Here is a 72,089-nt window from a genome sequence, read left to right as displayed (position 1 = left end):
CATTAAGCAGGAATATTGCGGAGTGCGGCGTTGAAAAACAAACAAAAATGTTTTAATGGCTTTAACTATTGATGTCACTCTATGGAGAGTCCGAAGTAGGCGTTGCCTCAAGTAACCCGTGCTTGTCGTTAAAGGCGACTCACTTGGATTGGGTGGTCGGACTCAGTTGCTTGGTTGATTGCGCGTCACAGTACCCCGAGTGTGTTAATATTGGCTGGAACCGTGGCTACTTGAAGCAAATGTACCCCAAACGCCTTTTTATTACAATGGATATATTGCATGTGTTTATTATTCTGTTATCAAATAAATGTCTTTGTTATTATGTGTGCACTAAATGCATGGGTATGGTGTTATACGCTTCGCGGCGGAGGACTGTAGGAATGGGCTTCATACGAAACATTAGCCAGATGTAAGGAATCGAACTGACGTGCCAAAACTTGATTGATACACTGGGCTTCCTTACTGCTATTATGGACACATATAAGATATTACCGTGCACAGTGGAATCTGTCGAGACAGGACTTTGACTAATCAGCATTTGTAATACAAGGTGATATTAATTGTGCCGAATAAACTATGATTCATAATAATGCTTCTTTGAATCTTGTTTCTGTTTACATTTGTTATCCCCTGTTACAATATTCCTAATACAGGCCTCTGTAAAAATTAAACTCCCTTTCGGCCCCACAACAAGTAAAACCTTCATTTCGTCTGGATGTCAAAACAATGACGCAATGAAGTCGAAAGCAGATATTCCACTGTACTACACTGTAAGCATTGAATGTCAAAAGCCCCTTGCATGAATGCGTGATGCGGATGCGACGGGGCAATTCTCTCCAATGTTACTCATGGGTTGTGGTGTTCTCAGAATCCCAATATTGGTTCTGCGCGGGCCCTTACGCGAGACGAGCTAGCGACGACACCAACTACATGGCGGCAAATGATGATTAATGATCTATATTTGTTTGTTTGTTGTATAAAGCAGCTCACAGCAGTATTCTAGCTATATGAGACTTGCCGCCAGTCTATGTAACCCAACTGTCCCCTGGTTTCACGCTGACTGGCACATTCTTGTGGCTCCCGGCACACAGCACATATGAGCCTTCCCCTACCCCTCTCCAACAGCCCCTTTTAATTAGGATTTCTTGAGTGTACCAAGTTTTAGAGAATATCCCCATAAAATATAAAGGTTGCACAGAATGATAAGTCCATGGATGTATAACAATTCTATCCTTATTAGAGAGCAACTCATTATATGAAGTAGCTTGTCACAACTGGAGAGGAAACATTACAGACCCATATGAACCTGCGCGCCACAACCGGAGCTGAAACATTAGAGACCAACTCATTATATGAACTTGCACGTCTCATCTGGAGCTCAAACATAAGAGACCAATTCATTAAAAGAAGTAGCCCCTGACAACTGTAACTATAGTTAGAGACCTAGTCCTGCACCATGACCTTGGAATATATTTATTTTATGAAATATAAATAATCTAGAAATGCATACAAAGGCAAGTCTAGCCAGCTCAAGCTAGCTCTATTCCACACCTGAAATAGATGAAATTACTGAAATCAGCATAGGGAATTTTTTTTAATAGTTTTAGAGTGAAGAAGGATATTGTGTAATATAAGATTTCAGAGACTAAATGTTAGTCTATTAGAGACCAACTCATCATATGAAGTTGCGCACCACAACCGGAGCTGGAACATTAGAGTTCACCTCATTACATGAAGTCGCGCGACACAACTGGAGCTCAAACATTAGAGTTCACCTCATTATATGAAGTCGAATGACTCAACTGGAGCTCAAACATTAGAGACCAACTCATCATATGAAGTCGCGCGACACAACTGGGGCTCAACATTAGAGAACAACTCATTATATGAAGTCGCTCAACACAACTGGAGCGAAAACATTGAAAGTACAAAGTCACTGTGACTTTATCAAAACTATATGGAGTTAAAGTTGACCAAGGTTTAACCATAATAATGAAAATGATTCTGTCTGGATAAAGTGGCGTATCACAACTGGAGTTGAAACATTCGAGACTAATTCATGAAGTGGCGCATCACAATCGGAGCTGAAACACAAGCGACCAACCCATTATATGAAGTGGTGCGTCAAAACTGGAGCTGAACCATTGATAGACGAACTCGTAAAAATAGCATTTTGAACCTCTGCACTGGATCTGAATCATTAAAAGACTAAATCATCGCTACAGGAGCTGGTGCATCTCAAAATAGAGTCTTAATTTGTTTTCTCAATGATCCTTTGGTTGTGATACGGAGAATGGTATAAAACTCTACAAAAGTTTCTTGCTGGAACGGGTATGCACAACAGAGGTCCATAACACAAAATCTTTGCATTGACTATTGAGCTAAATAATGGCCAAACGGAGTCATTGTATCTGTTCATTTGAACCTGAAGCTGAGAGCTTTTTAATATCTATCAGTATATGTGCTATAGAGTTCAGACTTCCAGACGACCTCAGCTGACACGACAACTGCCTTTCTACGGTAACTGGGGTATCATTGGGTGTGGACAGCACCCGCAACTCATTCTTACACTTCACCATGAATGCGGAAGGTTATACTTTCCCTACTACTCGGAACATTCGGACCAGCAAAATACACCCCTATATCTACTGACCACATTCTTCACAGGGAAAGTCCAGCATAACATGGCTTTCTCAGAATGGAGCCCACGTGACCACGGACATTTGCAATGTGTAACTCATGTCCAGGCACCTTGGTCGTCTGGGTATAACCTTCAATTTGTAGAAGGCCATTTTTACATTCAGTAAAAGTCACTGTGACTATAGAAACTATTTGCCGAGTTTAAACCACATTATTGAAAAATGATCCTGTCTGAAAAAATAATCTGCTTCATCGATGTGGTGCGTCTCAACTGGATATGAATTATAAAAAATCAGCTCATAATAGTAGGAAATGGTGCGTCACAACTGGAGCTGAAAAGGTAGAGACCAACTCATAATATGAAGTCGTTCGTCACAACTGGAGCTAAATCACTTGTGACCAACTCATTTTGTCATATGAAAATGTGCGTCACAACTGTATTATGTGAAGTGGCGCTTCACAACTGCAGCTGAAACAAAAGAGACTAACTCATTATATGAAGTGGTGCATCGCAACTGCAGCTGAAACACAGACACCAACTCATTATATGAAGTGGTGTGTCACTACTGGAGCTCAACATTAGAGACCAACTCATTATATGAAGTTGTGCATCGCAACTGCCTCTGAAACAAAAGAGACCAACTCATTATATGAAGTGGTGCATCACAACTGCAACTGAAACAAAAAAGACCAACTCATTATAGGAAGTGGCAAGTCACAACTGGAGCTTAAACAAAGTAAACCAACTCATTATATGAAGTGGTGCGTCACAACTGCAGCTGAAAAAAAGAGACCAACACATTATATGAAGTGGTGCCTTACAACTGCAGCTGAAACAAAAGAGACCAACTTTATTATAGGAAGTGGTGCGTCACAACTAGTGCCCAACGTTAGAGACCAACTCATTATGTGAAGTGGTGCATCACAACTGGAGCTGAAACATTTGAAACCAACTGATATGAAGTGGTGCAACACAACTGGAGCTGAAAGATATGAGACCAACTCATTGTATGAAGTGGCATGTCACAACTGCAGCTGAAACTAAGGAGACCAACTCATTATAGGAAGTGGTGTGTCGCAACTGGATATGAAACATATGAGAACAACTCATCATATGAAGTGGCACGTTACAACTGGAGCTGAAACATAGAGATGAACCCTTTATATGAAGTGGAGTGTCACAACCAAAGCTGAAATATATGAGAACAACTCGTTACATGAAGTAGCGCGTCACCGTTGAAGCTACAACACAAGAGACCAACTAATTAAATGTGGCGCGTCACTACTGCAGCTGAAAAACTAGACACCAACTCATAATATGAAGTGGTGCATCACAACTGGAGCTGAAACATTAGAGACCAACTCATTATATGAAGGGGTTCTCACAACTGGAGTTGAAACACTGGGGACCAACTGATATGAAGTGGTGCAACACAGCTGGAGCTGAAAGATAAGAGACCCGCTCATTACATGAAGTAGCGCATCACAGTTGGAGCTACAACACAAGAGACCAACTAATCATATGGAGTGGCGCATCACAATCGGAGCTGAAACATAAGAGACCAAGTAATTAAATGAAGTGGTGCATCACTACTGCAGCTGAAACACTAGACACCAACTCAATACATGAAGAGGCGCATCACAACTAGAGCTACAACACTAAAGGCCAGCTCATTATACCAGGAAGTGGCGTTTCTCAAATGGTTCTGAAACATTGAAAGACCAACTCATTAAGATAGGAATTTGTACGTCTGACCTGGATCTAAAACAATAAAAGACTAAATCATCGTTACTGGAGGTAGTACATTTCAGTATGGTATATTGTCTTGATTTTGTCTTCGAAATGATCTTTTGGTAGTGATCCGCGAATCGTTATAAAACTCTACAAAAGTTTCTTGCTGGAACGGGTATGCACAAGAGGTTCATAACACAAAATCTTTGCATTGACTATTGTCCTAAATAATGGGCAAACGGAGTCATTGTATCTGTTCATTTTAACCTGAAGCTGAGAGCTTTTTAATATCGATCAGTATATGTGCTATAGAGAGCAAACTTCCAGACGACCTCAGCTGACACGACAACTGCCTTTCTACGGTAACTGGGGTATCATTGGGTGTGGACAGCACCCGCAACTCATTCTTACACTTCACCATGAATGCGGAAGGTTATACTTTCCCTACTACTCGGAACATTCGGACCAGCAAAATACACCCCTATATCTACTGACCACATTCTTCACAGGGAAAGTCCAGCATAACATGGCTTTCTCAGAATGGAGCCCACGTGACCACGGACAGTTGCAATGTGTAACCCATGTCCAGGCACCTTGGTCGTCTGGGTATATATAACCTTCAATTTGTAGGACATTCAGTAAAAGTCACTGTGACTATAGAAACTATTTGCCGAGTTTAAACCACATTATTGAAAAATAATTCTGTCTGAAAAAATAATCTGCTTCATCGATGTGGTGCGTCTCAACTGGATATGAATCATAAAAGCAGCTCATAATAGTAGGAAATGGTGCGTCACAACTGGAGCTGAAACAAAAGAGACCAACTCATTATGTGAAGTGGTTCGTCACAACTGGAGCTAAATCACTTGTGACCAACTCATTTTTTCACATGAAAATGTGCGTCGAAACTGGAGCTGAAACATTCGAGACCAACTCATTATATGAAGTGTTGCGTCGAAACTGGAGCTGAAACATTCAAAACAAACTCATTACAGTAAACTACGGTTATAACGAACACGCTTATAACGAACTGACGGATATAACGAACTTACTTTTTGGTCCCGACTACTTGCTGTAGTCATGCTGTATATGTACTTATAACGAACTACGGTTATAACGAACTAAAACTAGTAGTCCCTTTGAGTTCGTTATAACCGTACTTTACTGTATATGAAGTTGCGCATCACAACTGGGGTTGAAATACTAGAGACCAACTCATTATATGAAGTGATTGTTTGTTGTTTAACGCCCGCTCAGCATTATTACAGCCCTATGACGACGGTCTGTAAATAATGGAACCTGGACCAGACAATCCGGTGACTGACATCATCAGCATCGATCCACGCAATTGGGGTCGATGACATACATCAACTAAGTCAGCGATCCCTTTAGTCAGTTTTGGGTGAGAAAAAGAGTAATGCTTGAGCCAAGGTAAGATATTTCCGAACTTAATTGGAAATTCTGCTAGCGTTTTTACCTGGCGTTGCATTGTTTCCTCTGCTGCCGCTTACTTGGCTGTATGCTGACTGTCTTGGACTAAAGGAACTGCAGGTACGGGCACCATGTCCTGTACACACTGGAGAGAACACATGGATGTAACGCGTTTAGAACGCGTCCATGTTTTCTAAAAATAGTCTGAATGTTGATGATCTCGACTCAGAACCGGAGTGTTCTACAAACATATTTAGAAGGTTTCAAAGTGTTCTGACGATATAACACATTTAGAACGCATGTAAAGTGTTCTAGACCGAGATTCAGAACTCTACAGGTTCTCGGACACTGCTTCCACAGTACTGAAATGACAAATCATCGTGCGTGTGGAATACCTATGGGTTTCAAGGGGTAGAATTCAAACCACAGCCACACAACCATGCACATTCTATGGCATAAAATCACACGGACGAAACTCAGAACTGTAACCATGAATTCTTTATTATCTTTATTTGTTATGATCATGTGGATATTCAAGTCACATAAATATGATTGTGTGTCAGAGTTCTTCATGAAACATTACAAGCTGCCGTGTGGCATTGTGAAGCAGCCGATCCATACATAAGATAACTTAAGTTTCAAGTTTTCATAAAGCGCATATACTTCGCAGATGTTTCTGGTGTGTAAATCTCCCCAAGAACTATGTTCGTAACAGCGACATGACCACAGCATGCTTCAGGAAACTTCATGTCAAATATGACTCCGCAACATACATCCTACAACCCCAAACATGTATTTTGTCATATATTTATCAACCTCGTACATATTACATTAGACATTATTCTAACAAATGTTCGTAAGTAAACGCAAGATTACTGTGACAATCACATTTGTTTAATTATTTACAGGTTGCAAAATGTTTTGTCAAAAGTGTCATTTGACTGACAAAGTAACTTACTTTGATAAAGACTATCTATTATTCATCAAACTCAAAATATCACCTTTCTTATACACATTTTCTGTTTGACATACCAATCCATCATCCTCCCTTCTTCTCTAAAATAAATATTCCGAAAACACAAATATATGGTCGAATTTAAATTTATCTAACAATATTCAGCACATTGTCTCTGCTAATGTGCATGGACTTCTCCCAGAAGAGAAGACACGCATTCTACAACAGATCACAGGTGTACAGCAATATAACACGTGCTGTCGGAAAAAGAAAGTATGGACGTGTCCAGTGTTCAATTTTAGAACACATAGATTTAGAGTGTGGCATGGCACCTAGAACACTTGTGAGGGAATACACAAGCCGGCCGCATGCACCTAGACCGGTTGAAATCCCAACATATGAAGCTGTCCTGGTTGTTTGTCTTTGTAAGTTTTGTTGGGAAGGCCTGGCGTGATTTACCTGCTTACCTGGTACCATGAAACGCAGCCAGAGGTCCCCGTCGTAACTCCCCAAGACCGGATCGGGTCACGAGCCATATGTTTGCGAAAGTGGTATTCATACAACGCACAGGAGTCACCACCAACACCTGATCGCCGATCCCCGGATAGTTTCGACATAGGACAGTCGCTACTGTACCCGTTCCGGATACTGGTTTACGTATATTCCCATGAAGATGTGAAAATCCGTCGTCCACGCACTTACCCTGAGATATGTTGGTGCTTGTGATTGAAATGCTTTAAATATAACCTAGCCTGAACTGTCCGATACTAACCTCAACGGAATTTGATCATCAAGCGGTTGGTTATCTGACGGCAACAGTGAACGGAAATCGACACGCTCACCATCAATTAAGGGCGTCCTTACCCCCTCACTTTTCACACCATCATATATTGTCCCGTGAATATGTCCCTTTGCAACTGTAAATTAAGATGTCAAAGACTTAGTGCGCACAATCTAAATTATAACCATCATCACCCTTATCATCTCAGCTTTAACATCGTGTAACTCATATTTTATACAGTGCTACGGATTGCGAAATATTGCGAGATTGGTAAAGTGTATACCGCGCTTCTCGTCCTTTTTCTGCCATATTGAACTTTATGCGAATGACATGACGCATTTTATTTTATCATGCACCCATGTCACATACACGTAACTATTATTACATCAAACAGCCAATTTGAAAAAAGGAATATATCAAACTGGCCAGAAAGATTTACTGTTCCCCACTGTACAGTTATAGGCGTAAGACTACCAACGTTTAGTCAGCAACGGACGTTATCGACTCTGTGTCATGGCGATTTAGCACCGCGCTGGAGACGAAACGACAGTGCAGATTCCCTCTCTGTCTATGATGCTGATTTACAGGAAATAAGAAAATATTCAAACTTAAAATGTGGAAAGAGAGCTATGATCGTTAATATTACGGGCGTATAGTGTATATTTATGGGCAGCAAGTCCATGATCAAAACGTAAACATTGAATGGACAAGCCCGAAGTTTTGTTTGTTTGTTTGTTGAATGCCGCACTGAGCAATATGCCAGCTATATGACGGCGGTCTGTAAAATAATCAAGTCTGGACCAGACAATCGAATGATTGACATCATAAGCATCGATCCACGCATTTTGGGATACGATGACATGCATCAACCAATTCAGCGAGCCTGGCCACCCGATCCCGTTAGTCGCCTCTTTAACGTCAAGCATAGTCACCTTTTTGGGCTGCTGAAGACCTTTTCTAACCTGGATCTACACGAGTCGCAAGCCCGAAGTGACCGACAGTGCAGTTCGCATCATAGCAGTGACGCCTTTTCAGTTGACCTACATGCTCGCCCATTTCGACAAATAACTGCTGCTTTTTTAATATGAAATGACTAATAGTCATGTGTTATTGCTCTAACTACCTGACCGTGAGAATGAATTGCCCTGACCGTCTCACATTTTGTCGCAAAGGAGATTACAAAAGTGTGGCCACGACATCTAACGTTTGTCGACGCTATTGTAAACAAATTGTGTCGAGGTCGGTTCCACATGTGGTAGCTCGGCCCTCGTTTCTCTCGACGGTACACGCGACACAAACATAAAACAACTATTGAATACATCTACATAACTTCTAAAATGATCTTTGTGTGTTTGTATTTTGCTGTTTAACGCATCTTTTTATCAATTGTTGATATCTGTAATATCATTTAAGTAACATGAAGGAACGGCAAAAGAATTAATCCGATTCCCAAAAGTGCGGGCAATATCACGGCGGGGGACACCAGAAATGGGCTTCACACATTGTACCCATGTAGGGAATCGAACCCGGGTCTTCGGCGTGACGAGCGAACGCAAAGGCATTTTTCAAACCCAATAAACGTTATAATCAATAAGTGTAGTGTTACCACATTAAAGAATTGAAATAATGTGCAACAAAGATATTTCACTATTTTCCCTTCTAACGATTCTGTCGCGAGAGAGCAGAGCTTTTTGAAAACACATCGCGCGGACAAAGTCAAGGACGAAAGTAATGAAGGGACCTTATTCTAAATGACAATGACGAGACCTATGATCGAATAGTAGGCGTTCAGCATTTAAGATGCGTGTTCAGGTCTGGTGTTACTTGATGTGTGTTGAGTCAGTTTCACAATACTGCTCGTTTTTGTGTGTTTTTGTCACAATTCAAGTTTATAGAGAAATCACTAACATTATACCTGGAAACACTTAAAACAAAAATTGTTCAATAAGCAGCGCATCCACGAGCGAGTTACAATGACAATGTAAGTTTCTTTTGTTATTTACATATCCAATATCTTTCACGAATAAACAAAGGACTCAAATACAATATCAAGCTATTTTCATTTTATGTGACACTTTCGTTCACAAAGGGAGATAATTTAGGAATTGTCAAGTTATGTTGTCTTGTGGAGTGAGTATGGTTTTACTCCGCTTTTAGAAATAGTCCAGCAATATCACGGCGGGGGACTCCATAAATGGACTTCACACAATGTATCCTTGTCGGGAATCGAATCAGGGTCTTCGGCGTGGCGAGCGAAAGCTTTAACCACTAGGCTACCCGACCGCCCCTTGTCTCATTGAACACGCCACAAGTTCAAGTAAACATACATATAATGTAGTCCCTTTCTGTCCTTTTATATTAAGTAGAGCTAATAAATTGATTTCAAAATTGTCTGATTTGAATAAATTTCTGGCTGAGGAGAGAAATATCTACATTGTCAATGTGTAAAATATATTCCAGAACGTTGTTCGATGACGCTTGGCTTGTCTGAAAGCATTGCTGGGAGTCAATAAATAGTATTTGTCCGGTGGCCCTATCCTTCACAATGATATTATTGTTTGAATGGTCTCAAGTATCTATGTACACTTGCATTTTAAAAAGACCAACATCAATTATTATTATAAAATCGGGCCATTGAATGCAAAATTCAAAGATTATTGTGATGAAAATATCTATTTTATATTGATCAGTAAATTTCATTCATTAAACATTTTCTGCGAATATATATTGGAAAGTGAATTTTGGACAATGTTCAAAATATACATCTTCTTTACGACATTTGAAACCCAAATGATCATGGGAACCTATTTTTCACTTGACTTTTCAAATCGCCATTCTCGAAAATACGATACGAAAATATATCCTTGACTTTTGCTCTCAAAATATCAATAAATTGTTATATTTAATGGAATACATCTATGTAGTTAATCACCTGTTTTTAAAGAATGCAATTATTCAAAAGACAATATTTAATCACATCTCAAATATTTGTCTTTCAGTAATAGAGATATCCTAGATAACCAAATACAATTACTTTTGCCAGAAAAACATTAAGTATACTCTTTATCCAAATATACTAGTACTATACGCATATTTGATCACATGTATTTCCTATTAAATCAATAAGATTAGCTGCCCCTGAGTTATCAATAAGGTCACGGTCATTACTATAGAGCCTGCCGACACCTTCCGTTGTAACCTTCCCAAATTATCGAAAAGGTATGTTGTTTTACACTTCTTCATCATGGACTCGGATAGAAATATATTGTAAGCTATCGACTCCATAGTTATGTGGATCGCTGTCGCGATTAAGAACATGTCTAACGTGATTTATTCGATGCGTTCTTCGTGTTTATTTCGAAGTGTCAATTTGAATCACACAGTTTAACAAAATGGAATGTCAATCTTTGAACGTAAAGCAGATTATTTGTTTGAAAAATATCTATGGCAAAGCATGCCGCCATCTTGGATGCAGATAACATAAACTCACGACAGGTAATGGGCTATCTTAGATTTGTGACAATCTTACGATATCTTAGGGCTACGGTAGTTTCGAAAACAGGCTATGAGAGCCTACGATTTCCTTACGATAATTTTACGATAATTTGAGCGCTACGATCGTTTCGCAAAACATCTAACTCATTATTATAGAAGTAATGCGTCTTAGCTGGAGTAATAAAAGATACACTCATCTTAATTAATAATGGGGCGCCTCAACTGATACTTACACATTTAAAGACCAATTCATTTCAATAACCATAAAATTGAAAACGATAAAGTCTGTATCTGCATCGTCTAAGAGATCAAGATGGATCTCAACTTGAGCTAAAACACTTAAAGTAAAACTCATTATAATAGGAAGTGGCGCGTCTTAAATGGAACTAATACATTGAGAGACTAACTCGTTATTGTAGGAAGTGGGATGTCACAATTGAAGCTAAAACATACGATACGAACTGATCGTGACAGGGTTTCACGCATCTGAGCTGGAGCCAAAACATTAAAAGACGCACTCATTATGATTCATTCATTCACATTATTTCATGGTATAATCGGCCGTAGCAAGTACTATCAGCGACAGCGACAGCAACATCCCGGCATCAACATCAGCACAACGTCCGACTCGCCGACAGCTTTCAACCTCCACCACTTAAGTCTCCATTTAAAACCTCCGACCCTTCTACAATCCAACAAAGTCCTGTCCCCATTCTTCGTCAAATAAATAAAAGCGACAATACCCTTACCACATTCAATAGAAATCTCTGCTAAAAGCAGAGTCGATTGTGCGATTCCGACTATGTCATGAGCATGTGTTTATGAAACACTCGAGAATAGTGAGGATACCAGGTATTCGCTAAAAGGTGAGCGTATCCTGCACCACCGGTGGCACCCGTCACAAACACATGTAAAGGCAAGTTAATTGTTCACCTTAAACAACACGGGAACATACCCCATGCAGCCACCATACCCGCCGCCATTGCCGGAGCCAGTCGAGCCCCGACATTCATTCAGTTTGGACCACACTCTATGAAGGTTCATACTTCAATGAACTCACACAAATTGAAAGTCCATTCTTAAGTAATCCTTGAGGGTAAGAACTAGAACCTTCCCCAACAAATTACCTGACCTATTATCTATCCATTCATCTCTAAAACTTTTAAACTTATCAAGAGGATCAAAACATTAATATAATTTAGCATCTAATTTCAAAATTTCAAAATTCATATTCCAAATTGTAAATTTATGTAGACATAAATCCCTTCACACAAAAAGTATTACTAAATGGCACATTTTTTTCTAACTCGACCCATTTAGACAAAACTAGTTGAAGAAATCACAGAGCCATTGTAGATCTAAACTCTGCAACTAAACACAACAGTGATAAATGTACAAACTGCAAAACAACCGATGACATTGACAACTGATCTTTATATCACAATCAGTAACAAACTTATGTTCGAGCTCTATACATCAAAATATAAAAACAATCTAGCTTTACTCTTCAGGCCATTTAATGTATCGACAGTATTCTCGACAATTTCAAATTTCATTGCCATATATATTGAATCTAAATGTGTGTATTGTGTGCACGCGCGGGTTCGAATCCCGACATGAGTATCCCGCCGTGATATTGTTAGAAGATTGCTAAAAGCGGCGTAAAAACATACTCATTCGTTCATTCATTCATTCATTCATTCATTATCTGAAAAATACTGATAAATGATATACCACTTGTTCGTACGGGTGGCGTTTAGAAATGGTATATTAACACTGCATAATTGTGTTGAGCAAGCCGTTATGACAGCAACGAAACTGTTTTCTCCTGTTTACATCACTGGTGCTGTATAGAGAAACGATGTTAAAACGTTCGCTCCTGTGACAAAATCAGGGTCTTGTACCCAAATTGGGTAAAATGTATGAAACCCACCCTTGGTATTCGCGTCGTAATGCGGTTGAAATATAATAATAATTGTATAATTGGTTAAGTTGAAAACACCAACGACAAAGGTGTAAGAACATAAAGCGAATTAAGAATAAATATGTTTTATGTACAAGCTGTATTCTTACATTAAACAATATGCTTCATTCATTGACGACATGGGTCAATCTCACCCCCCCCCCAATCCACACACACGTAGGCACACACGGCGCTCTCTCTCCCTCTCTCTCTCTCTCACTCACTCACTCACTCTCTCTCTCACACACACACACACACACACACACACACACACACACACACACACACACACACACACACAAAGAGAAAACGCTCTTTCCGGCATGGTGCACTGGTGTTGTTTTGTATCGAATATAACATCACATCATCTGCGAATCGTTACAGCCACAGCGATTATTCGTTTACATAATTATATGTTCACCAACAGATTGTTTAATTACATATGGCTGCACTTACCATGTCGTTTTGTTCAACGTCCTCTCCAGAGTGAAAACATACGGCAGGGCAGGAAATCAAGCTGAAAAATGTTTCTTCGTGAAAAGTCCTCATAATGCACATAATATACCAAACTTTCAACGCAGGGTTCAAAGTAGCGCGTGAATAATATAAACATGAGAAATAGGGGTCTAGCCCATTGTAATCCCGATTTTAAATGAATTCTAAACAGCTTGTTGAAATTAATTTTACATGCACCGGTGCATTTGTTAAAGTAAGCGTCGTCTGCTTCCATCCATAGAATCTGGATTACGCGCAGGAAAAACTCGTGCACCGGAAGTACTTCCCGATTGGCTAAACTCGTAGCCATGACATCACGTGACTATTCTGGTGAACACCTGCATGAAATATACAACACTTCAACCTGATTTGACATTTGTTTATATAAATAATCTTAACCGACAAAGCCATTGGCGGTGGGGTTTTTCTAGCGTGGGCGTGAAGAAGGAGCCTTGTATTGGTAAAAGCGTTTGGTCGTCATGCCGAATGCCCGGGTTCGATTCCGTGAACTGTCTACAAACTAAAAAGTTGGAAGAGTGATGTCGGATGAAAAATAAAATCTCACCCTTGTGTCTTTTGATATCAAATATTTCAACTGTCGTTGTTTAGGTTGATAAAAACTTTAATCATCTTGTGTGTTAATATATTTGATATCAAAAGACACTCGTGTGACATTTTCTATATCATCCAACATCATTCTTCCAACTTTTCAGTTTGTAGACAGTAATAAGCAGTGTGGGGCCAGTTTTGGGTGATAAAATGTGTGATATTTCTGGAATATTGCTAAAGGCGGCGTAAAACCAAACTCACTCAGAAGATATGGCGAAAGGGGATGCAAACTGGAGTTTGATGCAGATGCAGATCACAAATTCACATGGCTGTCATTACGACCATGTTTAAATCAGATTGGAATTATCTTTGAGTTTGTTAGAGGCGGGATCTTTTTCTCAGAATGCTTCAAAACATAAAATTTCCTACTTCGAAAACTAAACTAAACACGATACACAAAAAAAAGTTTATATAGGGCATCCCTTGAAATATTTACAAATGGAAAAACCTTTTCCCAGGTTTTCGGGGGAAAAATATTAGAATATTTGAAGGTCCTCGATTCATCAGTACACCAAGGAAGGCAGGTGGACAAAAGCCTACTAGGCGCCGCGAAATGTGAAGATCCGGGGTAGAATGGGTCTTCAACAGCCCATGCTTGCCGTAAAAGACGACTATGCTTGTCGTAAGAGGCGAGTAACGGGATCAGGTGGTCAGGCTCGCTGACTTGGTTGATGCATGTCATCGATCCCAATTGCGTAGATCGATGTTCATGATATTAATCACTGGATTGTCTGGTCCAGCCTCGATTTTTTACAGACGGCCTTCATATAGCTGGAATATTGCTATTGCGGCGTAAAACAACAAGCCAACAAACTAACTAACGTTACACTCTCGATAATATATAATACAGAGAGCTCCGCGAACGGGATGTTGCTGTAAGGAGCTTGTAACATCATAATCTAAGGGAGGATAACTCAGGCCTGTTTAGCTCGGAAACGGAAGGCCTTATAACGGCATGTCATTTTCGCACTTACTGTGAGCTTCCTACTTTCACTGTGAGAAAAATGAGGGTATATTTGCAAACTCTGATACTAACTAATTCTAAAATTGCGTTTTGTTTAAAATAAGAAAGAAAGTGATTTTTGCGTGTACACTTCCCCTTTAATTACTCAACACATGTGACCAACCATGAGATAAATTAAAGGACCTAACGGGTGAAAAATCACATTTTGACTTCAAATTATATTTTAAAATTCGCAAGCTTCAATTTATATTTATTACATAGATACACGGTATCAAACATCTTGACTAATTTTCCACCAATAACTGTTCATGTATTTACTCCTGGTGGGTTACATATACATTTTATGTACTCACCATATATTGATGTTTGCGTGGATGTGTTGTAGGATAGATGCATGCGTCATGGGGCACACGAAGTGAATCTGCCGATGTATACGATTTATGTTAGTGAGTGAGTGAGTATGGTTTTACGCCGCTTTTAGCAATATTCCAGCAATATCACGGCGGGGGTCACCAGAAATGGGCTTCACACATTGTACCCATGTCGGGAATCGAACCTGGGTCCTCGGCGTGACGAGCGAACGCTTTAACCACCAGGCTACCCGACCGCCCTCGATTTATGTTAGATATATACCATTCGTAAGAGGTCCGTGGAAAAGTATTCATCTTTCAGATGATAGATCTAAATAGATTAGATTAATCATGTAAATTCAGTTTGTTTTTAATAATTTCGAAAATAATAACTATTTCAATTATGTTGATCAAAAAAGTAAAATTAGCAAAAGGATGTACACTTAAAAATACGTTTGTGTGTATATTGTATCTCAAACGTGTTTTACACCAGTGACATAAAAAATGCATTTGCGTTCAGGAATATATACACTTCGGCATGTCTGCACTTAAGACAAGTTTGTGGTGTGAAAAAGATGAAATGGGTGTGCATTTATAAATACATGTGTGTGTTGGCTGTATGGCAAGCTGTGGTGATTATCAAGCACCAGTGGTGTAAGATATATACTAGCGTTTAGGAACAAGCACTTAAACATGTCTCTACTGAACGTTTGTTTAGAGTGCATGCGTTGAGATTTCCGAACAAACAACATGGCCGTAATGCAAAAATAGGTCTGTCCGGTGATGTAACAATCGGCTGGTCTTAAGTTCGAAACTTAGATTGGCCCCGATTACCGTATGCTCTTTGGTCACACTTAAATACAAAAAATAACTTTATAGCCCCATGAGACCATGTATATGTACGAGGCAGATCGGTACAAAATCGGTACAAATATTTTTTCTATATTTGTAAAGCTACGAATTCCTGTTGTTAAGTTAAACCTGACACTCCTATTCTTTGGTCTTTGTCAAATATATGAATAGAATGCTTAATGTTTGACATATTTTGCATTACATATTAGATAAGAAACGAAACACCTTCTCAAATTATACAATTAATGGGCTTTTGATTATCACAAAAATAACCACGAATGATTGCCAGAATATATGTGTTTATTCAGAAGATTTGAAAAATCGTTTGCGTTTTGCGCGAGCCAAAAAAAACTTTTGAAGTACCGCGCTTCCCCAACTCTCAGGCCCAGTGACGTGATCTCGCGATATCGTTGTCGCCATGGTAACTGTTGTCACTTCAAACGACGCCATCTTTGGTGCATAGTCACAAATCGACTCCAAAGTCTTGTTTTCATTTCTCTGGCACGTTACTGCCTCATTCAAGCAACATGTTTGCGAATGTGGCCAGTGTTTATCACCAAGGTACTTTATCACCACTTGTTATATTCTGGTTTGATTGATTTTGATTATTATTTCTCATTTTCTTTGGGTAAGACTTCTATCCTAAGTTTTTCAGTTAGGTTGAAATATAAACCCTAGTGTTTGTGGTCATTGGTAACATCTCGAGCTCCTTCACAACCTTTCATGATATGTTGGTTCCATTCCCTTTTATTCATTTCCCCATTTTCTACTTGATCTAAACTTCACTCATTTTTGCCAATTTTATGTCTTTGTTTTGTCAGCCGTTGACAACGGATACAAGACGAACTGTATAAGGAAACGATTGATTAAAAAAAACAAAAAAAACCCCCTTAGATCTACTGATGTTTATGTTTGCGGATTTTTGGTCTTTTTCTACAAGTCTTGTGCGCATGTCTACACATTATTTTTGTTCCTCACACTCACAGCTCGGGATGAGTTGAACAACATGCAGAGACACAGCCTGGCTCTCTCCCACCCTGACACTCCCGTCCCCCTTCCAGTAGGTCATCGTGGTCATTCGTGTTTAGCGTTTTCAGTGAGCAGCCTCAGGTGTTTTCTATGAACAAATGCTTTATCAGTCTGTTGATACTTTAGCCAGTCCCAACCATAATTATCCACTAACAAAAAGCTAACAGCCTTACACTCGTCTATAACATAATGTCATTCTGTAACCAAAAACTCAAAGAGCTAATCATGCATGCCCTTTATCATCGCTTTAATTTTCAATCTTTCACAGAACTATGTTTATTTTTTCTCAGGTCTATATCATTTGATCAATCAACGCACGTTACCTTTCTCTGATGCACCATTCTAACACAAACAATTTGCACCTTTTTTCTTTTACCTTTTTGATAGGACCCCTCCACTACCGCTCGATTCAGCTGCGACCCTCAGACACCCCATGTCGTCACCCACACCCCGCTCTCCAAACCACCCCTCCAGTGTTTGGACATTGATCTGGGCGACCCCGTACAATCCCTCCTGCCATCTCCTCTGATTGAAACGCCCAAGACCGTACAATCACAGCTGCCATGCATAGACATTGATCTAGGCAACCTGATAGTATCCCCATTCCCAAGTGATGTGCAAGAAACACCATTGCCATATGTTGTGATTGATGTAGGCGACATTGAAGACACACAGACCCAGTCTTTCATTGGATCATGCTACTCGTCAGTGTTAAACTTCTTCAAGGGATTGTTTTCTATGTTTTAGATGAATAGTTTATCAATAAGTGTCCAGCATAAACCCACCATAAACTCATTTTTGGCATCTATTCTAAAATATTAAGTACAATATGGGACTATTTCGACCAAATAAAAATACATTCGCAGGTCTTGTCAAGTTGTTGCTAGGTGTTCATTTGATTGTTTGTTTACAGTATTTTCATTTATATTTTGTATAAAACGTTGGTTTCTGTTCAGTCTAACTTTGTCTTTTTTGTTCATATATTTCAATATGTTTTGAACTTAGTATAATTACAATGAGTAGACGCCATTCGTCGCTGATTTCTGGTAGTGGTTTCCGGAAAATGAATAGATTTTGGTAGAAAACAACTAAACCCTCTGGATTTTCGCTAGCCTCGGACTAAAGATTTCCAGAAGAAATCTAATTGCCACCTGTGATTGTATACATTGAATTTGATCTCACACATATGTTTGATACCAGTTATCTCAAATGGGTTTCTCACCCACAGGTGTGTAAGAAATTGGAGAAACACAACAGGCCCAGTCTTTCGTTGGAACGTGCTTCTGTTTTAAACGATTGTTTTGTTTTAAATGATTATGCTTGTTTCTGTCCACCCTAGGTTTGTCTCTTTATATTACAGTATAATTACAACTATGTTATCACTTTAATTATTCATCTTGTACCTTGACTTCCTCCGTATAACAAAAACTGACTTTAGTTAAGGGGCCAACGGGCATCTGGAGAAACTGACAATGGAATCCCCCTGTATTTTTACCATTTACTGATATGTATGGCACACTAAGCATGTAATAATCTCTACAACTTATACTGTCCTTCAAAGTGAATATTTATTATCCATGTTTCACGATTTTGACCACAGTACCATTTCCCCAAGCTCCTCACAGCGATAGTACGTTCCCGGAGCTCTCTATTCTATCGCTGCCACCAGTCAAAACTCCCCACTGTGAATAGGTGGCCATAACCATGCTTGGAGTTGAACTCGCAACCGAATGGCGGTTATGTTTACAAACAAGTGACGACTGTCTTGACGCCGAATACACTTATCGATGCTAAATTACTCTCTTCGTTTGTCAATTTGAATTACTGTTTCATTAAAACTATCGTATTATTGATGTAGTAAGAATGTAAGGGAGAAGTTGGTTGATTTTCCGTTAGTCTGCAATCTCGAACCAATCTGATTATCAAAACAACAAAGTAAATTCATCTGGAAAACATGGTCAGTCGTAAACCTTTTCAAATTGAAATATGATGGCATTCCCAAAGACATAAACAAAAGTATGAACGTTACTACATATGGGGTTGGAGGGCAAATTTCAAGATTCTTGTAATGGCCGCGCCCACACTGGTGGCAGCGATGTTACCGAGAGTGTAACGAAGGTGTCACGCGCTGGGAAGGAGCTTGCATTTTCCCGAGGCAAGGGAGTTAACTGTGGAACACTGGACTTTCATAGTTACCTCCCTTACCCCGGGAAGATGCAGTGGTCGATGTTCCCTTGACACTGAGTTTCTCCGTCCAGAATGTGCAGAAAATGTAGTCTCCTAAACTTCTCCTGCTTGGTTTGGATTATTGTATTATACATGTTACTGTATGTACCACACTTATCCGTAAACCTCTTGTTTATGAGGTGTAGATAGATTCTGAAATGAAAAAGTGTCTTTTATTAGTCGCACAGTACAAAACATTACAAAAATATCATACCGTTTAAATATATATTTTTATCATTCATACTGGAGGGAAACCTATAGAAGAAACAACTAATATTGATGATATATGCATAATTTCTGTGGCAAATTAGAGTTAAGTAGCGCTAGAATGTTGCCTGTAATTGTTTGTGTGAAGTACATTTGCATAAAATAGAAATTATAGAAGATTAGAGTGATCCCCGTTGAGCGAATATACAATATTACGGTATATTAACTAAACGTTTATTATTCAACTGACAATGGCAATGGGCTGGGGGCAAGATGATGCTTTAGCTGCTGACTCTGCGTGTGTGGAAAACAGTCTCACGTGATATCGCATTCCATGCGGCGTCACAGTGTTTGAACAATGCGCACAGATTACTTATTACCTGGACGTCTGTTGTGCCATGAGATAGCAGTGACCAAGGTGACTTGTACATTGCCCTCCGAGACGACGTCAGGGTTTACCTTCAGTTGGTTACGCGGTGTCAAGTGGCCGTTTTTTTATGAAAAAATACTCATACCACGTGCATTTGACTAGGGGTTGATTAGAATAAGTATGCTTTTGATTATCAATACATTTCCCTTATATATTCCAATGGCTCTTTTTTGTATCTCAACTGAGCTGTCAACCCACTGAATGGTATTTATGGACGAAATGCTTTTGGTCGATAAGCTCTTTACTGCTTTCACATTAACAGCAAAACAAATTCAAATATATGAGAAAATTATATGAGAGAGGGTGTGAGTTAAATAGCATGTAAAACATGCATGGATATAATCTTCGCCACCGGTAAAGTTCTTTTGGTTAAAGTACTTGTAAACTCACCTCTGATCAAGTGACCTTAGACTCATTACATCATACTGTGCTATCTACACGAAGACAACGGCTATGGACGGGATAACAGGCTGAAGCAAAGTTCCAACACATTTACGCTATTTACTTTTATCCGATTTAATCGGAGTTGATTTGACCATACACGTAAAATAGTGGTGCCAGGGGTATCCATATGTTGTGTTCAATCCAGTTGATTACGATCAGTGTTTTGTTATGTTCTTGTTTAACGCCACGCTCAGCAATATTCCAGCAATATGACGGCGGTCTGTAAATAATCGAGTCTGGGCCAGACAAAACAGTGATTGACAGCATGAGCATCGATCCACTCAATTGGGATCGATGACATGCATCAACCAAGCCAGCGAGCCTGACCACACGATCCCGTTAGTCGCCTCTTACGACTAGCGTAGTCGCATTTTACGACAAGTATGGGTTGCCGAAGACCTATTCTACCGCGGATCTTCAAACAACATGGTCGTAATGCAAAAATAAGGCTGTCCGGTGATCTAATAATCGAAACCCAGATTAACGATGCAACTATGTACAGCGAATTGCGGTGCCTAAAGAGATCCCAGGGACGGAACAGCGACAGCTTGTTAACCAGTGGAGACCATGAATACATTTATTAGTGGTATGATTTTGCCATTTGTGATTTATTACTCCCCTTAGAATTCAAGGGACATAACTCATCATGTAAACATTTTGGTTCGATTTTGGTTGGAATATTTTACAGCACACAAAACTGTGATTTGGGATTGCTCGTTCAAGTTAACCACTCTAAAAGATGTCAAATGTAGATGATGACGAAGACGATTACATGTCAGATGCATTTCTTAAACAATGGTATGTTTACTTTGTGAATAATAACATCTTGGTACCATAAATCGGATTATCATACAGCACAGGACCATTTCCCAAATAATAATTCGCTAAAAACTTGTCTGCGAGTTTGTTTGTTATTATTATTAGTTACTAGTCCTGTGCATACAATTACATTGAATAATACATATCGATATTACTCGGTCTTCGGCCTCGTCTGCGAGTTTGTTTGTTATTAAATATTAGTTACATGGTCCTGTGATTAATCCCAATGGCTATAGTCTGTCATCTCATGTCATATCATGAAATAGAGCGTTATTGGGTGGAGTTTGTTACAAATAAGCCTTTGTTTTGTACCTGTCCCAATGTTTATTCCACAGCACTAGTGCATTTCAGACAAGACGTAGCCCTTTTATAGTGCATGAACATCTATTCTAAGCATGATAATAAGGAAGTCTGATGGTACGTTCAACTGCCATTTGTGGCAGTGTTCTAACAACACAAGGGGGGCACGGCTGGCCCAGTCGTCTAAGGCGCCGCGATTCGCTGTGCAGAGTTGCGTCCCTTGGGCACGCCAGAAACCTATGATTGTGGGTTCGAATCCCGGTTCGCCCGACTTATGTTTCTAGGTTTGTCAGCACCATACCCATGCTCGTGGGTTTCACCGAAGTGGTAAACGTCTTAGACCTGCATCACTTCAGGCTTTCCTCCCACATAAAACTGACACGCCGTGATATAACTGGAATAATGTTAAAAGCGGCGTTAAACCCAACTCACTCACTCCCTCTAACAACACAAAGAAAGTCAATCTAATACTCTTCTGAAGTGGTGAAGCAGAAAAACATAGACAATAGGTCAATATGGCAAAGATAAGCATTATATATTGAAAACAAAGGGCATTAATTCCAAAAAGCAAATGAGAATAGGTCATCAATATGTTATAACTATGATTCATTATATCCTTCTTGTTTTTGATGATGTAATAGCACTATATGATGTAATCCATTTATCTTTGAATGTCGCTGCATGTTAGAAACTGAGAAAAGTATGTACAAGATGTAAATGTTGGTGTGCTAAGAAAATAACTATTAGCATATAGTTATTATGATGTTTTCTTATAGATAAATAGGGTTAGTATAGGAATTGATAAAAGTAAAATACTATTAACATGATTAAAATGGTGAGTGATTTCCCTCTAAGATTGATGTTTATGCAGTATAAAGGAACATATTAATAGTTATGGTGTCTTTAGTTGCCGTATACAGGGTTAGAAATTAACACTAGCCCGCTAGCCCGAGGCTAGTACAAATTCATTCGGGCTAGTACAAATTTCGAAATTTCCCCATTGTTTTAACATTACAAACTCATTTTATCTTTACCGGGGCTAGTGAATATTTTGAGTTGAGTTCTAACCCTGGTATACAGTGTCATATTAGGTTAGCAGAAAAATATCGGGCGAGGCTCATATCAACCATCTTGGATTTATACTGACGGTATACGGGCTCATGTGGGGTTAGTAGATCTGCTCACGTTCACGTTCACGTTCACATTGGCTATTAAGATTAAAGAACAAAGATCTTGAAGGATTTTATGAAAAACAATCTTAGAAATGTTAAATATGCTTAACACAGACCAGCTGACATACAAAAAAAATAAAACCCAGATCAATTTCTTCCTTTAAAGGGTGGCACGGGTGGTCCGGTCGTCGTATTCGCTGTGCAGAGTTGCGTCCCTTGGGCACGCCAGAAACCTATAATTGTGGGTTCCAATCCCGGTTCGCCCCGATTATGTTTCTAGGTTTGTCAGCACCATACCCGTGCTCGTGGGTTTCACTGAAGTGGTAAATGTCTGAGACCTGCATTACTTTGGGCTTTCCTCCGACATTAAGCTGACACGCTGTGATATAACTGGAATACTGTTAAAAGCAGTGTTAAACCCAACTCACTCACTCACTTAACACAGACCAGACATACATAAAAAATAAAACCCCGATCAATTTCTTTCTTTGAAGCAGCGACACAAGACCTGGGCTGATGCCAGAACGAGCTGCCAAGAAGTTTGAGAGAGACAAAAAGAAGAAGGAGTTGAACAATAAGCATAGACAGATGTACAAGCCCCGTGCAACCCTTGAGAAGGAGAAGAGAGAAGAGGGTATGAAGGCGACCATCGGCAGTGACAACAAGGGCTTTGCTTTGCTGCAGAAGATGGGATACAAACCTGGCATGGCGATTGGCAAAGCAGGTAGTACTGGTATTTGGCTTTGACACTTTAGATTGCCGAAGACATCGGCAATGTAGATATGTTTTTCTCCTTGTTTACACAGAGGGAATGATTGTGCTGTACAAGATTGGCACTTGAGTATATGCTCGTCAAATATGATTCCTGAAAACCAAATATATATCTTTGTTGCACATGATATACAAGCAGATAAGTATTTGGATATCATAATACTTAAACAATTTTGTTTGTTTGTTGTTTAACGCCACACTCAGCAATATTCCAGCTATATGACAGCGGTCTGTAAATAATCGAGTATGGACCATACAATCCAGTGATTGACATCATGAGCATCGATCCATGCAATTGGGATATGATGACATGCATCAACCAAGTCAGCAAGCCTGACCACCCGATCCCATTAGTCGCCTCTTACAACAAGCACAGTCGCCTTTTATGGCAAGCACAGCTGCCTTTGTTTTGTGTGTTGAAGAGCAAGTAACGTGTTAAATGTGATTGCAATTTTGTTGCGGATATCAATTTTCCTGGACACATTAAGGCAATTCTGGAGAAAAAAATTATCATAATATTTCGAAGAAAGTATTTCGATTTCCAAGTGAAAGTGCTGAAATCACACGTTCCGTAATCAGATTCCCAAAAGCTATTTGGGGGCGTTATTTTTGTCAAGCATTAATGATTAAGTATGCCCTTAAGTATTTAAGTCTGAAAAGTTAAGATAACCCAAGTTTCTGTACACAGATCATACTGACAGTTAATAGGAGATGACTAACAAGATTCGGTGGTCAGACTCGTAGAATTGGTTTGATACATGCCATCGTATTGCAGTTGCGTACACCGATGCTCATTCACTGGTTTGTCTGGTACAGACTGGAAAAACAATAAAGCGAATCATGATGTTGTAAATAACGTTGAGATATGAAACGGAATTTTTAAAAATAATGGGGAAAAAATTGTCTGATGTTGCATACAAGAGTAGTTAACTGTATATGGTATTTTTCTGTTTTGCCAGGTTCCGGTAGGAAAGAGCCTGTGCCCATCCAGCTGAAGCTGGGCCGTGGTGGCCTGGGTCAAGAAGCTCATCAGAAGAGGAAGCAGGAAGAGCAGAGGCTGATGCGAGCCAACATGTCTGCCAAAAGACAGAGGATGGACAGCAGGCAGCGGACAGAGTTTGTCCAGAGGATGGGAGGTCGCTTTGCAGACAAAAGAGCTGAAGGGGATCTCAGAAAAAGTCAGAAAGTCTGCGAACAACTTGATGCTGAAGCAGTAAGTTACCGAAATAAGTGTATAAAGTGTTTAGGGAAAGAGCCACTTCAAGGCTCACTTGCACAAAGCGACCTTAGCGCTATGACTATCGTAAGCCTATGTTAAAATATGGGAGTTACAATCATCTTAGCCCTAAGTTCGTTTTGTGCAAGTGGTTGGTTGATTGGTTTGATGTTTAAAGCCGCACTCAGCAATATTCCAGCTATATGACAGCGGTCTGTAAATATCGAGTCTGGACCAGACAATCCAGTGATTGACATCATGAGCATCGATCCACGCAATTGGGATACAATGACATGCATCAACCAAATCAGCAAGCCTGACCTCCCGATCCCGTTAGTCGCCTCTTACGACAAGCCTAGTTGCCTTTCAGTAAAACTGTGAAGTAAATGTGATTTGTCTGTATGTTTGTGTATGCAGGATAGGAAACATGACTTGTCACTAAGTATCCTGCTGCTTGTTTCAGGGTCTTACCCAGCCATCAGAGTATTTCTTTTGGCCAGCAGAATTCCATCCCAAAAACAAGAAATTAAAAGCCGAGAATGACAGATTGAACCAAGGGTTATCAGACATGTCTGGAGGCTACGACTCGGTCCTGGATGATGACGATAAGGAAGAGGAGGAAGAAGAGGAAGAAGAAGAAGAAGAAAAAATGGAGTTGTATACTGTAAGCAGACTGTTTGATTCATTTGCAGAATTATAAAGTTAATGTCACTGATGTATCAATTAACTTCCCTTATTACAAGAACAGAGAGTCCCCACTTATCGGTGGACTGCTGTGGCAGTCTGTGTCATGCAGTTACATTGTCCAGTTGTGTGAGCCATACTTGAGTACCAGTACACCAGGATTATGTGTAGGATAAAGCACATCCGAGGTTTTTTTATGATATTTAAAACCTGCATCTGCGGGATATCCAAATGATATGGGTTTTAAATATAAAAACCTGAGGGGAAGTGATTTATCTAACTTATAAACTGAAAAAAGACACTTAAAACAACATTTATCAACATTTTTATGTTTTCAACATACTTTCAATGAACCTTAGGAAAGGGGCGTAAAATATCTGTTGCTTGCGTATGGTACTTGTGATGTATCAGCACCACTGTAGCCTAGTGGTACACTCACTGGGCTACAGATACGAAGGTTGCGTGTTCGATCCATGGGAATATATAGAGGTTACCACGCGAGTGTGTTTGGGGATGGTAAATATCCTGCATTAGGAATAAACATTGTATTTAGCGAGCCTTGGCGAGCTAAATACATAGTGTTTATTCCTAATACAGGATATTTACCATCCCCAAACACACAAGCGTGATAACCTCTTTATCATATAATGTCATGCTTTAATTCTGTGCTTTAAAATCGCTATCCCTCTCTCACAAACATTACCGAAACATTGCGAGTTTTCCTGGAATGCGCGCATTAATATTTATTACGTCACAGGGTAAGTGATGTGTCAGTCGGACAGTGACAGTAGCCAATATAGTTCTAACTGAAATCTCTTTCTTATACAGTGGCGAAGCAACATATACGCAAAACAACAGTTGTTTTTAATTGCCTTTCGCGGCAATCCATCGGTCTGTCCGCTAGAGTAACTGCCCTTTGTCAAAGGGAAGCTACTCTAACCCTAGTCTATGAGACGTCACGGGCACGGTCAGACGTTGTTGACAGTTGGTCTGTCCTGTCATAAGGTTAAGAAGTGTAGTCAGATGTACACACAGCGACAAAACCAAACAAGGTAACAATTCAAACATATTTCGGCCAAATCCAACTATTTTAATTTGTGGAGAAGGTTTCAAGTCGCAGATGTCTACAAGCACAGATATTGCTACTGATCCCGCTTGGCTAGGCCTCGCGCCCTCGCAAAATTGTTTCGAAATTTATACCTCCAAAGTAGCCAAAACTTATAAAATGCCTTAGCTACGTCACAGTTAGACACTGATTTTCAGTATATTAGACTGTTCTTTTGATAATGGTAGCAATTATCCCTGTTGTTTATCCAGATTCCCGATGGTTAATTTTGAATCTATCGCCGAATGACGAGGACGACGCCATGTTTGTTTATAAACAGTGAAAGTAGTCCTACTTGACCTTTGATATTTGCATCTCTATCCGCATATGACCCCAACGGATATCGTTTTTATCCGTTGGCTTTATCCTGCCGAGAAACCTGCCCATTATATGATAAAAAGAAAAGATTTGTCATTTGATTTTACATTTCACTACATTGTGTTAAATGCAAAATAAATTTCTAGCGAGAAACAGTCATGTTACAATCTAAACGGAAGTTGTGTTAATAAAATCCCTGGGCTATCATAACATCCCTGTTTATGAGATTTAACCCATCTGGAGAACAATAGGATATCACTGGAGGTTTATAAGTAAGATTATACCCCTCTTACTTCTTGTCAGTAAACACTTTAAATCAGTAATGCCTGGAATGCGGGGTTTAAGGATATCAGGAGTTTGCACTGTATTGATACACTTAATGAAGGTTTTAGTGCTTCAATAGGTGATAAAATGTGAATTTGTTTTTCTTTTTCAGGCTGCAGAGATGTTGGAGATTTTAACATTGTACCTCAGGAAGACCTATAAATACTGTGTCTGGTGTGGAACTAGATATGTTGGTAGGTTGATTTTGCCTCCCTGTCACTACGTTGACTCCTTGATTCTCATCTCCAAGGAACATGTTTTGCATCCAGAGACAAATGGAGAGTAGGTTTATGAGCATGTGTGACTCTTAACACTCAGATTTTGTGAAGAACAAAAAACAAATGACTTGTCATAGTACTGTTTACAAAGACAAGGGTCTCTAGTCTTTCATGGCTCACAAAGAACCTGTTTTGTGCTTGCCCTAATCCACTCAAATCAGCTTCAAAGCATTTCATGAAACTTTAATAAATTCCAAATTTCAGAATGAACATTATTTTTAATACAATGTTACAGATGCTGCCGACCTGGCATCCAACTGCCCTGGTGACACAGCAGAAGCTCATGATGAGTGACATGAAGTCCTTGTCACAACGTTATGTCTGGTGTCTGATATAAAGGGGCAGAGTGTTTTACATGATGCAGTCGGACGTGATCTGTCGAATGACCCAATTTCCTCTGCACTCGAGTTATCAGGGATTCATGGGTTCAATTCTGGAAGAGAAATACTAAAAAGCAGCACCAATCTTAGAAGGACGCAATCTACGAACACTTCTTTCAGATTTGCTAATGTTACATTGAATGAATGTTAGGTGGTTCACATTGACAAGTCACGACACCTGTCTACGTTTACTGTACATCATAGAGCATGCATGGTTGGCCCTGTGGGTGGTCTCGCTGTGCAGAGTTGCCTCCCTTGATGCCAGGCTCTGCTGGTTCAGGGTTTTGATCAAGATGTGCCCTGATTAGGAGTCTGGTCGTTGGACTGTCGAGCCGATGATTGCAATGGTAAATGTCCAAAATAGATTTAGGATTTCTTCACTAGTTCCCTGAATTCTCTGACAGGTCATCATATAACTGAAATACTGTTCTCAGCATCTTCCCGAGGCAAGAGAGTAAACTGACTATAAAAGTCCAGTTTCCACCCTTGCCGAACTAGGCTGGTATTATGGAGTTACATTTTGGCTGGACTAACGAGTCTATGCATGCAATCAAAATCGCGCACCAGTATCGAAATCCGGTTCGGAAACTGTCGTGCAGATTTCGGTCGATTGCAGGATATGCGAAGCATGGTCACCGCCAACTCGTCAGCAGATATTTTCCAAATCTTTTCATGTTTTTAATGAATGTGCTCACGTGATTTGATGCATTTCGCGATGTAAGACCCGTTTTATCAAGATATAGAACTTGATTATCGATCAGATCGTTCTGACTGGGCGCCACCATTTTGTGTGAAGCAAACGCAAGTGATACGAGAGGTGGAATTTGATTGGTCCATAGGAGAGGTTTAGAAGGGACATAACTGGTAATAGCCACTAGTGTGCTACGATCGTCACCCAGGAATTCCAGCCTAGTTCAGCGAGGGTGGACACTGGACTTTTTAAGTCAGTTAACTCTCTTGCCTCGGGAAGACGTGTTCACAGTGACTTTTGACCCATCTCACTGTTTCTTTCAGATGAGAAGTCTGGAGGTAAACATAGCTTCCTATGTTGTGTATGTGAATGGATATTTGTTTCCCTGCAACATTTACCTATGTGAGTAAGTGTGTGAATCTTTGTGCATGTGTTTGAGTGAGGGGTAAAATCTGCAATATGACATGAAAATAAACAAATAATACATGACTGAGACTTGTTTATTATTTCAACAAAATATACAACTGATTTATTTCACGCACACCAATTTCTAGCCCTGACTGGTAGTCTCTGGCTGTTGGAAACATATGGACTAGACTATCCGATTCCAACCACAAGCACACACATTAGTAGGTAAACACTAATAACAGCCACAGATTACAGACTGCCCTGCTCAAACAAAGCTCCAGTTGTCTGTAACCGCCTCCATGGTCTAGTGGTAGAGCCTCCGCCCGGAGAGCGGAAGGTCTGGGGTTCGATCCCCAACCGCGTCATACCAAAAGACGTTGAAAGATGGTACTTGTTGTTACCCTGTCTGGTGCTCGGCATTAAGGGGCTAAAACAAGGACTGGTCGGCTCGGAGTCAGTATACTGTGTCTGAGTGGGGTATTCATGTTAAACTGCGGCATGGTATCTCAGTGAGCTAGCACTATAAATCGGCATCAGTCCGGACTAGTACAAGCAGCCACACAAACAAACACACGTACATGCACGTCGCTATATAAGTGCAATAATCTTGGAGGCGACGTTAAACCCCATTTGACCTCACCTCCAGCTGTCTGTGCTAGGTGGCTTCTACCCTGAAATCATTGCACAAAATATTAATGATACAGAACATTATGAAGCTGTTCACAGATACCTGTCAACATTCTTGCCATATGATTCTCAGGAAACTGATCAGGAAAAGTAATTCCCATTGCAAAATTGCCCCCCTCCCCCCTTAAAAAATAACACAGGATAAATATCCGAGTAAATTTGTTTTTTAAATTTAGGCTTAAAAAAATTATAGTCTTGGTTCTCAGGCACCACACATCATAAAGTCTGCCGCATGTTTCTTTTGTATTCCCTTCCCCCCCCAAAAATATTTAAATCCTAATACTTAAAAACAATCCGATCCAATGTACCATGCAGTTACTTCCCTTTCCATGTGCACTGCTTTACTGCGCATATCGTGTTATGGTCATGGCGGCAATAGGTTTTTGAATGCTTGTTTTTGTATGGAGGTCCTTTCCCAAGTTGATGGACAATTGTTTATTTGGTTACATACAAGTTTCATCCCGCTTGCCGCTCGAGAGAGAGAGAGAGACCCTCACCTATCACAATGGACAGAGCGGTAAACGTGTTATGAAATCGTTAAACAATAGTAATGTTCTCTGACCCCGACCCGTGAGGAGACCTTGTCATACATCCAATACAAATTCTCTAATGTTCATACTTTTGAAAAAAAGCTATTACCCCGGTACTTGGCAAATATCATATCAAAAGTACCAACAGAATATCTTTTTATTCAGTTTCATCACAATGCACCATGTAGTATGTTGACATCAATACTAATATTCACTATTATTTATATAATGCAATTCATTCACATATATATTAACAATCTCCATATTAACAATGTGACAATCTCCACATGATTAGAAAATGATAATGTCAGAATTCGAGGATGCCGAACATTCTTCCAATGCACATGTATCAAGTTTGAGACAGGACAAATAGCTCTTATATATGTTCCTGTTGATAACATGGACACATTTGTTAACCACATTAGATTAAGACCAAATTCATAATTAATATTTCAAACGGCCATTAATTTTTCATATCCAATGGAAATTGCAGTCCATATTATTTTGCATCTATTTTCAATTTTTATGTGTATAAAATGTAATATTTTGTGCACGGTAAAACATAAATGTACTTCTCACCTTCAAGAACCAAAATACTAATAATTAACATGATTAATATGACAATCAATTCCATATCAGGTTTTGGGCATCAAATTCCGGTTGAATCATTTGGGTTAGACCCCAAATCTGTATAATTCTGTGACATTCAGTGTATGGGTAGAGATGGACAGTGTTGAGATGCTGGTGTACTGCTCTCGTAACCTGCAGGCAGTTCCTCCACGATGTGTAATGTTCGGAATACATTCACAGTCTTCCACATATCTATTAATAACACTTTATCTGCCTTTGTCATACTTCCTTACTGTCAGAATTTGTCAGCATTTGCCTCTCAATTTCAGTTCCCTCGTACATAACTTTCATCTCAAGCCCTTTCTGCAGCTGTCGCTGTTTGAATCGATTGGCGGACCAATTGTATCTGCAGTGTGCCCTGGAAATACATGTAATAATGACAGTTGGGAGTAGCTAGACATTGTGTCACCCCACGGCTTGCTGAAGGGGTTAACCTCTGGACATGACGTCCAACCTCTGATCAGGCCGGGGTTTGGATTCCCAGCATTGTTTGTTTGTTTGTTTCTTGTTTAACGCTGCACTCGGCAATATTCCAGCTATACGACGGCAGTCTGTAAATAATCAAGACCAGATAATCCAGTGATTGATATCATGAGCACTGATTCACATAATTGGGATACGATGACATGCATCAACCCAGTCAGCGAGTCTAACCACCCGATCCTGTCAGTCGCCTCTTATGACAAGCATAGTCGCCTCGTACGGTAAGCATTGGTTGCTGAAGACCTGTTCTACCCCGCACCTTCACGGGCTGGATTCCCTACAGGGGACTCGGACATACATTTCTTTATTTGTTTGTGTAGGCTTTTTATAAGCATGCGGAGCTGAGGACCAATTCTGAAACAGAATCCCCAAAGGGCCTGCAGTTATGGGAGCACAGATCAGGAGAGATGTGCGATAAGAAAATGAATACCCTTAGCATTGCTTAGAGCACTGCCGTTTTCAATTAATGTGTTTAAATCAATACCTGCTTTATAAAACCAAACAAGGGAACCATAAACAAGATTTTTGAAACAGTGAAACTCACAATACCAGAACTTATAATATTTTCAAATAATATTTAAGGCATGACAATGTGACAAGACTCTCACCATGTTGCGAGGGTTGCTAGGAAATAGGATCCGAAAGCTACGTGTGGTGCTCTCCTGGTATTGCCTGTAAATCAAAATGTCAAGAATGTTTGAAACATGAATATACCAATATGATCAGAAAAGTAGATTGCAGGAGTTGAACTTTCTAAACAGCCAATCAGTGTTGAGTTTCTAAATTCTTGATAAGAATGAGCAAAAAATTCACATCAGTATATCTGATTTTTGTATCTTGAAAACCCAAGTTAATCGTCCATTTTAACTGTAAATGGTACAGACAGCACCATTATATTGTGGAGGAAATGTTCATCCTGTCATTCCTGAGCACCATGGCATCTACATCAAAAAAGGAATTACTTCAAAGGAATTTGTAGGTCTTCTTTTATTAGAATCAAAATTTCAAGGTGGTGAAGAAAAAAGTTGAATTGCTTTCGAAAGCTGATTAATGATCAGTTCACCTGATATGACCTCCTATTGAGGTGTCTTCACATCTTCACGCAGAGAGGATGCTCATGATATCAATCACTGGATTGTCTGGTCCAGACTCAATTATTGACAGACCGTCGTCAGATAGCTGGAATATTGCCGAGTTCGGCGCCTGTATTAGGGCTGGGACGGGTAATTTCGGTACTCAGGTAGGGTGGGTCCACTCATGGTTAGTCACATGATATAATGTTTTATGACGATAACAATAAAACTCATGGTTACACTACAAGTCGCTAAATTTGCATTTATTTCTGACTATGCACGCATACTTTCTGACTTTTACATGTTTGAGCAAAGATAAAGGTTTAGTCAACTTCAGTGTATGCATGGTCTGATCCCTTTATAAATTTATCTAAATAGGTTTTGCTAGGGCTTCGATAAAACAATTTCCAAACATATATTTTATACCAAACTCTTGAGACCAACAGCTGGTACTCGGATAGGGTCGGGTAATAGGGGGCCGGGTACCCGGCTAGTAAATTTAGACTTGTACCAGCCCAAACCTGTAAGACCTTGTACTTCTGTAATTGAAGATGCCATGTATACGAGATTGGGTTCTTAAGCAAGCAACACAAACACCAGTGTCATCATACAAAAAGATACAGCAACTTGTTATCTCTGTTAGTTAAAACAAACACTAACTTGTCAAAAGGAAATATACGATGCCACCTCCAAGTCCACTTGATATACCCACAAGGAATGACTTCCGGAAACACGGGATCTCAGCGATGTTATTCCCAAACACGAACAGAGACTACAAAAAATGAAGGTCATTGTGTCAGTTCATTGTTAGCTCAAGAGGGTGAGGTGAGGCGAAATTGGGTTTAACGTCGCTTCCAAGATTATTGCACTAATATAGCGATGTGCATGTGTGTGTGTGTGTGTTAGTGTGTGTGTACTAGTCCGGACTGATGCCGATTTATAGTGCTAGCTCACTGAGATACCATGCCGCATTTTAACATGAATACCCCACTCAGACACAGTATACTGACTCCTAGCCGACCAGTCCTTGTTTTAGCCCCTTAATGCCGAGCGCCAGACAGGGTTACATCAAGTACCATATTTTAACGTCTTTTGGTATGACACGGTCGGGGATCGAACCCCGGACCTTCCGCTCTCCGGGCGGATGCTCTACCACTAGACCACGGAGATGGGCTAGCTCAAGGAGGTCCAACATGGCAGTCAGTATAAAAAGTAGAATTCTGACAAGTGCTTGATTCTTCAAATTAAACTGCCAAGATCCAGTTAGATGAATAGGCTGAACTCCATTGCAGTAGCCATTGGTTGGAAAGTGTAGTACATGTATTGATATATATCCACTCAAAAATATCACGATATCTGTCTGTGCCAAAAACATTTGTGTACCAGCCCGAACATGGCTCCTAGCATCATTTTCAATTGGATTTAGTGTTATCATATGGACTTATATTAGCTTATTATTTTACTAGCCCTGGGCTTCAGACTAGTGGCTAAAGTCATAGACTTGGATATATGTCATTATATCATGATATATCAGAGCTATAGATAAGCTTTTGGTTATTTAGGTATTTTGCCCAGGGAGTTGATTTTGATTGGGTATCCACAAGTTTTAGACGGTATTCAAATTTTTTTACCCACCCGTTTCTTGACATTTGGGTATTTAACTTAAAACCTGTTTAGTAATAATCCCTGTAAATCATTTAAAACTATGTGAATACCTTATTCAACATAATAAGTGCCCAGGGCGCTCTCAAAATTAGAAATATGGGGGCTCTTATTCAAATATTATTTTGGTGAAAAAAACAGAGTTGAAAGATAAATTTTGTGGTTTATGCTGACAGCCTGAAATGTTTATGTACGACAGATTTTTCCAGAATTTAATTGCCCATAATTAAGGGTGCATGTAACACATGAGTGCGTATTATATGCGAATAAATAAGTCTTGTGTACATTGATCAATCGGAAGGGGTGCTAATTGGGATTGTTCACTAGCCAATATATTAGCAAATATTGCTGTGAGCACTTATTAGGTCAAATACGGTAGTAGTATACCAGTCTGCGTCTGCTTTCAGCTCCGTCTAAGGGAAGCCATTTTTTGTTAATTTGTTTATTTCTTTAATCATCAATCAGCGACTTATTAAGATACAACATGAACAATGACTAGGCATGATGTGCTTTTCAGTTGCCATCTATCAGTATGTTTGTCGCAGAAGTTTTTCTGAACGTAACTGTCGGTAAGTGAATTTTGCGTTCAGCTGATACACAATCATTTTATCTAACAGTTGTAATATACACAATTCTACCCTGAATTTGGGCTTTACTCGATTCTGATTGGTCAATCAGAGGCTATTAAATCCCAATAAACCCCATCTGATAGAAACAGCTGGTTTGACGGCCGCATCACCACGGAAGCAAATATTCACAGAATAGTACCATTTTCAGTCATTGTCGGTAGGCATATTTAAATGATTATGTCTACAATTACAGGTTACAAAATGCACAGATGCGGTTACTACAATATTCAAAGGATCTGTGGCAATACATTTCCTGCAGAAAAACACGACAGAAATCAACAAAGGGAATGTATTTACGTTTTGGAGACAACAGAGAGCTTGGAATTTTGGAGCTTTTCTATATACGATTGTGACATTATATCTTTTGCGTCACGATGAGTAATATGACGTCATAATGGTGACGTGTGATGTAGAGCGAAAGCCTTGCAAAGCTTGCTTTGTTTTCTTTAGGGATGGCCACCTCATGTTAGCTTACCAAGTTGCCGTGCTTATATGCTGTCAATGCCTGTCATATGTTCGAGTGAAGTATTACGGAGTAAACAAACTGCTTGAGTATATACAGCACCATATTTTGTTCGGTGATTCCGTAATTCAGATCGATAACCCACTCAAGACACTGAACTCAACCCATGCCACTTCACTCAGTATATTTGTTAACACCAAAGAGTTCGCGCTTAATTTAGTCATGGTAGAATGGAGATAAACATATACTGTGATTTCAATGTAGAGCTAGGTTACCTGTAGATTTAACCATGTTAAATTTAACATTTGAAACCTCACGCTGCGCAAATAAACGCAGCTTATCTCGAACTCTTATAGACCTAGATCTATATCAGTTAATAACAAAATTAGTTTTTCTGTATGTGTATAGATAGCAATTTCCTATATCTAAACCTTCAACTTATCAATTTAATGCTAAATATGAACTACTACAAACACATTTGAACTTTCAGCCATCTTATGCTCCATCGTAACTATGGTAATCTTACAAATGTAATCGTTTTGATCTTTCTTTTTTGAAGGTTAACAGGTGAAATGCATGCACCCTCTGTAACGAACTGGTAGTGGTACCTCACCTCACGTTTCTTCTTCTCTTTGTCATCTACCAATATGACATCGTCCTTGTTTTCTGCCATGACTATTTGTTCACTATTGGAAAAACGGAAACAACAGTCGGGTTACAGTCCACAGTTCAACTATTTAAAAATGTCATGTGTAGTTACCGGTCTTGAAAAAGCACATTGTTTACGTAAATGTGAGTTAAGTAAACTGTATTTGTATTGGACGGCCACACTTGTAAAATGGACTGTCATTGGTTACATCAGAACTATGCCTTTAACCAGGATAAAGCTGGGTAGATATCAAATCATGGAACCCTTCTGTAGCTGAAACGAATTTAGATTTACGAATAATAACAACGACAAGCAATTATATTTACCAAGACCATAATGCCGATTATCTTGACTGATTTGAGTTTCAAAATCTAACTTGATAGGCTTTTTCGGGCTCTTGTTTGAAAATAGCTTTAATTGTAAATAAACAATTCTCGTGGATTAGTGACAGTTTATACACTCAGACCACAGGCCCCTGAAGCAGGATAGTGATATAACTGAAACACTGGACCCATATATATAATATGGGTCCAGTGTTTCAGTTATATCACTATCCTGCTTCAGGGGCCTGTGACCGGAATTGTTCGTTGTCATGAATAAATACATTTCTGGAAATAGTCCATTCAATAGCCAATTTCAAACGTACCTAGAAACCCTTAACTCTTCTGCATGTGGACCTCAGCATGTCTTGATTTCAAATTCATGACATGCAGGAGGATTTATATACGATTACAAAGCAAAACTAGTTGAACAAGGAGAGACTGCAATTATTCTTCAAATGGTGATTTTAACGCTTATCCTTATACTCTATATCCGTTTCCTTTTGTTTTTGTGCCGTACGTAAATCCTGAAAATTGTCCGTATTTTACGGAAATCAAACATGGCGACCACCATGGTTGTGTTTACGTTTTGAGAGAGAAGAGAACTCGGTAAAGATGTAAAAGCTTGCATGACCACACTGCTACATGTTAGTCTTGTCTCTATTGCACGCTCGTTACATCTAAATAAAAATGGATGTTGATGACAATTCTGATGAATATGTTGATGAGGCCATCAACGAGGCAACAAATGAAGGAATTCGTAACGAAGGCAGTTCTGATGGCGGTAGATGTGGAGAAAAGCTTGATGAACTGAAATCGAATATGATCTCACGTGTTGCCATGTCAGACGCTCATTTCAAACACCAACAAAGAGGAGAGCCTGATTTATCATATGAAGATAAAGTACAAATTGCAACTGAAGTTCTTTCAAAAGGTCCAGCCATGTTTTTGGCCCGATTTGGTCAGTTTCTTGCGGCAGAAGATGTAGAATATTTTGTTGACTTTAAAGGTGATTATGAAATCGACTTCTATTTGAAAGAAATTTTGAAACAACAAGACAAAGTTCACAACCAAAAGGTAGTGAAAAATAGGCGATATGCTGCCATGCAGGAATTGCTGAGTCTGGGAGAATACTTCAGTGAGGAGGAAATGAAGTGGCGGGACCCATTGCTATACGAACAGATGGTCGGCAACTTCCTGACGGATGAAGAAATACAGACTAAAGTGGATAAAACTGATCTGAGGTTTTCGAACATTCTGCTGAAACACATTGACCAGATAGAGGAAAATGCACTGTATGCCAGGCAGAAGGAGGCAGAGGTAACAAGTGATCCATAGAATAATACCGTATTCGACGTAATAAGCGCCCTGCTCTAATAAGCGCCCACGGCGACATTTGCTAATATTTTGGCTGGTGAACAATCCCAATTAGCATCCCTTCCGATTGATCAATGTACACAAGACTTATTCATTCGCGTATAATACGCACTCGTGTGTTATATGCACCCTTAGTTATGGGCTAGTTTCAGTCTGTAAAAACACGAAATTTATCTTTCAACTCTGTTTTTTTCCACCAAAATAATATCCTAATAAGAGCTCCCTATTTCTAATTTTGAGCGCGCCCTGGGCGCTTATTATGTCGAATACGGTAATTCATTTATCAAGAAACCTTTCAGCATGATCAGAGCTTTCTAATCATGCTAATCTGATTTAAATTTTCTGGAATTATAAATGTAAAGAATGGTGTGCAAACTCTGTAAATCCAGATAATGTGCACACCGGTTTTTACATTTATAACGTATTGAAGTTAATTCTTATTAATAAATATTAATAGCAGATTTACGCAAAGTGTGGACACCAGTTTTTTTACATTTATAACTCCATAAATTTATGCAAAAACATACTGAAGTCAATTTTTATTAATGAATTAAATATGTTAACATTTTCACAGGCTGCTTATTTAATCATTAACACACAATAAGCTGTGGGCATGAGGACGGAATCGGTGACATCGTTCAACACAATAATGTCACACAAGTCCTGCTCTTTCTATTAGGAGGAGGGGGCATGGGTGGCCCAGTCGTCTAAGGCGCCGCGATTCACTGTGCAGAGTTGCAACCCTTGGGCACGCCAGAAACCTGTGATTGTGGGTTCGAATCCCAGTTCGCCCCGATTATGTTTCTAGGTTTGTCAGCACCATACCCTTGCTCGTGGGTTTCACCGAAGTGGTAAACGTCTGAGACCTGCATCACTTCGGGCTTTCCTCACACATTAAGCTCACATGCCGCAATACTACTGGAATAATGTTAAAAGCGGCATTAAACCCAAATCACTCACTCACTATTAGGAGGAAACAGTAGTCTGTTAGTTGGCATGGCCTATTTTAGTTTTTCCTTTATGGAAACATACACAAAAACAAAGGCTTGTTTAGCCACAGAATCACTAGCTATTTAATGATCATTAAAGCTATTTCTTCTTTTCTATCACATTTTCATTCATTTTGACACTGATACCTTGTATCCTTACCATCTCAAGCCACAATGAATTTATTTTAAGATGTTTAACTTTTTAAATTTGAAATCGTCATCACTTTTAGCATGTTGAATTCATTATCAGTGTCTCATTCCAGGAGTGTCAGGAAGAAGAGGAAGAAGACAGTGAGGAGGAAGAAGGTGAGAATCACTCAGATACATCTTCCCGAGGCAAGAGAGTTAACTGACTTTAAAAGTCACGTTTCCACCCTTGCCGAACTAGGCTAGAATTCCTGGGCTCGATCGTTGCGCCACCAGTGGCTATTACGAGTTATGTCCTTTCTATGCCTCTCCTATTGACCGATTCAACCTCTCGTATCACTTGCGTTTGCTTCAAACAAAACGGTGGCGCCCAGTCTGAACAATCTGATCGATAATCAAGATCTATATTATGATAAAACGAGTCTTACATCGCGAAGTGCATCCAATCACGTGAGCACCTTGATTAAAAACATGAAAAGATTTAGAAAATATCTGTTGACAACGAGTTAGCGGTGCACATGCTTTGCAAATCCTGCAGTCGACCGAAATGTGCATGACACTTTACGAACCAGATTTTGATTTCGGTGCGCGATTTTGATTGGACTATGCATGGACTCGTTAGTCCAGCCAAAATGTAACTCCATAATACCAGCCTAGTCCGGCAAGGGTGGAAACTGGACTTTTATAGTCAGTTAACTCACTTGCCTCGGGAAGATGCTCAGATATGGCCCCATCCAAACACGTAGTAAGGATGTGATAATCCACACATACCAGAACTTTTACCATAAGCTTTCGGCATGTTCAAGTACTGTTGTAGGTGATGTGGCAATCATGTTGAAAAATGTTTATTGACCCTCTTCTCAGGAAATTCATTTTTATCTTAATGTGTAATTTAAAGTAGCAAGAGTCAAGATGCTCCATATGCAACTGTTTTTGCAAATTGTTTATTTTGTTGTTGTATGCCTGTGACAATCTGTGTCTATGATGTTTGCAAATATTCTAGAAAAATTCAGGTGAGCTACAGAGCCTTATGGCTGTCCTTCTGAATGTCTTATTTTACATAAAAATAGCAACCGCATTTTAAAAAACAACATCTATGCATAGTTATAAGATAAAATATCTGACTGGCATTTATCCATATCACTAGAAATAGTAGAATGGATCCCTCGAATATTATTGATCAAAGGTTACCTATACCTATTGCCCTAATTGTAGGTATGAGGTCAGTAGCAGATCCAGAAATTTGGCAATTCACCACAATTTTTGTATTGTAATTCTCATTTTTGGCATACTTTTTAATACAATTTTGGTGGCCTAATCCTGATGATACTAGAAAGCATGATAAGACAATTCATTTGTCAAGACGAATCAATATCAGGAACTTATGAAATGATGACCCTGTTACCATGGTTACAAGACATGATTTCTAGTGCTGTATTACAGAGATGGAGAGTAGCGGGGAAGATGAGGAGGCAGACTTCGGGCCAGAAGAAAAGAAGAAACTAAAGATCTCTGATGTTGAGAAACAGATGCTAAAATCGGAGTTTCTGCAGATCATGCAGGAGAGGTTCATGTCAGGGAAAGACCGGGACTTTGACTACAGGTAGGAGAATAATAGCGTGGCGTCTCCTAAATATCATAATGCCAACAACAAGAGATAATTTTTCAACCACAGGAATACAGTACAGGGTTTCGTTCCACAAAGCGATCGTAGCGCTACGATTGTCGTAAGCCTATGTTAAAGTATGTGAGTTACGATTGTCTTAGTGTTTCGCTTTGTGGAACGGGGCCCTGGTCAGTTTCAGAACGGGTCAGTACCAGACACATTTTTTAAAACCAATAAGTACATTTCGGCTAATTTATAGAATTTTCGAATACTGATATGATATTGTGCCGCCAATTATTCAAGGAATGCTTTTTTTAGAGTTTGGTGCCAAAATCCATTTGCTGCTGACAAGATATGACGTATTCCCATTTGAAGGGAGTGAGTGAGTGAGTATGGTTTTACGCCGCTTTTAGCAATATTCCAGCAATATCACGGCGGGGGACACCAGAAATGGGCTTCACACATTGTACCCATGTCGGGAATCGAACCCGGGTCTTCGGCGTGACGAGGGAACGCTTTAACCATTAGGCTACCCGAACGCCCCCCATTTGAAGGGAAGGTAATGCCCAATATGGTAAACAGAAGTGTAATGATGTTTTGAAGAACATTTTTTTGAGAATAAATAGACAATAAATTGGTATGGTAACAGTTATTCAAAAGAGCGTATATTCCTGGCGTATTTGATCCACGTTTGACTAGTTTTCATCCTTACAAATTACAATATGCCAATATGGAATCTATCTGGAGTGATAATTACGAAAGGCTATCTGTTGTTTTTTGGGTTTAACATTTGTTTAACCTACTTCATATTTTGCAAAAGGAATTATGTTTACCGTATTCGACGTAATAAGTGCCCCACTCTAATAAGCACCCGCGGCGATATTTGCTAATATATTGGCTAGTGAACAATCCCAATTAGCACCCATTCCCACTGATAAATGTACACAAGACTTATTTATTCGTGTATAATACGCACTCATGTGTTATATGCACCCTTAATTATGTGCAATTAAATTCTGGAAAAATATATCTGTTGTACATAAACATTTCAGGCTGTCAGCATAAACCACAAAATTTATGATCTTTCAACTTTTTTTCACAAAAATTTTATTCTAATAAGAGCCCTCTATTTCCAATTTTGAGAATGCCCTTTGCGCTTATTATGTCAAGTATGGTATAAGTGTTCGATCAACAATATCAGGCAACATTACTTCTGTGTTCTGCGGGGTAGACAAAAATGCCATACTTTGTAATTTGATTTCTGTAAATGTGGGGGGCACGGGTGGTTCAGTCGTTTAAGGCGCCGCGATTCGCTGTGCAGAGTTGCGTCCCTTGGGGATGCCGGAAACCTATGATTATGGGTTCGAATCCCGGTTGGCCCCGATTATGTTTCTAGGTTTGTCAGCACCATACCCGTGTTCGTGGGTTTCACCGAAGTGGTAAACGTCTAAGACCTGCATCACTTCGGGCTTTCCTCCCACATTAAGCTGACACGCCGTGATATAACTGGAATACTGTTAAAAGCGGAGTTAAATCCAACTCACTCACTCACTGTAAATGTGGAAATTAATGCATCTCCAATTAATACGATTGTTGAACCCTAGCCAAAAATGTGACTCATAATCAATGCGACCCCACCACCCCATCCCCAGTGGAATGATACATATCCTTAACTTAATCCAGTCAAACAGCAAAAAACACCACTTATTAGTGCTGAGTAGAGCACTTCCATAAAAAAAACAATAAAGAGTGTTTTCCTAAGAACATCAAACAGTTTATATGTTTACTCTGTTGACTGCGTTAAGGACGTTCGGAAGGCAATAAAATAATAAAACCAACAACGGTTCACTGATTGGTATGCTGAGAAGGTGTCAACAAGCTTGACACGAGTGGGTAGAACTCTTGACCCCAGCAGAGATAACTCACTGGATGCCCATTATGTTCCTATTTTTTGAATGGCACTATTATATATACTTGTTACAACTGCTGCTAAAAAAAATGTGTTTGTGTTTATATTCAAGTTGGTATTTCCACTATCCAAAGTGTGCAGCGAGGCCTTGTTATTGTTGATAGTCATTTAGAGACATAAATGCGAAGTTAATTAATGCGAGCAAAGACCACTCACATTTTTCGAATTTAATCCATGCTCATGTTAATTTCAAGATTTACAGTACCATTCAGGTAGACAAGAACACCAACTATGTTGTTTAATACTACCGCAAGGTAGCCAACAAAAAGACGATAAGATTTAATACTGCAGTGAGCAAGGACAGGTTGACAAAAATGCCAATGTTGTTTGATACCTCAGTCAGGTAGACAAGATCTCCTCTGACCAATGTTATTTGATACCTCAGTCAGGTAGACAAGATCCTCTATGACCAATGTTATTTGATACCTCAGTCAGGTAGACAAGATCCCCTATGACCAATGTTATTTGATACCTCAGTCAGGTAGACAAGATCCCCTATGACCAATGTTATCTGATACCTCAGTCAGGTAGACAAGATCTCCTCTGACCAATGTTATTTGATACCTCTGTGAGGTAGACAAGTTCACCTGTGACCAATGTTATTTGATTCTCCAGCCAGGTAGACAAGTTCACCTGTGACCAATGTTATTTGATACCTCAGTCAGGTAGACAAGTTCACCTGTGACCAATGTTATTTGATACCTCAGTGAGGTAGACAAGTTCACCTGTGACCAATGTTATTTGATACCTCAGTCAGGTAGACAAGTTCACCTGTGACCAATGTTATTTGATACCTCAGTGAGGTAGACAAGATCCCCTATGACCAATGTTATTTGATACCTCAGTCAGGTAGACAAGTTCACCTGTGACCAATGTTATTTGATACCTCAGTCAGGTAGACAAGTTCACCTGTGACCAATGTTATTTGATACCTCAGTCAGGTAGACAAGTTCACCTGTGACCAATGTTATTTGATACCTCAGTGAGGTAGACAAGATCCCCTATGACCAATGTTATTTGATACCTCAGTCAGGTAGACAAGTTCACCTGTGACCAATGTTATTTGATTCTCCAGCCAGGTGGACAAGAATGCTGACTATGATTCCCTGGAAACCTTAGGGAAGGATGAGGAGGAGCGGTACTTCGATGATGAGGAGCCATGTACACTTGACTCCCCACGAAGAACAGACTCACCACTGACCGATATGCCAAGACAGGTAGCTTCACTGATCCCAAAGCCAGAGGATGATAGTGAAATTAAGGACTATATGAGTTATGAAGCTGGGCCTGATATAAGCCAGGCAACCACAGATCTTAACAAGATGTCCGTCTCCCAAGTTGCTGCAGAGGGTGAGATGTTAGAGAAAGGTTGATGAACTTTCATTGATTTGAATGTATTTTTGTAAATAAAACAATGTTTTATAAATTAGTTGGTTGTCATTTTTGCATTTGCAATAATCTACCCAGCTCAGTTGAGATATGCAGTTATATTGTAGGAAACGGTGAATATATGGTTTTCTTTGGTGATGTTGCAGAGGAGCACACAGTCATACAACCTTCCCCTTGCAGATCTTATGAAGGAGCTCTGTTGGACAATTTGAGAAAAGGCTGGAATATGTTTTGGCAAAGATTGAAATAAAAGTTCAAACATTTGGATATACCATACATCATATGAAAGTTATTTCCTTAAAAGATCTCGGTCGTGACACATCGATAAATAATGTACATGTTTATCTACCTGTTATTTGTTCCAATAAAGTATGGGTTTATCTACCCGATCACCACACTCGGGGGAAATTATACCTATAACAATAGGTGCAGGACAAGTAGGACCCTCAATAATTGAGTGAGTGAGTTGGGTTTAACACCGCTTTTAACAGTATTCCAGTTATATCGCAATGTGTCAGCTTAATGTTGGAGGAAAGCCCAAAGTGATGCAGGTCTCAGACATTTACCACTTCACTGAAACCCACGAGCACGGGTATGGTGCTGACAAACCTAGAAACATAATCGGTGCGAACCGAGATTCGAACCCATAATCATAAGCTTCTGGCGTGCCCATGGAACGCAACACTGCACAGCGAATCGTGGCGCCTTAGACGACTGGGCCACCCATGCACTTGGACCTTCAATAAACCACCAGGCAGACTGGGTGCTGGCTCGATGCAGCATCTCAAACATCGAACCTGTTTTAACACCAGTAAGGGGATTCCCCTCAGTGGCAGAATTTTTCGTTTGAGGGACGATTTTACCTGTCGTTTGTTATCGTCTCTTTTACATGATTTCAATTTAATTTTGGTCAAGCATTTGTGATTAAGTATGGCTTAAAGTATCTGCTATGTTGCTAATGTTGACTTCACTTGCCCTTTAAGGAAAGGGGTTGGGTTTCTTCTCTAAACGTAATGTGAAAAAAGTGTTAATGACGCTAGCATTTATAGACTCTACGTTGTCACAGCAATGTATCAAAACAAATAATCATACATAAAATACCCCCTAATACTCCAATTATCATCTGTTTAAAATCTCAACTAAAAACAGTTCATTGTACAATTCCGACTATATCATAAGCATGTGTTTATGAATCATCAAATAGTGTGATACCAGGCCCCGGGATCATGAAACCAACTTAAGACCATATTTTGTCTTAACTCTTATGATTAAGACTTAGACTTAGCTAAGATTTTGCTAAGACTGTAAGCAAAATCTTATAAACTTAAGACAAACTTCGTGCTTAACAAAATTTGAGGTAAGACCACTTTCATGATCCCGGGGCCTGGTGTTCGCGAAAAGGTGAATGTATCCTGACCCACCAGTGGTATTCATCACAAACACTTGCAAAGGCAAGTCATGCGGATTGAAATCTTGCCAGGGCTCTACTAAGTAAATGAGGATCTGCACATGTCATATTAACTACACCTTTAAAAAGTTAAGATTGATCCCACTTGTACCATGTCTCTGTATGCTTTGGTGTCATAACAAGCATTTATTGGCGAACATTACCGTGGTATATGTATATGTAACGACTGAAATGACAGGAAATATAATTTTGAACTAAAGTGATGATTAACTTCAAAGACTAGTATGGTAGGGTCAGCTTCAAGTATGAGCATAGCTTTTGAGAAAGGCATGGCAGACCAAAACGTGCATTCATTCTATTCAACCATTTAAAGGACCCGTGAAGATCCGGGGTAGAATAGGTCTTCAGCAGCCCATGCTTGCCGTTTAAAGGTGACTATGCTTGTCGTGAGAGGCGACTAACGGGATCGGGTGGTCAGGCTCGCTGACTTGGTTGATGCATGTCATCGATCCCAATTGCGTGGCTCGATGCTGATGATGTCAATCACTGGATTGTCTGATCGATTATTTACAGACCGCCGTCATATAGCTGGAATATTGCTGAGTGCGGCATTAAACAACAAACAAACAAGCCATTTAAAATGATGGGGCCATGAGAGGCTCAATCGTTTGTCGCGCCGCTATTTGCTGTGCGGAGTTGTGTCCCTTGACCAGGCCAGAAACTTGCCACCGTAAGTTCAAATACCAGTTTGCCGGGGCCGATAATGTTTATAGGGTTGTAAGCACCGTACCCGTAGACACGCCATGATACAACTTGAATACTGTTCAAAGCGACGTTAACCTAAATCACTTTAAACTTCAAACTTTAACTTCAAAGACTCCGTCTCCGTGGTCTTATGGTAGAGCGTCCGACCGGAGAGCGGAAGGTCCGGGTGTCGATCCCCGGCCCCTTCATACCAAAAGACGTTAAAAGATGGTACTTGTTGTTATCCTGTCTGGCGCTCGGCATTAAGGGGCTAAAACAAGGACTGGTCGGCTCGGAGTCAGTATGCTGTTGTTCATGTTAAACTGCGGCATGGTATCTCAGTGAGCTAGCACTATAAATCGGCATCAGTCCGGACTAGTACAAGCAGCCACACACACACACACACACACACACACGTCAATGCACGTCGCTATATATGTGCAATAATCTTTGACGCGACGTTAAAACCCATTTCACCTCACCAAAGACTGTTTGGTCCAAACATGCGTGTGTAATGTCACTTTGCCCTGAAAATACCCCCTTTGGGTGGTAATATTCAGGTATCCTCACAAAATACCTACATGCTGAAATCGCCGCAGTCCTATACAACAAAGTTAATGGTCCAGTAAGCAGCTATTACGCTGCCAGTTTGACTTATCCTCAAGTTGTCCAGTCTTACAACATTCAAATACAAAATCACTGAATGACAAAATTAGAATTATTTTATTTTCACATGTTAACATGTATAACATATGTCGACATGTGTCAGAATATTTATTTATATAACATAAACAGTGCATACATGTACATGTCATACTATTTAATCATTTCAGCAGTAATATTTTTAAATGATCTTAATTTTTTTAACTTGCTCAATATTTAGCAGGTCAACCAAGTTTTAGTAAATGTCTAACAGAACGCGATCGTAGTCTTCTGGCTGACGAACCGCAGTCGTGTGGTTTCTTCGTGTGGAAAGGGCACGGGTGGCCCAGTCGTCTGAGGCGCAGCGATTCGCTGTGCAGAGTTGCGTCCCTTGGGCACTTCAGAAACCTATGATTGTGGGTTCCAATCCCGGTTCGCCCCGATTATGTTTCTAGGTTTGTCAGCACCATACCCGTGCTCGTAGGTTTCACCAAAGTGGTAAACATCTGAGACCTGCATCACTTCGGGCTTTCCTCCCACATTAAGCTGACACGCCGATATAAATGGAATACTGTTGAAAGCGGCGTTCAACCCAACTCACTCACTCACTCTTCGTGTGGATGATTGCGTGTGTGTTCAGTGGTATATCTAAAAATAGTGCCTGTTCTGGTAAGTTTATGTGGAATTCACATATTTGGGATAACCAAAATGCAGGCACCCTTCCTAGCTTAATTTCTCTCGGTTTATTACTTTCCATATAATTCCTACTCCTGGAGTATAACACTACATCAGTGGGTAATTTGACTTTGTTGTTTTAACTAAGCGTATGTCACGATATGGCTTGAATTCTGCGGATGTGACAATAACTCACTCACTCACTCACTCACTCACTCAATCACTCAATCACCAACCCACCCACTCACTCACTCACTCACTCACTCACCCACACCTACCCACCCTCCCTCCCTCCCTCTAGACCCGTGAAGATCCAGGAACTATGCTTGTCGTAAGAGGCGACTAACGGGATCGGTCGGTCAGGCTCGCTGACTTGGTTGATGCATGTCATCACTCCCAATTGCGTGGATCGATGCTCATGATATCAATCACTGGATTGTCTGGTCCAGACCCGATTATTTACAGACCGTGGTCATATAGCTGGAATACTGCTGAGTGCGGCGTAAAACAACAAACCAACCAACCCTCACTCTCTCGCTCACTCACTCGTAGTGATTATGGGATGTGTTTGTTTTGGAAGCCATTATTTACAAAGCAAACCCTCTGTGATAACCTGGCCACACATGGACCAAGCAGGGTCTCCTCGCGGGTCGGGGTCAGAGCACATTACAATTGTTTCACGACCAGATAACACATCTACGGTTCTGCTCATTGTGATAGGTGAGGGTTTACTTGGTATTATTATTATTGCTGTTTAATGCATGATCAGATAGCTTCTTATTTTAAATACATAATTGCATGTATCTATGTATGTGTGTGTGTGTGTGTGTGTGTGTGTGTGTGTGACGTGGTTAAAGCGTTCGCTCGTCACGGCGAAGACCCGGGTTCGATTCCCGACATGGGTACAATGTGTGAAGCCCATTTCTGGTGTCCCCCGCCGTGATATTGCTGGAATATTGCTAAAAGCGGCGTAAAACCGTACTCATCACCCACTGTATACGAATAAGCCGTAGAAGCCCCAGACTTTGTGAAATGTGCTCCTGTGGATACATAGAAAACGAATACCATTTCCTATTGACATGTACTGCTTATGATAACCTACGTAAAATTTATATTTCTGATAAATATTTTACATATCCATCCCTGTATAAATTTAACACATTAGTGTCATTCACCAATCCTGTTATAATAAGAAACATTGTTTATCTTTCATGTTAGTCATCTTCGCTCTTGCAGACAAACGGCTGTAATTGCTGTAACAATGTAATATGGGCCGATGTCCAACAAACACACCTGAATAAAGAGCATTGAGGTAAGTTATCATTCGCGACCAATTCGTGTTATTCCGGGACAAGCCGAATAGCAACTCGTGCCTCTTTCGTGGCCATTTATTCGACTTGGTTCCGTCTAAGCGCAAACGGGCATCGCTAAAAGAATTGACAACTCGTTGCGTAATGATTCACGTATATTTCCCCCATTTATCATATGTATTCCTGAATGCTACTGAAAACATATTGGGACTTCCATTATTATACAGTATTGTTAAACACATTTAAATGTATCTTGGGTATATTTTAAATGCAAGACATATGTAAAATCAAAAATTATTCCTGAGGGATTCTTTGGCCGAAGTAATTGAAGTCATACGCGCATTCTGATTGGTTTGTCGTATTTTCGCACATAACATTCATCGAAAGGGGGACGAAATTCGTCACCACTCGCCCCTTTCCGTAACCTGCTATTCGGCTTGTCCCGGAATAACACGAGTTGGTCACGAATGAGGGGGACGACTCTTCTTTTAGGTTACAGAAAGGGGCGAGTGGTGATGAATGGTAAGTTATCTGAAATTTTGAGAGTTGTCTCCCCTGTTTTTTTTAGGGGCGACGTGCTAATTGATTCTGGGAGAAAGTAAAAAATCTTTAAAATGAGACCTCAGGAAGTATTTTTGAATAGTAGCCCTATTTCATGAAATAAGTATTATCCCTGAAAATTTAAAACAAAATATGTTTTATATAAAACTGTTTGATTGACTTTACAGAAGTTAGCGAGTTAATAAGAAAACATAAGACAACTTTATGGATAACAAAGTTTGGTTTATTGCATGTAGCGACGTTTAGATGTAAATTGTTACACAGCCTGGTTCCCTGGGTATGCTGCGCTGGCGCTACACAGATCACATTCGTGACCAACTCGTGTTATTCCGGGACAAGCCGAAAAGCGACTCGTGCCCCTCTCATGGCCATTTTTGCGACCGGGTTCCGTCTTAGCGCAAACGGGCATACCTAAAACAATTGTCAACTCGTTGCGTAATGGTTCACATATCTTTCCCCATATATTATATATATTTCAGGTGCAATTTAAAGCACATCGAGATATGCGAAGTTATACAGTATGCTTGAACACATTTAACTGTGTCTTGAGTATATTTTTAGATGCAAGACATATGTAAAATCAAAAATTATTTCTGATGGATTCTTTGACGAAGAACTTGAAATCATACGCGCATTCTGATTGGTTTGTCGTATTTTCGCACATAACATTCATCGATAGGGGGACGAGTCTTCTTGCAGGTTACGGAAAGGGGCGAGTGGTGACGAATGCACAGATCAGTGAAGCGCCAGCGCAGCATACCCAGGGAACCAGGCTGATTCTCACAACGTTATCAAGCTGGTGTGACTACAACCATGTGACGAGACGTGTACATACATGATATTTCGTGATAAGCAGATTAACAATAACAACACGTAATAGATAACAAGTAGCACACATATACTTGGACGAAGCTATATGTACAGTAAGAATACCAAATGGCACACAGGTATTGAAGCACACAGGTATTGAAACACACAGGTATTGAAGTACACAGGTTTTGAAGCACACAAGTAATGAAGCACTCAGGTATTGAAGCACACGTTTTGAAGCACACATGTATTGAAGCACACCGCTAATGAAGCACACAGGTAATGAAGTATACAGGTATTGAAGCACACGTTTTGAAGTACACAGGTATTGAAGCACTCATGTTTTGAAGCACACAGGTAATGAAGCACACGGGTATTGAAGCACACGGGTATTGAAGCACACAGGTAATAATGAAAATGTCATAGTGACAAATGATGGTCTACTTTTCGGCAAAGCTGGAAGTTTGTGAAAGTACACTCGACTGCGTGAGTACAGCATAATAATGTCATGGCCAAATAGTTTTGTTTATTTTACGGCTTGCTTACAGAGATATCTGGCCAGGCTGCGCATTAATCTTTCACTACGACTATTTATAGCAAAGTACTTATTGGTATCGCTAAATCGAATTACACTCAAATAATCTGCACGGATTTTGTCTTTGCGGAATTCGTGTTATATTATTGTCATTTGTATATTGGCTTTAAGTATTATCAACGATTAGCATATCATCATCAGTCACACGTGTCGTCATCTCTAAGTTGCTGTGCAGAGTTGCATCCCGCACGCCATAAAATTATGATTCTGGGTTCGAATCTCGGTTCGCCCCGATTATGTTTTTAGGTTTGTCAGCACCACACCCGTGCTCGTGGGTTTCACCGAAGTGGTAAACGTCTGAGACCTGTATCGCCTCGTGCTTTTCTCCCACATTAAGCTGACATGCCGTGATATACTCTCAATACCGTCAAAAGCAGCGTTAAACCCAACTCACACACTTACTCTAATCTTTCAATTTGCTGTTCGACGTTTTGTTAGCCATCTATATTTGCTGACAGTGAAGTGAAATATGATTCTTTGGAAATATCTGGTGATGATGTTCAACCCGTTTGCAAATTTTATGTCAGTAATACATGGAATAAGCAACATTTATGTAACATTACATCGACAAAAACAATCTTCTTGTTTATCATTGAAATATATTATCTTTCGCAGGTTTATGACTCTCTGTGGACGCAAAATGGCCGTTATTAGATGTGGCAGACGGCAGTTTGATCTGAACCTCATAACAGTTGAACCAGTTTTGTTTCTTTACATGATCGGATCTTTTCTGACATACCCAACCTTCCAGGCCTTTGTGTACAACAAGATCTGCATTAACAGCTACAACGAGACTTTCTGCACCAGTCTGCAGAACAAGACGTTCCAGGAGGACCACAAAACAGAAGAGGATTATGTCCAGTCACAAACGTCCTACTGGATTTTGAAGAAAAATGTTGTGGAACTTGTTCCGTCATGCTTCATGGTTGTGTTCTTTCTTGGACCCTGGGGTGATAAAATGGGTCGGAAGCTGCCAGTAATACTCCCATGTTGTGGAGCAATGTTGGCTTCCGTCACCTACTTAATCATGTCAATCTTTCCATCTATAAAAGAAGAATACATGTATATCGGGTTTGCTGTAAATGGGTTGTCCGGTGCTTTTTCAGCTCTGTTGATGTCCGTGTACAGCTACGTGACGCACATTGCTGATCCCGCCAATAAAACGGTGCGAATAGGGATCCTGGAGTCCATGACATTCTTTGCTGCAACAGTTGGGGTGTTTGTATCAGGAGTCATGCTGGACAATACAAGCTTCGTATTCGTCTTCGCGTTCATAACTGGAAGCTTCTTTTTAGGAATGTTATACGCTATCATACGTCTAGAGAACATCACAGCCAACACAAGACCCGAGGGTGAAGGCATCTGCGCTTACTTGTGTCTGTCCTCCATCAAGGAGTCTGGTCGTTGTGTGATGAAGAAGAGGCAGGAGAAGAGAAATCTCTATATCTTCATTCTGCTTGTTGTCTTCGTCATACTTGAACTTGGAACATCATGTGAGTGAATCCATGGTTTACTTTTCAACCAAATCAGTAAATACGCTTTCGTGTCACTGGATTTTCTGGTCCATCGATCGCATGGTTGTCTGGTTTGTTTACAGACCGCCATCGCATGTCAGGGGTACTGCTGTGCGCTATCCATCTTCCCGAGGCAAGAGAGTTAACTGACTATAAAAGTCCAGTTTCCAACCTTGCCGAACAAGGCTGGTATTATGGAGTTACATTTTGGCTGGACTAACGAGTCTATGCATAGTCTAATCAAAATCACGCACCGAAATCGAAATCCGGTTCGTAAAGTGTCATGCAGATTTCGGTCGATTGCAGGATTTGCAAAGCATGTGCACCGCCAACTCGTTGTCAGCAGATATTTTCCAAATCTTTTCATGTTTTTTAATCAAGGTGCTCACGTGATTTGATGCATTTCGCGATGTAAGACCCGTTTTATCACGATATACAACTTGATCATCGATCAGATCGTCCTGACTGGGCGCCGCCATTTTGTGTGAAGCAAACGCAAGTGATACGAGAGGTGGAATCTGATTGGTCCATAGGAGAGGTTCAGAAGGGACATAACTGGTAATAGCCACTGGTGGCGCTACGATCGAGCCCGGGAATTCCAGTCTAGTTCGGCAATGATGGAAACTGGACTTTTACAGTCAGTTAACTCTCTTGCCTCGGGAAGATATGCGCTATCAGGCAACAAACGTGATTCGTAAACTGCGAACTGTGTGAGTGGCGGTGCGTCGGATAGGGCAGGACATGCTTTACCCTTTTCCTGAACAAGTAAGTGGGTGTTCATATTTGATGTCTGGTTATTCTTCAGGTGAAATTGACGTCCTTTTCCTGTACACAAGGCGAGCTCCTCTCAGCTGGACTTCAACAACGTTCGGTTACTATAAGGGTCTGGAGAACTTCACTCGCAGTCTTACCCTGGTCACAGTTATGCCTCTATGCAGGAAGATGAGAGACACCACTTTAGGACTATGGGGCCTGGTGTCCAAGATCATCGGCCTGGTGATGATTGGTCTCAGCCCGTGGACATGGCTTGTATTTCTAGGTGACTTTCAACACGTATATGTTTACAGGGCTTGACTCTAATCATGTTGATATTGCATTGTTCTGAATATCATTTCAGATGTTGAATTTATAAACATCTATGTATATAAACATCAAAAATCATTTAAGTTAGGTATTCGCATTTGATCCATGACCTAACATTATGATTTTATGTTTCAGTGGTAATATTTGCCATGTTTCAAGGCTTTCCAGCAGCTATTGTTCGGTCACTGATGTCCAGTATGGTCAGCCAGGCTGAACAGGGTAAGGCTAAGATCAAACAGTGAACTGAACGGGGTAAGGTGAAGATCGTGTTTAACATACTTAGATCATATCTACTGAACGTGGTAAGGCATGCAATGTACAGTCAAGTCTCGTTAGTCCGACAATCGGCTTTATCCGACACTTATGATGGGAACCGATTTAATCAGTGCTATTCAGACCCGTTAATCCGACAGTCTCGCACTCCGACTCCGACACACCTAATTTACGACGAATTACCGAAATCACTCATTAATCAGTCTCGTTAATCCGACACAGTGATCAGCGTATTCCGTGGTCATCTGCCCGCCATACACAGCCCGTGTTATGATGCAAGACGAGTCGGCTGGTGGCTGCATATCACAACGGCTGCAGAGATAAACTTGCTTAATAAATAAACAATTAATGCTTTGAATAAAGAAAACAGGATAAATCACTTGCTTAGATTACCTCAATCTCATTCAAATCAGATACAAGTTCACGCTATCGCCGAGGACATCCCATTAAAGGTCACATCAGAACAACCTTTCACGAGCTATGACTCATTCGTGACCAACTCGCGTTATTCCGGGACAAGCTTCTTGCAGGTTACGGAAAGCGGCGAGTAGTGACGAATGGCAATGACTAACAGGACGTCAACGTTAGCCACTTAGAAAGCAGCTTTCTTAAACGTTGCGTCACCAGTTTCTAATTTGCGACTTCCATTCCAGACTATGATATTGTTAGCCAGCCTTAGCTAAGGCATGATGTGATTAACCAGGCTGAAAAGGGTAAGGCCTAACCCATGCCTAATGTTGTTAGCAAGGCTTTATAACAGAGAAACGCTCAGATCGTATCTGATGCACACTGCAAAGTGGAACAGGCTAAACTTATAGCCACAATCGCCAAGCAATTACCAAGCAAGTGACTTATCATAACTTCGTCACCATTACCGATGCTACCCACAAAGATACCTACATTTCCTTATTATCTCGAAAACTCTATTTCATGACCATACGCCCTTATTACTACCCATAAAAGTGACTAATGCGCTTACGAATGGCGCAGCAGAGGTCGCGAACTAGTCTAGATATCTGCTATACATCCGGGTACTCACTGGGAAAAAACAATAACAAAGGCAACAACTAGTCCCGGGGAATTGCTTTAGATCAGTGCCCCTTTAATGATGTCGTATTTGTTTTAGATGGTCAAGCTGGACAGGGTAAGGCGTATATCATATCTGATGTCGGCAGTCAGGCCGAACAAAGTAACTGTTTAGTCACAGCTACCGAGGTAGCCTATAGCAAGGCTAGACAGGTTGATAACCGAATCCATGTTTACATTTCATAGACGATCAGTCTAAGATTATGGTATGCACGGTGTGCAGGGCGGCGCTATGATTAATTAAATTCTTTTCAGCATGGCACGGAAACCAAATTCGTTTTCGTTTTGTATTATAGTTAGTTTTGTATTAATGATTAGGATTATGTAGTACATAAATAGGGGCGGTCGGGTAGCCTAGTCACGCCGAAGACCCGGGTTCGATTCCCGATAGAGGTACAATGTGTGAAGTCTATTTCTGGTGTCCCCCGCCGTGATATTGCTGGAATATTGCTAAAAGCTATACTCACTCACTCACTTGTAAATTAATATATATTCACTGTAGAAGAAAATGGAGGTTATTTTTACCTTCTAGTTACACCACAATCCAAGTATGTCCAATGAACTTGACCTATTACAAAATATACAGAGAGGCAATGAAATCATATGCGGTTTTATGAATTAAAGAGTAAATTTAAGACTGTTCTCCAACGCAAACGGTGAGTAAAAGGTAAGCAAAAAATGCATGACGGGTGTCTGTTTATGGTGTTTGATTTTGGTCGAATCCGAGTCTGAGCGTGGCCATATGACAAAACCATGGACACGATACGCAGTGGATAAATGAACATGGTCTATTTGCAACATCTGTATCCATGACCTTGAAAAGCAGAGATTGTCGGCATTACAATGCGTGTCCAACGAATGATCAGAGGATGCAACCCATCGGTGCCCTGAATAGCGGAATCAGTCAGTGGTGGGTTGCTTGACACATTTTAGTTTACAGAGCAGCGGGAAGGGGGAGCGATCGTCTTCGTCCTGTTGCACAGTGTGTGACGACAGAAAGACTGGTACATCGTCGTCAATCACCCCCGGCCGGACTACACAAGATTCATAAGAAAGAACCATGCGGCCGTCTTGCAGTTCTCGAACACCAGATATGAATCTAATCGAGCATATGTGAAGAACTTGGTCATCGTGTTCGATATCATATACGCCCTCACGCAGTGATGAAGACCTTTCTGGAGCCTTAGAGTTCCATCCATCCATCCACTGCTTGTGTTCATCCATCCTCTGTAGACGTCAAGCTTGCATGGCCGCCCGAGGGAGTCACTCTCCATATTGACTGTACAGGCCCCAGCATCATACGACGTTTTTGTGACGCCATTATCACATGACGATTTCCCGTCTCAGCGCTGACTCTGACCTGTTGCACACAATGATCCTTTCCACATGCTTTGAAATATAAAAAATATGCAAGTTTAAATTTGGTATGCGTTTTCCTTGCCTCTCAGTATATATATAAACACATGTATGCAATTGCTAAGCATCTGATTGTCTGCCTTTCTGTTGCAAGGACGACTGTTTGGGGTGGTGGCTGCTGTGGAAAGCATCGCAAGCATGTTGGCATCCCTCCTCTTCAATGAACTCTACCCAGCATCCCTGGCTTTCTTCCCAGGGTTCAGCTTCCTGTTGGCCGCTGGTCTGTGTGTCATCGCTGAAGCCATCATGCTGTGAGTGGCATATGTACTTTCCTGGTGCCGGTCTGATAAACGTGAATTCGTACACACAAACATTTTACTCTGATGCTTAACTAGTTTTCACGAAATAAAGGAACATACCTACTTGCACTGTATACTTACTAGTATGCGTTATTTTAGGTGGCTACATTTTGATCTCCGGAAAATGGTGCACGGTGACATACAACAAGAAACCAAGGAGGAAAAGACACCGACAGACAACACGTGGCGCAATAAAGGTGATTTTTTATAAGTAAATTTACATAATGTTATAATGATTATGTCGCGGTCAGCAACATTCCAGGTAAGTCACTGCGCTTTATATACTAGTAAAGTGGCATCTTCCCAAGGCACGGGAGTTAACTGAATGTATATGGCCAGTTTCCACCCTTGCCGAACTAGGCTGGAATTTCTTGGCTCGATCGTAGCGCCACCAGTGGCTATTGCGAGTTGTGTCCCATCTATGTCCCTCCTATTGACCAATCAGATTCCACTTCTCTTATCACTTGCATTTGCTTCAAACAAAATGCGGCGCACAGTCAGGAAGGTCTGATCGATCCTGTGACATTGAATAAGATTTAATGCAAAGTTATGTTTTGTACCAAATCTGAAACAATTTCGGTTTGCACCAGATAAAAGACTCCTGTAAGTGTTCCAATGGTTTAATTTGCCACACATGAACATGCCAAAATGTCAATTTACAAATCAATAGCGTGTGTGTCCATTTCTGGTTGCGATGCAAGCAACACATCTTCGTCTCATGGAATGGACTAGGCTTCGCACAAAGTCCTGTGGGATATCTGTCCATATCTGCTGGAGCATGTTTCGAAGTTCCTGGAGTGTCTGTGGTCACGTGGTTGACGTCGAAGGCGCCGATCCATCTCATCCCACACGTGCTCGATTGGTGAGAGATCAGGGGAGCGAGCCGGCTAGGGGATGACATTCAGGTTGTTTTGTTGAAGAGATTCCTGAATAAGTCGAGAAATATGACCCCGACGTTGTCATGTTGAAAGGTAATGCCTGGGCCATGACGACGCAAAAACGGTTGAACAACAGGGTCGATGATCTCGTCGCGGTAGCGCTGTCCATTGAGATTTCCCTCTACCACTATCAAACGGGTCCTATGTCTTGCTGAAATCCCATCCCATACAATAACGCTGCCGCCACCGAAGCGATCTTCTTCCATGACACAATGATTGACGTAACGTTCACCTCGACGTCGGTACACTCGAATCCGTCCATCGCTGTGCCTGAGGTGAAAACGAGACTCGTCAGTGAATAAAACTTGTCTCCACTGCATGGCCGTCTAGCGTAGACGCTGTCTGCACCACTGTAGACGTGCTTGACTGTGGTTTCCTTTCAAAATGGGACGTCTGACGGGTCTTCTGGCGACAATCCCTGCACATCTGAGGCGACGACGTACGGTTTGTGAAGATATTCGTCGAAGGCCAGGGGTGCTTCTTGCAGTCACTGTTGCTGGCTGGAATCGATTTCAAAGGTGTGTTGTTCGAATCCAGTTGTCTTGTTGATTATTGGTTACGCGTGGCCTGCCACTCCGAGGATGGTCTCTGACTGCATTCGTCTGTTGCCAACGTTGCCATAAACACCAAATGGTGTTTCTGTTGACGTTAAATTGTCTTGCAAAACATCCAATGACTCGATCCTGCTTCAAGCATACCAATGGCACGCAGACGCTCATTTTCGGACAGGCGTGGCATTTCGTAATGTTGAATAATTGCGTAATTTTGTTGTTTTTCTGAGTGGTTGTCAGCACGATCCTAAACAATGCATATGGAATCCCGTTAACGCACATGTTTTTTTACCCATTCTTAGGTAGTGAAATGCATGGGGCTTGCATAAAAGTCAACTTTTGCATGGAATGCATGCTTTTCTGTTACAGTTGCGTTTTTGTGACTTGATTCAATACATGTACTACAATATTGAAAACCAAACTTTACTTGTTTGAAAAATACACTTAAATATTGGTGTCACAGGAACTTTTGTTGTTGAGTATATATTGTAATTAAACGGTCCTGACTTCGAGAAGAGCCTTGATTGAAAACATGAAAATATTTAGAAAATATCCGTTGACGCCGAGGTGGCGGGACACATGCTTTGCAAATCATGCAATCGACCGAAATCAGCACGGCAGTTGACGAACCGGATGTCGATTTCGTTAGGCGATTTTGATTGGACTATGCATAGTCTCGTTAGTCCAGCCAAGATATAAATCCATAATTCCTGCCTAGTTCGACAAGGGTGGAAACTGGACTTTTATAGTCAGTTAACACCCTTGCCTCGGGAAGATGATATAATGGAGTCTAAAGCAAGGCAATCCATTGGTTGAAAACATGAAGAACGACCTCCGGTATCGCGGCATAATGACACACAATCACTCGAGTTACACATTGTAACCATCCTATCGTATTTGAAAAGAAATGTTCTATAAGTAACATATACTATAAACCACAAACAAATATCACTGGCAAGTAAGAGTGTAATTATTGTTCCATTCCCACCTAGCCAAGTCTAAAAGTAATCAGATAAACAAGTGGTACGTCAACATGAAACTTTAAAACCTTTTAACACCAGAATGAACTATTTACAGTGTATTCGTGTCTTAATGCAAGGTGAGTGACTAAAAATGTAGAATATCAAAAAGATGTCTTGTACCATAATAGCAGTATGTTGCTTGTCAGTAAGTTACTCTAAAAAATACAGCTTCTAACAGAACATGTTTGCAGCTGCCCAGCCAGGTGGTTGGGATATTTCCTAACATAACACAAAAAGTAGTGTCATTAAATAGGCAGAGTTGGTGCATATCAGACGTGCAGTTTGTTTTTCAAAGACCAAGAAATATCAGTTTCTAGATTTCATATCACATAAATTACTTGGAAACAATTTCACAATGATATTTGTTTAGGAAAAACGACGACATGGGTCAAATTATTTCCAATGAGGCTTCTTTAGGGGGCAAAAGGGTCGTAATCATATTGGCAAGTTCTTGAGTCACGGAAAGTGTGCCAATATATGTTATGTTTCATCACCATGTTATTTGAACAATAGCTCATAATATGTGATAGCTTATTGATTGGAACAGCTTACCGGATACGTGAAACATTAATCCTGATTATGAGCGTTATTTGCTTGATAAATTAGTCATTTTCCCCACAATATCAGCACGGTTTAGGCCAAGTTTGATTGCTGATAAACTAGTGTTTTGAATTTGGGACTATAAACTTGGTCCGGTATTGGCAAATATTTTAAACAGATTCAATTGTATATGATAGTGTCGTTTTACAAAACCATTTCTGAATTATTTAGAATATCGTGTTGTACTGATATGATTTTTTCCATCTGGCAGTAGAAATGTATGTTGGGACAAAAATAAAATCAAGATCTTATTTGATACAGCAATGTAACTGTTTGTTATTTTCTCTTGTTTCAGGTGACTTGCAGACAAATGCAGTTATGACACACATGTAACGAACGTCTTCCCGTATTCGACTTAATAATCGCCCAGGGCGCTCTCAAAATTAGAAATAGGGGGCTTTTTTGGTGAAAAAACAGTGTTGAAAGATAATTTTCGTGGTTTATGCTGACAGCCTGAAGTGTTTATGTAGGACAGATATATTTTTCCAGAAATTATTAGCCCATAATTAAGGATGCATATAACACACGAGTGCGTATTATACGCGAATAAATAAGTCTTGTGTACATTGATCAATCGGAAGGGGTGCTAATTGGGATTGTTCACCAGCCAATATATTAGCAAATGTCGCCGTGAGCACTTATTAGAGCGGGGCGCTTATTACGTCGAATACGGTAATCATGATCTAACTGAAGCTTTTTTTCTGCATGCTCTATAACAATTAATGTTCAAATATTTTATGCTATTGACCATTGAACATTTCCTAAATTAACTGCTATAACTATATACAACATACAGTAAGTCAATAATCAAGTGTGTTGTTGTTTGTTATAAAATGCGTCCATTCATTCGTTCGTTCGTTCGTTCGTTCGTTCATTCATGCATGTTGTCCTTGCTATATATCTAAATAATGGATTCAATAATTATTTATATGATATATTGTTATGTTGTATGATAGTTGTTGTTTTTTTAATGATAAACACCGCATGCTTTATTTTTTATGAAAAAAGGTACAGTAAATTACGTTTATTATTACGAACACACTTATAACGAACGGACGGATATAAACTGATTTTTTTGTCCCGGCCATTTTCTATATATTTCATCATGTAAACTTGATATATATAGTTGATGGACATGCTTATAACAAATACGGCTATATCGAACTCACTGTGTGGGTCGGTGTGTACACTGTCAACGACAGTGTGCATGTTTGTAACGAACTTTTAATATCTGAACTGCTCACGTGTTACCTAGATGTATACCTACATGAATATAAATTATTTAAGATCTATTTAGACCAACTCTGATAATATCATAATTTGTACCTCATCTTGTGTTTTTGAAGACAGCTGTAGCAGTTTTCTTTGAACTAAGCTGCTTTGTGGTAACAATTCAAACGAATTTTGTTTCTTACATTTGGCATCCATCTTCATTGCCACATGTTTACTGTAAATGGTGTTGAACATTAACGATATATTACAATTATTAAACCATCCATTCATTAGAAGCAAGTTAAAGTCTGTAACGTAAGAGTAATCTTGGGATGATTACAACAAATTAAAGGCAACTATGGGAGTAACTTTAGAAATGCCGAAAATAGGTAAACTTATATTAATCTATTATTAATGTTTTGCTGCAGACAACTGAAACAATTGTTGATGCGAGATGAAACCCTATTAATTTACTCATCATGAATCTATAACTAACAAATAAACAAAATTGTATGCAATCTATTATCCTTTTGAACTGCATTTACATACATGTGCAGCAGGTAACTGCAGTTTGCTTTGCATGACCAAGCAGGCATGAAGTTTCATAAGCTTCATTATGCTTGGCAAAGGATGGCGGAATGATGAGGATTAGATGGAACGACGCTGATGGAAGATTACCCCAGGTCGAAGTCACGCCCGTCTAACACGATGACAGGTTTAAGGATGATGATTCTTTTTATTTATCAGCAATTACGGCTGGTGTTTTACATAAAGAGGTTGAATTAGATTAGTTAACCATTTAGAAGTAAGTAAAACAAATTGAAATAAAACTGGCAAATGGCAATGCATTACGCATAGCTAACGTATGCCACAGGGTTACCCATAAAACAAAAACGGAAGAGCTAACGAGACTAGTTGAAATAGTAGGCAAAAATGGGATAATCCTTGGTGACTTTAATGCCCACAGGCCTTTTGGGGAAGACAGGGAGGATTCGTGCAAATTCGGCAAAATCGTAGGGAATTGGGCTGAAGACGACAATTTCATAACTCTAAGACAACGGTAGTCCCACAACTTATGACCATGTCCGCAACGCGTGGAGTTCAGTTGACCTATCAACTGCCACTTAGAGCCCCACCTCACACATCTTCCCGAGGCAAGAGAGTTAACTGACTATAAAAGTCCAGTTTCCACCCTTGCCGAACTAGGCTGGTATTATGGAGTTACATTGTGGCTGGACTAACGAGTCTATGCATAGTCCAATCAAAATCACGCACCGAAATCGAAATCCGGTTCGTAAACTGTCGTGCAGATTTCGGGCGATTGCAGGATTTGCAAAGCATGTGCACCACCAACTCGTTTGTCAGCAGATATTTTCAAAATCTTCTCATGTTTTTAATCAAGGTTCTCACGTGATTTGATGCATTTCGCGATGTAAGACCCGTTTTATCACAATATAGATATTGATTATCGATCAGATCGTCCTGACCGGGCGCAACCATTTTGTGTGAAGCAAACGCAAGTGATACGAGAGGTGGAATCTGATTGGTCCTTAGGAGAGGCTTAGAAGGGACATAATTGGTAATAGCCACTGGTGGCGCTACGATCGAGCCCAGTAATTCCAGCCTAGTTCGGCAAGGGTTGAAACTGGACTTTTTAAGTCAGTTAACTCTCTTGCCTCGGGAAGATGCACCTCACACTGCCAACGGCAAGTCCATGATGACACTTGGTGAAGCGACCACCTTCCCATACTCACCAACAAAAGAAGCCCATCACCATTAGAGGAACAGTGTAATCCTCAGCCCAAATTCAGGAAGGAACGTACATCATTCACATCCTCAAAAAATGCTTTGGATAATCCTGACATTTTTCGTCCACACCACACCGCTGCATTTATTGCCGCAGCCGAAAAATCAATTACAAAAAAAGCCCACAAAACCGTCAAAACTCGGTACCATGGTGGAACAGGAAAATAGCAAACGTTAGCACCATACCCGTGTTTGTGGGTTTCACCAAACTGGTAAACGTCTGAGACATGCATCACTTTTCCTCCCACAGTGAGCTGACAAGTCGTGATATCACCTGAATACTGTTCAATTGGCGTTAAATCCAACTCACTCTCTCACTTTGAGACTTTTATACTTGTCATGTGCAGACCCACGTTTACTTAGTAGAGCCGTTGCAAGATTTTAATGCGGGTGACTTGCCTTTGCATGTGTTTGTGACAGATGCCACTGGTGGGGCAGGATACCCCCGCCTTCTCGCAAACACCTGGCATCATCACTATTTGATGATGATTCATGCTTATGACATTGTCGGAATTGTACAGTGGACTGTTCTGGGAGAAGATTTTTTATCATTATGGAAGATTCCTGTCGCCTGTATTGTATTTCTCCCTTATTTAGGGTATATATCTCCAAATATTTTCTTCTCTGAACCTACTGTTTTACTTAAATATTTTTCTCCAACTGATCTTTATTTGACCGAAAATGTCAGCGGTGCTGGTTCGCTGTTGAGAAGCTTGTGAATTATTATTGTCTTTATAAGAAATTTGGGGTAAGTGTCTCCAAATTTGTTTTTTTCTCTGAACCTATTGATTTTCATCAGTAAATCTCAACACTTGAAGAAAGCATTTTTTTTTCAGAGTATAAATCTCAACTCTTCAAACAAACATTTATTTCAGAGTATAACTCTCAACACTGTAACAAACATTTTATTTTATACAGGTATAACAGAACCCACTAAACACATTAAGCGAGTGAGTGAGTGAGTTGGGTTTAACGCCGCTTTTAACAGTATTCCAGTTATATCACAGCGTGTCAGCTTAATGTGGGAGGAAAGCCCGAAGTGATGCAGGTCTCAGACGCTAACCACTTCGGTGAAACCCACGAGCACGGATATGGTGCTGACAAACCTAGAAACATAATCGGGGCAAACCGGGATTCGAACCCACAATCATAGGTTTCTGGCGTGCCAAGGGACGCAACTCTGCACAGCGAATCGCGGCGCCTTAGACGACTGGGCCACCCGTGCCCCCGAACACATTGAGACATCCGGACAAGAAATTCTCTTCATAAAAACAAAGTTTAGAAATTAAATAGTCTAACATTGTACTTGATATTTCAGAAATGATGCCACAAATGAGTTCATGGTGGGTTTATGTTGGACACTTATTAATAAACTATTCATCTAAAACATGGAAACCTTCCCTTGAAGAAGTTCAACACTGACGAGTAGCATGATCCCATAAAAGACTGAGTCTGTCTTTCTTCAATGTCGCCTACATCAATCACAATAAATGGCAATGGTGTTTCTTGCACATCGCTTCCAGTAAACGGTGCTTTGTGTATGATAGATTGTTGTGACAACGTCTTTGGATCCTCAGCTTCGGTAACATGTTTTCACATTATATTGGCAATTGGGATACCATCGGATCACACATCACCTATGATTCTATTGACTTGCGTGTATAAATCAAAACAGATATGGGTCCAAGAACAGCCCAGACACTAACGGGACACAGCTGAAGGCTGGTGTGGGGGTTGGAGGGAGGGGTGTGGGTGACGGCAGGGTGTGTGATTGGGTCAGGGCTTAATCGAGCTTTAGATTGAACATTAAACAGATGATAATTGGGGTATCTCGTCAGTATGTGTCATTATGTCTTTGGTATTTTGTTGTAACAAAAGTAAAGTCTATGGATCCTAAGCTTCATTAACATGTTTTTACATTACGTTTGAAGGGAACAATTTCCACCCTTGCCGAACTAAGCTGGTATTATGGAGTTACATTTTGGCTGGACTAACTAGTCTATGCATAGTCAAATCAAAATCGCGCACCGAAATCGAAATCAGGTTCGTAAAGTGTCATGCAGATTTCGGTCGACTGCAGGATTTGCAAAGAACGTGCACCGGTAACTCGTTATCAACAGATATTTTCTAAATCTTTTCATGTTTTTAATCAAGGTGCTCACGTGATTTGATGCACTTCGCGTTGTAAGACTCGTTTTATCACAATACAGATATTGATTATCGATCAGATCGTCCTGACTGGGCGCAACCATTTTGTGTGAAGCAAACGCAAGTGATACGAGAGGTGGAATCTGATTGGTCCTTAGGAGAGGCATAGAAAGGACATTACTCGTAATAGCCACTGGTGGCGCTACGATCGAGCCCAGTAATTCCAGCCTAGTTCGGCAAGGGTGGAAACTGGACTTTTAAAGTCAGTTAACTCCCTTGCCTCGGGAAGATGACTATTTCCATAAAGAGACATCACAATTAAACAGTAACATGAGGTTGACTTTTATTTTAAACACATCCTCCGTGGTCTAGTTGATAGAGCATCTACCCGTAAGGTGCAATGTCTTTATATATTGGCCATATTTCAGTATAATGTGTCTGAATGGCATTCATATTAAACCACGCATGGTATCACAGTGGGCGAGCACTGTCAAACTGGCATACCTCTGGGCTACTACAAGCAGAAACACACATACGTGTATACACTTAGACAGATGAATACAATACTATCTTTAACCCCATTTGAACTCAGCTTATCGGAAAGTACGAAGTGATATCAGGTATGTAAATTGAGTCTGGACCAAAAAAGCCAGTACCTGAAAACACAAGCAACGATCCAGGCCGAGTCTGCGGAAATTGACCACCCGACCCGTTATAGTTGACTCTAATTATAGACCCATGAATTCTCATTATAATATAACCATGTCGGATTACTTGGGGAGCTAACTGTCGAAAAGCAAAATCTGCAAATCAAATAATTTTGGCGAAGGGAGGACTGACTTAACGATAGTGCAAGGTTCTTGTTGAATAGTTTAATTGTGGTGTTATGTTACATATAGCTTGATTTACAAGGCATACAGGTAATCTCGTACATTCAATCATAGTTAAGTGACAGAACAATGACGTAATAGTCCTGTGTACATTAAACCCCTCATATACTGGACGCCTTTACAATCCATTTAACATAATATTGCAGAAGATCTCCAAAAGTGCAAGACGTCTATAAAAAGACCAAGGTTATTTCACACCAGGTGTATACGATGCCAGTATCAGAAGCAATCACAAGTCCCACAGAACACTTTACAATCGTGATAGGAGCCTCTAGAATATTTTTGAAAGAAAACGTAAATTGCCCCTGTTTCACAAAATGCATCATAATCAAATAATACATATTTCAGAGAAATATTGACATACACAATTGGCAGTGTAAATGTTTGTAACGAACTTTTAATATCTGAACTGCTCACGTGTTACCTAGATGTATACCTATATGAATATAAATTATTGAAGATCTATTTAGACCAATTTTGATAATATCATAATTTGTACCTCATCTTGTGTTTTTGAAGACAGCTGTAGCAGTTTTCTTTGAACTAAACAGCTTTGTGGTAACCAATTCAAACGAATTTTGTTTCTTACATTTGGCCTCCATCTTCATTGCCACATGTTTACTGTACATGGTGTTGAGCATTAACGATATATTACAATTATTAAACCATCCATTCATTAGAATCAAGTTAAAGTCTGTAACGTAAGAGTAATCTTGGGATGATTACAACAAATTAAAGGCAACTATGGGAGTAACTTTAGAAATGACGAAAATAGGTAAAATGATATTAATCTATCATTATTGTTTTGCTGCAGACAACTGAAACAATTGTTGATGCGAGATGAAACCATATTAATTTACTCATCATTGGCAGTGTAAATGTTTGTAACGAACTTTTAATATCTGAACTGCTCACGTGTTACCTAGATGTATACCTATATGAATATAAATTATTGAAGATCTATTTAGACCAATTTTGATAATATCATAATTTGTACCTCATCTTGTGTTTTTGAAGACAGCTGTAGCAGTTTTCTTTGAACTAAACAGCTTTGTGGTAACCAATTCAAACGAATTTTGTTTCTTACATTTGGCCTCCATCTTCATTGCCACATGTTTACTGTAAATGGTGTTGAGCATTAACGATATATTACAATTATTAAACCATCCATTCATTAGAATCAAGTTAAAGTCTGTAACGTAAGAGTAATCTTGGGATGATTACAACAAATTAAAGGCAACTATGGGAGTAACTTTAGAAATGACGAAAATAGGTAAAATGATATTAATCTATCATTATTGTTTTGCTGCAGACAACTGAAACAATTGTTGATGCGAGATGAAACCATATTAATTTACTCATCATGAATCTGTAACAGTATCAGAAGCAAGCACAAGTCCCACAGAACACTTTACAATCGGGATATGAGCCTCTAGAATATTTTTGGAAGAAAACGTAAATTGACCCTATTTCACAAAATGCATCATAATCAAATAATACATATCTCAGAGATATATTGACATACACAATTGGTTCTTATACAACCTACAAGCCAGCTCTTATATGATATATTTTCAAGGACAGCCAACACCCAAGAAACACACATGCCTTGGTGTATTTATCAAATGTTTTGAGAAGGAAAATCTAGGTAAGGCATGGTGATAATGTGTTAAAGGATAGTTTATATTGGAAAGGTTTCAAAGACGATCCTAGATGTTGTGGTAGCCGATGTGATAATAACTATTATTTCATATACAGTAAAAACCTATTATATGGGCGATGGCGTCCTCAACTCAAATTGTCTGGATTAATAACTGTCATGAATAACGAATCATTGTTACACCAGGTGTATACGATGCCAGTATCAGAGGCTAGCACAAGTCCCACAGAACACTTTACAATCGTGATGTTGCACGCACGCACGCACGCACGCACGCACGCACGCACGCACACACACACACACACACACACACACACACATACACACACACCCACACACACTTGTCTGAAGGATGTCTAACGTATGTGTATAGCTTACGTCTAATTATTGTCTGAAGGATGTCCAATGTATGTGTCAAGTTTACCCCTAATAATCGTCTGGAGGATGTATAATGCATATGAAAAGCTTATGTCTAATAATTGTCTGAAGGATGTGTAACGTACGTGTCTAGTTTACGCCTAACAATTGTCTGAAGGATGTCTAACGTATGTGTATAGCTTTTATCTGATAATCGCCTGAAGGATGTCTAACGCATGTGTATAGCTTATGTCTGATAATTGTCTGGAGTATGTATAATGTAGATGTACAGCTTTTGTTTAACAATTGTCTGGAGGATGTTTAATGTAGATGTGTAGCTTTTGTCTGATAATCGCCTGGAGGATGTATAATGTAGATGTGTAGCTTTTGTTTAACAATTGTCTGGAGGATGTTTAATGTAGATGTGTAGCTTTTGTCTGATAATCGCCTGGAGGATGTATAATGTAGATGTACAGCTTTTGTTTAACAATTGTCTGAAGGATGCCTAACGTATGTGTATAGCTTTTGTTTAACAATCGTCTGGAGGATGTATAATGTAGATGTACAGCTTTTGTTTAACAATTGTCTGAAGGATGCCTAACGTATGTGTATAGCTTTTGTTTAATAATTGTCTGAAGGATGCCTAACGTATGTGTATAGCTTTTGTTTAATAATTGTGTGAAGGCTGTATAACGTATGTGTATAGCTGATGTCTGATAATTGTCTGAAGGCTGTATAATGTAGATGTATAGCTTATGTCTGATAGTTCTCTGAAGGATGTCTTACGTATATGTCTATTTTACGTCTGATTAATGTCTGAAGGATGTCTAACGTATGTGTTTAGTATGTTTCATGTACATATGATTACCGATATATGGCCTCTGCTCGAATAATGTGCCGCATTTCTGTTTTGACTAGTCTGTTCTTCTCGGACCGATAGTGAAATACTATGTTTCTTCCTTTCTAGTAGTTCTTCAAGGTAAATGTTCTCTCACGTCGTTATAAGCTATGAGTCCGGGCAGAGAATGGTTTCGTTTTTCCAGAATATCAACAGCTAGCTTCAATGCCTGTTCACTGGATTTGGCCATCAACGATGTGGTCAAGCCTTTCGTCCAGGTCTCGTGAAATGACGTCAGCTTTCGCGCAGGATTGTCCAGCATGACGTGGGGGATTCCGCACAGTGTGGAGAGGATATGTCCGTGCAGACGGTCAGTAATGACCACTCGCCCTCTCTGAAGAAACATGGCGCCAGTACTGGTGTGAAGAAAGGCATTCTCCATGGACGTCTCGCCTTTAGGTGATATGAATGATGTCCAGTCTGCCACGTGTACAGTGTAAGGCCCCATTAAGGACGGGATGGTGTAGTTGGGTGTTTCATCATCAGCCCGTCGGAGCCACAGTATGTCGTATATTGGAGACATAAACCTAGGGATAGATCCTATTTGAAACACGATGTCTGGCACTAAGAACAGCGTTTGCCTCGGAAAGAGCTCTCGTCCTATAGCAAAGGACTTCCTGTCTCTTAAAAGGAATGTAATATTTGGATACTTTTGGTAAATTTCTTTCACATACACCATTCTGTGCGCGGGGAGGTGACCTCCTTTTAGCCATATACTTTGTGGGAACATCAAAATGTTAAAATGCTCATAAAAACGGCTTAGAATCTGGTCCCGAAGAACGTCGTTTTGTAAATAGCCAATGAGATTGCCTCCTCCGTGCAGCAACACAACTGTGTTCTCTCTACTGTAGTTTCTGCTTAACGAGAGGGCTTTATCCAGGATCCCACTTTCCTCACACACACACGTGTTACAGTAGTATACGAGCTGAATGCCCAGGCGTCTCAGGAGATAAACTTCGCCGACGGTTATGGCAGGGTCTCCTTTGTTCTCAAAGGCGTTAATGTCAAACAGAAATGCATATTTATAATTTCTTAGAAGAGTTTGGAATATGTTGACCTGCACACGTTGCATCTCAGTGATAAGATCATTGCTTTTGGTTAAGAAAGGTAGGTAGAAATCTGTCTTGTTAGGATGATCCACTAAATTCCATTTCTGGTAGGTTTGGAAAGCGTTTGGAGATGGTTGTATGCTTGGACGGACGTGAGTGATGTTGTCTAGCCTGTTGAGGACAGACATCCAATGAGAGGTGTTTATTTTTAGCTTTTCATAAGGCTCCCGTTTGTCTGGTTGAACTGAAAGACTTAGTGTTGTGCATACTCCGCAACTTAGTGCCAGTAGAAGAAACAGTATTTGCTTTCGATACTTGAGACCTGAAAGTGCCAATAAAAAAAAAAGAGACGTTAAAACAGTTCTTTATAATGAAGTAAATATTAACCATTGACATGCTATCTTCATATTAAAAAAATATATTAAAAAAATGACCGCCTCCGTGGTCTAGTGGTAGAGCGTCCGCCCGGAGAGCGGAAGGTGCAGGGTTCGATCCCGGGCCGCGTCATACAAAAAGACGTTAAAAGATGGTACTTGTTGTTACCCTGTCTGGCGCTCGGCATTAAGGGGCTAAAACAAGGCTCGGAGTCAGTATACTGTGTCTGAGTGGGGTATTCATGTTAAACTGCGGCATGGTATCTCAGTGAGCTAGCACTATAAATCGGCATCAGTCCGGACTAGTACAAGCAGCCACACACACACATACACGTGCATGCACGTCGCTATATAAGTGCAATAATCTTGGACGCGACGTTAAACCCAATTTCTCCTCACCTCATATTAAAAATGATTTTTTTTGTTATGAAATCGCAATTATTACAGACGCTGACCTTTCTCTGGTACTTAATCGTTTCCTTTACAAGATGGAATCCTGCACGAGGATTGTTTAATGTTTTTTTTGTTAGCATTAGGGGTCCATTTCCAATACAAGTCATAATGACCCGGGACGGTATTCTCTATCGGAGCTATATTATTAGTTATGGTGTCTTTAGTTGCCGTATACGGTGTCATATTAGGTTTGCAGAAATATTGGGCGAGGCGTCAACTAAAGACACGAAAAGTTTACACTATCTGATATGATCCATATCGTACAGGTCTTGTTAAAACGAAAGCGTGACACTCTCTTTACAACCGTTGACGTTAAGGGTCAAGGGGAGACTACTCTTCAGACCTTAGAGGCCAAACCTTGTTGACAATTGTAACTATAATCATTATCAATAAAGTCACGAACGTGATCTAAAAAAACATATTAATGTCCTTGCACATCAAGTAATGATATTAAAACACAAAACAGTACCGAATAATGAATTTCGGTACCAGACGTTTCATGTCAAATATGTGCGGTGGGTGTTGGAAAATCCAAGATGACTGTCACTGACGGTACACGGTGTCATATGAAGTCAGTAACAGCCATCTTGGATTTTTACTGACGGTATACGGGCTCATATGAGGTTAGTAGTTCTGCTCTCTGATTGGTCAATCTCACTTTGAGGCATAATAAACTATAGTACACTGGCAAATATGATCTTCCATGACTGGTGTGTTCTCACAATGTCTTACCTGTTTCAACTCTTAAACCTGTTGAGGTATCCTTCCCCATAGTATATATTCCAAGGCCCAAAACTGCTAAAGTAAGTCCTCCAAGGTTTGAGAGCGACAGGGACCTCGATCCAGCCAACACTAGAAACATCACTACGAGGAGCCGCTTCAGATTGTTAAGGACGGCATGTGTGATAACTGACACCTCCTTAAGCACCACACACGTCGACAGGGACGAGTACAACACGTGAAACTCTGTTGATGACGAGAGAAGGAACACAACATGCATACCAGGTCCGAGTTTATGAATATCCAAAATGGCCACTGACGTCCATGCTAAGAAACTGAAGATCAGTGCGTGGCGTGAACGCACTTTAATTTCACATTCGCCTTTATTTTTTATGGCAATGTTCCTCAAACCAAAACCTAAATTTGACATAAGTGCAAATATTATCCCCGATAGGTGATCGATGTTTTTAAAGGACTGACCAGTGAAAATGATACACCCAATCACGACCAATGGTAAGCTGGTTTGCACCGACACTGGAAGTGATGTTCTGTATACTAATGCATCTAAAAGGGCAGTTGTGATAGGTTCCATGAGTCTGATGGCAATGGTTGAGGAAGCCTCTAAGAATGTCATGCTACAGTTACTACAGAGTGTCCCGACGAGGTGGCCGAGGGCCGGCAGGTGGCGCCTTACACCGCTGGTAGGGGCGTTGTTTTGGACAGCCTGTTTGATAAACAGGAGACAGAGACCCATCTGTGATGATGTAGCCAGACACGCCCAGACAAGGCCGGGGATCCAGGGAACATGTTTTTGTGAGGTTGTCAAGAAACATTTCGTTGAGAGGTGACACAAATATGAAGTGGTTACCCAAGCCAAGTAGGCGACAGGGCCTTTGACGACTGTCTGAAACACACACACACAAAAAAACATTCGTTTTATTTAGGGCACTTCCAGTAACTTAGTGTCTGTATCATGCAACAAGATTGATGTCAAAAATAGATAAACATAGCAAAGTCTCAGTTGAACCTCAGCAGATGTTCAAACTCCACATAATAGTGAGTGGGTGAGTTGGGTTTTTAACGCCGGTTTTAACAGTATTCCTGTTATGTCACGACGTGTCAGCTTAATGTGGGAGGAAAGCCCGAAGTGATGCAGGTCTCAGACGTTCACCACGAAACCCACGAGCACGGGTATGGTGCTGACAAACCTAGAAACATAATCGGGGCCAACCGGGATTCGAACCCACAATCATAGGTTTCTGGCGTGCCCATCCAATAAAAACAACAACAAAAACACACCCACCAAAAAACGCAAAAAAACAC

General features: G+C 40.2%; 5 protein-coding genes across 9 annotated transcripts in view; 3 read left to right on the top strand and 2 right to left on the bottom strand.

The window, feature by feature from the left end:
- The first annotated feature begins 21,226 nt into the window (after positions 1–21,226).
- Positions 21,227–28,702, top strand: LOC124151128 (G patch domain-containing protein 11-like). The gene is made up of 6 exons (XM_046523465.2): positions 21,227–21,401; positions 23,389–23,618; positions 24,625–24,878; positions 25,345–25,545; positions 27,425–27,506; positions 27,826–28,702. The coding sequence occupies exons 1-6, from the start codon at positions 21,343–21,345 to the stop codon at positions 27,882–27,884; spliced, it is 885 nt and encodes a 294-aa protein (XP_046379421.2). The 5' UTR covers positions 21,227–21,342; the 3' UTR covers positions 27,885–28,702.
- Positions 28,703–30,812: 2,110 nt separating this feature from the next.
- LOC124151129 (cytochrome c oxidase assembly protein COX20, mitochondrial-like) lies at positions 30,813–36,040 on the bottom strand. Its single transcript, XM_046523466.2, has 4 exons — positions 35,840–36,040; positions 33,133–33,244; positions 32,008–32,071; positions 30,813–31,274 (listed from the first exon to the last, which is right to left on the bottom strand). Exons 1-4 carry the CDS (start codon positions 35,897–35,899, stop codon positions 31,136–31,138), a joined length of 375 nt encoding a protein of 124 aa, XP_046379422.2. The 5' UTR covers positions 35,900–36,040; the 3' UTR covers positions 30,813–31,135.
- Positions 36,041–36,743: 703 nt separating this feature from the next.
- LOC124151134 (coiled-coil domain-containing protein 97-like) lies at positions 36,744–43,709 on the top strand. The gene is made up of 4 exons (XM_046523478.2): positions 36,744–37,515; positions 38,825–38,867; positions 40,152–40,311; positions 43,359–43,709. The coding sequence occupies exons 1-4, from the start codon at positions 36,886–36,888 to the stop codon at positions 43,654–43,656; spliced, it is 1,131 nt and encodes a 376-aa protein (XP_046379434.2). The 5' UTR covers positions 36,744–36,885; the 3' UTR covers positions 43,657–43,709.
- A 4,665-nt stretch (positions 43,710–48,374) lies between these two features.
- On the top strand, positions 48,375–59,669 carry LOC124151135 (solute carrier family 46 member 3-like). 5 transcript variants are annotated; one of them, XM_048403146.1, is made up of 7 exons: positions 48,375–48,453; positions 51,033–51,910; positions 52,737–52,970; positions 53,150–53,233; positions 55,884–56,040; positions 56,188–56,285; positions 59,495–59,669. In XM_048403146.1, the coding sequence occupies exons 2-7, from the start codon at positions 51,037–51,039 to the stop codon at positions 59,530–59,532; spliced, it is 1,485 nt and encodes a 494-aa protein (XP_048259103.1). In that variant the 5' UTR covers positions 48,375–48,453; positions 51,033–51,036; the 3' UTR covers positions 59,533–59,669. The 5 variants fall into 5 exon arrangements, with proteins under 5 accessions (XP_048259103.1, XP_048259102.1, XP_048259101.1 ...); XM_048403145.1 differs by lacking the exon at positions 48,375–48,453 and adding an exon at positions 49,841–49,991; XM_048403144.1 differs by lacking the exon at positions 48,375–48,453 and adding an exon at positions 49,841–50,039.
- Positions 59,670–66,279: 6,610 nt separating this feature from the next.
- Positions 66,280–72,089, bottom strand: part of LOC124151136 — an 18,425-nt gene continuing 12,615 nt past the window's right edge. Inside the window, exons 2-3 of the mRNA XM_048403140.1 lie at positions 70,779–71,670; positions 66,280–69,541 (exon numbers count right to left, since the gene is read on the bottom strand). Of these exons, the coding sequence (XP_048259097.1) occupies positions 68,247–69,541; positions 70,779–71,670 (2,187 nt within the window). The 3' untranslated portion in view covers positions 66,280–68,246. The remainder of the gene's footprint in view (positions 69,542–70,778; positions 71,671–72,089) is intronic.

The sequence above is a fragment of the Haliotis rufescens genome, unplaced genomic scaffold, assembly GCF_023055435.1.
Source record: "Haliotis rufescens isolate VD_foot unplaced genomic scaffold, xgHalRufe1.0.p SCAF_3, whole genome shotgun sequence".
Classification (NCBI taxonomy): Eukaryota; Metazoa; Mollusca; class Gastropoda; order Lepetellida; family Haliotidae; genus Haliotis; species Haliotis rufescens.
Note: the sequence above shows the minus strand (reverse complement) of the source record. Positions and strands in the feature narration are given on the sequence as shown.

Bases quoted from the DNA above. Each gene is read 5' to 3' on its own strand.
- LOC124151128 (XM_046523465.2), top strand. From the start codon at position 21,343: ATGTCAAATGTAGATGATGACGAAGACGATTACATGTCAGATGCATTT. The intron at 23,619-24,624 runs GTAGTACTGGTA...CTGTTTTGCCAG, and splicing joins CATGGCGATTGGCAAAGCAG to GTTCCGGTAGGAAAGAGCCT. The intron at 27,507-27,825 runs GTAGGTTGATTT...ACAATGTTACAG, and splicing joins GTGTGGAACTAGATATGTTG to ATGCTGCCGACCTGGCATCC.
- LOC124151129 (XM_046523466.2), bottom strand. From the start codon at position 35,899: ATGGCAGAAAACAAGGACGATGTCATATTGGTAGATGACAAAGAGAAG. The intron at 33,245-35,839 runs GTGAGGTACCAC...CATTTTTTGTAG, and splicing joins AAGAGAAGAAGAAACGTGAG to TCTCTGTTCGTGTTTGGGAA. The intron at 32,072-33,132 runs GTTAGTGTTTGT...TTTGATTTACAG, and splicing joins CGTATATTTCCTTTTGACAA to GCAATACCAGGAGAGCACCA.
- LOC124151134 (XM_046523478.2), top strand. From the start codon at position 36,886: ATGGATGTTGATGACAATTCTGATGAATATGTTGATGAGGCCATCAAC. The intron at 38,868-40,151 runs GTGAGAATCACT...GCTGTATTACAG, and splicing joins AGACAGTGAGGAGGAAGAAG to AGATGGAGAGTAGCGGGGAA. The intron at 40,312-43,358 runs GTAGGAGAATAA...TTGATTCTCCAG, and splicing joins GACCGGGACTTTGACTACAG to CCAGGTGGACAAGAATGCTG.
- LOC124151135 (XM_048403141.1), top strand. From the start codon at position 49,929: ATGTACAGTAAGAATACCAAATGGCACACAGGTATTGAAGCACACAG. The intron at 51,911-52,736 runs GTGAGTGAATCC...GTTATTCTTCAG, and splicing joins ACTTGAACTTGGAACATCAT to GTGAAATTGACGTCCTTTTC. The intron at 56,041-56,187 runs GTGAGTGGCATA...GCGTTATTTTAG, and splicing joins ATCGCTGAAGCCATCATGCT to GTGGCTACATTTTGATCTCC.